This window comes from Panicum virgatum, chromosome 1N, assembly GCF_016808335.1.
Source record: "Panicum virgatum strain AP13 chromosome 1N, P.virgatum_v5, whole genome shotgun sequence".
NCBI classification, from domain to species: Eukaryota; Viridiplantae; Streptophyta; class Magnoliopsida; order Poales; family Poaceae; genus Panicum; species Panicum virgatum.
The window spans coordinates 60,923,197-60,993,946 of NC_053145.1; the positions used below are offsets into that span (position 1 = coordinate 60,923,197).

Below are 70,750 nucleotides of genomic sequence, written 5' to 3' on the forward strand. Positions count from 1 at the left end.
CATCTTGCTGAGTGTCCAGTTGTCCTTCCATTCTCGTCATCTTGCTGACTGCGGACCTCACAGTGAATTGCTATGCTCGCGCTGCACATGACATGCTCGATAAAAAGCCTTGGAGAGTTGAGTCACCTAGGCCTTCTTTAGATCCCAGAATTTTATACCAAAAAATATCATATTGAATATTTGGACACATATATAGAGTATTAAATAAAATCTATTTGCAAAACTTTTTGCACAAATGAATTGTAAATCGCGAGATGAATCTAATGAATCTACTTAATTTATGATTTGCAACAGTAATGCTACAGTAACAATCTACTAATTATGCTCATTAAATTCGTCTCGCGATTTACAACCTATCCGTGCAAAAAAATTTATAAATAAACTTTATTTAGTGCTCCGAAATAGTAAAATTCTCTTCCAAAAATTTATGCCAAAAAAATCTAACACACCCTAAGTTCATCCTATCCATGCTCGATAAAACGACAGAGCTGGTTCAGCCTATGGTTCATCCTATCCATGCTAGCTATTCAACATGCCATGTTAGCGCTAGGTGTCCACTTGGACAGTACGGACCTAGACAACACAAATTAGCATGTTTATAGACTTAAAGCCTCTGTTTGGTAAAACTTTACACAAAAAGACAAATGTACGCATGGAGTATTAAACGGAATTTATTTACGAAACCTTTTCATGGATGGGTGTAATTTTTCGAGACGAGTCTAATGAGTCAAGTTACACCATGATTGTCTACAGTGATGCTACAGTAACCGCCCCCAAATCATCTTTTTAGCATGTGGTCAAAGACCTTATTAGCTACATCACATGCTACAGTACCAGATTGTTTCATAATTAGATTTCATTTAATACTTTTGATTAGTGGTCAAAGGATATTAAATTTATAAATCTACTCTTGTGGAGTCTAAAATATTATTTTTCTATTTTATGATTTTTGTGATTTACTATACTTTTTAAATATTCGTTCAAAATAAACATAAACGAAAAAGAGGAAAACCACTAAAAAATCATATAGAGAGGTTATATATCCGGTTTTGCGAGTTCAAAGAGATAAAATACTCAATTTTCGAGTTCAAGAAGAAAATGTAAACTCGACTCATAGTTCAAGAAAGTAAATAAAACTCTTTCCTTGCCCATGTACGCGTCCGAACTTCAAAGTTCACGCAGCAAGGCCCATCTGCTGTCCAGTCATGAAACAGTAAAGGCCCGTTCGGTAAGGAGTTTTTGTACGTAGGCCCATCGTTTCTTCAAGTTAATAAAGAGGTCCATCTATTGAGCGCCGGGCTCCTCAAAAGAGCTCAACGTGGAAAAAACAAAGGAGAGCCGACCGAGATACAAGCACGGCCCACCGTTTCAAACGCACCACGAGACCAAACCGCCGCCCGAATCGCAATCACATTCACAAGTCCGCCATGGGCACCTCGGCCTCGACGTCGCTCCGCGTTAACAATCCAGTCTTGTCGTGTGGGCCTTACAGGGCTTGATTTGTTGTTGGGATCTTTGCTTTTTAGATACACAGACGGTGAGCATGAACAGTAAGCAAGATGACAATGAAAATATGTGTCAAACTCTCCAATAATAATCAGAAAATTCAACCTTTTACACTGTGGAGAGAGGGGGCTATTTATACCCCTAGCCCTCGGCCAGGTTTTCCTAAATTGCCCCCTCCCAACTCATTTACAGCTCACTCTTAGCCGGTTCCGGGGTAAAATTACAAGGTGTGAGGTTTACAAATCTGACTTTCTCACGTATTCGGGAGGTGTACAGATCTGACCTTCTCACGTTTCGCTCACATGTCTTCAACCGATGAAGGATATGACAACCTTCGTGTATCTCCGGGAGTTTGAGCCATGGAGGTTCCATCAGCGATCGACCAGCCGTCATCCTCGTCCTCGGTCGTGGGATCTTTTCCCGAAGGTCTTGATCTTCGAGTTTATGCTTCCTGGTAGCCGGTCGCCACCTTCGGCACGCGGAAGTGGTACCCTTCGGACCGAAGGTCTTGGTGTTTGGGCTTGCGCCTCTGTGCAGACATTCGTTGCCTTCGGCCTTCAGAAGGTTATATCCTTCGGACCGAAGGTCATGGTTTCTGAGCTTCCGCTTCTTAGAGTTCATCCGATACCTTCTGGTATGCTTGGCTTCATTTCATTGTGACCCTGCAAACAGGTTAGGGAGTATTTCTGAGGGTGAGGACTTGACCCGAAGGTCCAATCCCCAACATTTGGAGAAAATTGCATATTTGGGACTTGAAACAATAGGCTTCGCAGTTTTGCCATCTCTAACATTGGTTTCGCAAAAATAGGCTCTCAAACGTTGGCCATTTGATTTTTGTACCATTTGATGTATTTCTCCTCTTTTCTAATATTCTTCTATGTAATTGCAACATGAGTGGACTATATTGCCCTCTGCTTTTGGATAGGAATCGTTGACGTCCTTTCTGAGTCTCCCGTACGGGAGTCACTTAGTTTTCCGGCGGCCATGGAGGGCCATGGCTAGCATCCCCAGTCTCCCGTACGCGAGTCGCTTCGTCTTCCGGCGTCCATGGAGGGCCATAGCTACCATCACCCCCCCCCCCCCCCCCCCGCCCCGAGCCTCCTGCGCCGCTCCTTGGGCCGGCCCTGAGCACCGTCGCCCGCCGGTCTTGCATGCCTTCGCCGGCCGCCATGAGACCCATACCGGCCGAGCCAACCCTCAAAACGGAACCCCCGCAACCCAATGAAGCTCCTCGAACCTCCAAATTCACGCAAAATCGATACACAGAGAAATGCCCAAATGCTCACCGGAGCTACCAAAGTCCAGCCGCCGCCTGTTACCGCCTCCCTCGCCGTCCGGCTGCCGCGCCACCCCTACCCGCTTCACAGCCCGCTCCCCTACTCCGGCGCGCCACCAGTCCGAGGGCCGGCCACCTCCGGCGCGGCCAAGCGCCGCCTGGGCCCTATTCCGGCAGGGAACCCTCCAAGCTGTCTCGACACTAGTTCGATTCGTATCAAAAGCAGAAGGGCAAAATAGTCTACTCATGTTGCAAATACATGGAAGAATATTAGAAAAGAGGAGAAATACATTAAATGGCATGGAAATCAAATGGCCAACGTTTGGGAGCCTATTTTTGCGAAACCAATGTTAGAGATGGTAAAACTGCGAAGCCCATTGTTTCGAGTCCCAAATATGCAATTTTCTCCAACATTTGTCGAGCGCGGATAATACATTAGGGCTGAGGCCAACACGCACTTGCGTGTCTCATGGCTTCTCATTGATTTTTTGCTGCTTCCGGTTTGCTTTGTGTTCTTTCCAAGATTTGCACGCTGGGTTGTCTCTGAAGCCTGAACTGAGCTGGTGACGCTTCCACTGACACTCTGAACACCGGCCTGGTCAGAGACCTCGTCTCAGGTGCGGAAGCCATATGATATGATTGCAGCCACGATCAAAGTTTTGATTGTTCACAGTCGCATATGCAGCCGCACACTATTCGCACAACTAACGACGTGATCTCGGATCTCCGTAGCATATACTGATACAGTAATAATATGGATAACACTGATCATTTCAATAGGAAAGGACTGGAGTCCAGCCCGATACTCTTCTTTCGGCCAATTGTCTGTCTCAGATTCAGGTCGAACAAGACGGGGAGCAGTTTGCATTTTGGAGGCTTAGGCATAATAGCCACCAGTGAGATGTATTTGCTGCAATTGTTGATCCATAATCTCGTGCAATATTATCGTTGAAACTTGCAACTCTGAGCTGTTTATCCTTTGATCAAAAAAAGAATCCTTTCCGTCTGAACTGTTTATGATGAAAGGAAACAGAGGGGGTGTTCTTGGCCACGTTGATAAAAAGCTTCAGGTGTCCAGCCAACACTTAGGTAAGACTGTATAGGAATAAGAATACATTGAATTAGGTCACTCTCATCATGCGACTCATCATTGTGCAAACGGGACTCGATTGCTCAAATGATTGTTTTCCTTGTCATATCACGGCAATGTTAGACACATCCTTGTTGGTTCAATTTGATTTACAAGAATAACTGCTGAGCCCGTTCGCAAAAAAAAATTACAAGAATAACTGCGCAATGCAAAAGATAAGTCTCTGATTACTGCACGGACACAGCATTGCTGCATGCATGTGTGCTTCAAGGCAGATCGACTGTCCACGCAGGATTTGTTCGTTGATGCGTCACTGTTTCCGCTGAGCCGACAGTTACAGTGGTTTCTTCTGTGCCACTGTTCGCAGGATCCCACAGGTCGACACTCCATTGAAGCCGGTTGTGAATGTCTGTAGGAGAGGCTGGAAGCTACCATTGAAATGAACATTCGAAGCAGCGACAAGTTCCATCATCGATCATTTGCTCACGTCGATTCTCAAGTGCTGCAGCAACTTTTAAATGTGGATAGGTGCTGCCTGTCCTGCTATTTATCTTTTCGTTATGATGGAATTCATCAACTGCTACATCGAATGATTTGTCATGTGACGATGCACTCTATCTTCTCCGTTAGGGGAGGCGTGGCTTTCAGAGGATCTGGATGCGGTGTAGCTAGAGAGGTCCTCAGTTATGGGAATGGTACCAGGCTTTCTGAAAGTTCCAGTACAGAGCCTTGTGGGTATGTCTGCTTCATCTTTCTGCCTTCTCTGATATAAACAGCCCGTTCTTTGTCCATATCGATTGTAAGCCCGTGGGTATCGATACCTTTTTGTCAAAAAGAGTAAGGAAGTTAGGCTTACCATAGCTGCACAAGTGACAGTGAACATATAACCAACCCCATCTAGATTACGTGGTAGTTACCAACCTGTCGGCATGTTTGCATCGATCTACACATCAGAAGAGATGAAGAAAGATGACCAATCCATTCTGCCGGACCAGTCTAGCTTGCGACGTTGTCAGTCCAGCATCACATTTGCAGGAACACTGAACCTTTGCTTAAGGTTCCATTCAGCTAGATGTGTTGCCAAGATTTGGTCCCGCGACTGAAAGATGCAACTGAACACAATACTCAATGTGCTAACCTCCAAGTGCGTCCGGCACTTCAGTGGAGGGTCCACTGGTTTGTTGCGGTTTCGTTCCCGCCAATAATATTTTTTTAAAAAAAACAAATCCGAATCGCTTCCACACTTGCAGCAAATAATCTCCCAGAAAGTTGCAGTTACCACTTCAGATCAGCAATGATAGACGCCAAAAATCCACTCGCATCACTCTCGGTTGATCCTCCCAGCAGGTGCTACATCACCAACCTTTTTACCTGCACGGCTGCACTTAGCTTCCGAAAGCGCGAGCTTTTTGCTGTGCTCATTGTCAAATGACGGACCCTTTCTGAAATGGTTTCGCTTTGCTTTCTAACACGGCGCCTGACATCTCATCTACCTGACAGCAGCCCGTTAATGCTCTACATGTAAGCAGTTTCGTTGCCTTCCACCAAAGGCTCCCGACAAAAAGAGCACCCGCGCCTTAAAATACCCGGCGGGCTCGTTCTTGATCTTCAGAACATGCGCTGATTACACGGAGGAAAGTTGCAGTACTAGGATTAGGATAGCTCAAGTGGCGGCAGGCCGGGGTTAGTGTCCATTTGCTGTCTCGCACCCGCGAGGGACAGGGCGCATAATCTACGTCCCTTCACGCCATCTTTTGGCTATTGCGGTGTATACATGCCGCGTTATTAGTGTGTGTATAACGATGCCGTTGCTTCCTTGGTACTAGTACGAGTGAGGCCTGTCTTTGTAGTATCATCGGCGTACATCCATCCTATTCAGGTGTCATATGAGAATACGGATTCGTGGGCGTGCCCCCATCGTGGAGAACATGGAAACCCACCACAGCACGATGCGCTCCCCCCTGTCTGGCCCGGGCCTTGGATTCTAGCAACTGCGCCGGCACAGGATATGGTTTTCATTCTGCAAATTGCAAGATCCTGCCTCCGTGACGTGTGCTCTGGCTAACCTCACATCCAACGTCTGAGCAACCAGAACATCTTCAGATTAACCTTGGAATCTGGATGATTTTGCTGCGCAGGCTGAACATTGGCTATCTGGCTGTGACTGGAACTGGTTGGTCCTGGAAGCAGTTCTGGCAGCAGCCCTAGCGCAACGATTGTTGTTGTCCAGATGACACGGTATCTCTCTGCGATCATGCATGTCCAGTCCAGAACATGGAGCTAGCTAGCCCTCATTTAAACCCGCAGGTCAGGGGAAGGCGTGGCTTGCTGATTGATCCGTTACTGCAGCAGCGTCCGTGGCTCACCTGATCAGAGCGACAGGGTAAAACCGACGACGGGTCCAGCGCCAGCCATTACTCCCCGGCGTACGTGCGTGGCTGAGGCCGTGCTCGTGGGCTTGTGGCCGCTGTTGATGCTGCTGATGCATGGCTGGTCCCGTGCGCGCTTGCTCGGGTTCGTCTCCCCTGGCGAGCTGTTGCTGTCCACAGCGTGGTGGCACCATGGTTTTAAATAGCGGGCTAAGGGTTTAACGATTGGACTAAAAAAACAGTTAATAGCGGGTTAAATGAAGCTATAGCGAGCTGTAGCGGCTAAATTACACATGAGTTCAAATAGCGGTACCATGTCTCAAATAGTTATAGCGGGCTATAGCGAAAGCTATAGCGGGTTTCGCTATAGGGGGAGATTTAAAACCTTGGGTGGCACTGGCCGCGCGACGGTACGCCTGGGCGCCCGGCGGTCGCTTTCGGGGCATTAAATCCGCGCGGACGCATGCCGCGCCCGGCGACGGCGACGCCGCGCGCACGGACAGGCCGGCGCCCGGAGCGCGCCGCGCCCACCTCGTTCCGGAGAAAAGCCTTGAAGGCGCCGGCCTCCACACGCACGCTCGGCGCGGCGCGGCGCGGCTTCTTACAGTACGCCGCTGTCGGGGGGCGCCGGTCGATGGAGACGGCTCGCCGGCACCGATCGTCCACCGGCGGCCCCGCCGCCGGTGTGGCCGTCAGAGTTCTGTTCGAGTTCCCCCTGATGCATCTCACTCGATAGCAATTAGCAAAGCTTAGCCTGAAAAGAACGATCGAGGCGCGGGCCGGTTTGCTCCAGGACTTCTCTCCATCTAGCTCTGGAGTTTTATTGATTGCGCGGGGGGTAGCGGCCATGGGCCAGGCAGGCAGCCGGAGCCAGCTCGCGTCGTTGAGCCATCACCGCACGGGGGCCATCCATGGCGGGCGTTAATGCAGGGGCGCAAGTAGCGGCGACAAAGGCTGGCATGGGATGCGACGGGTCCTGTACCTGAGGATGGAGATGGAGGTGAAACTGACGCCGCGTTACTGCGATTTTTATCGTTCGTGTGGTGTAGAGGACGAGCCGAGGGCGTTGCGTGGTCGAAATGCTGGCCCCTCGGTTCGTTCACCGTTGCTCTCGGCGGGTCATGTCGTGTGAGCCCTGGGGAAGCAACGGGCCGTTTGTGGCCGTACGCGTCGACGGAGAAAGACCAGGCTGAAATGGATTGCTAAGAATACGTATACGACTGAGACGCCTCAGGTTAGGTGGCATCGGATCATCCAAAAATGTAGCGAAACCAGTTGCTGTAACTCAGTAACTGTGTAAGATCATATCGGTTTGCGTCGCCAAAGAACAAACACTGCCATCGCCAGTCCCTGGTCAGGTGAGTGCGCGGTTAACCGATGATTAGGCTGGTGGATTCAGAGGCAGCAAGCTGAGGGCAGAACAAAAGTCCATGTGGGGCCACCAGACTGACTATTCGGTAGGCCGACGGCCGGAAGCTCCGGGGCCCAGGCCCACGTGTCCACCCCACCTTATCCCGGGGCCCAGCACTAGGGGTCCAGATCACGATCCAAGTGGACAGTTTCCCTCGCGCCTCGGCGGCCTCTGGTAAGTTCAAGCGGACCGGCCGCGGCGTTCGCCCGCAACGCAGCGAGCGGCATGCCGGGTTGCACAGGCGTCGGCTCCGTGCCTCCGTCCTGTGGCGCCGCGCTGCGCGGCACTCGCTGTGTGCTGCAGTGATCGTGGGCGCCGCGACAGGGGCAGAGGGAGAGGCGACCGGCAGCGACCGCAGCGCCTACGCGAGCCACGGACTCCGCGAGCGCTCGCGTCCAGCGGCTGCGAGCGACGCGGCCGCCGTCTCCGAGCGTGCCTAGTCATGATCCCTGACGGACCCCGACCGACGGACGCCGCCCGCCGCGACCGCGAGATGGGCGGGCGCAACAGCCTTGCCGGGATCCGGATCGCGAGCCCCCCGGTGACGGCGCCCCTGATCCCGTCCGAAAAAAAAAATCCGTAATGCGATGCCGACATGGGCTAGCGACATCATAGGCTGGCGATCGCGCCACTGGATCATGCCCGGGAGTCGGCACAATCAGGAGGCGATAAACGTCAAGCATGCCTGGACGATCTGGCGCCACTCGTCTCGGACTGGGGTTTAGGGGAACACGAGCCAAACCCTACGTCCGGAAGCATTTTCGCGGGCGCTAAGTTAGCTCTTGCCGTGTTGTGATGGAGAAGAGATAAGGAGGCAGGCAGGCTCACGTCTGTGTCGTCGTCTCTTGATCTCTCGCGTCACCGGCGGCCATGGCCATGGCCCCCATGGTTCCGCGATCGTTCGGCGGGGCCCCCGGCGACCTGACACCTCAGAAGCCGCCACACGCTGGGGTGCCAGTTTGCCCACTGCTCGTCCACAGTTGCGCCTGCTGGCCCCGTGGAAACTGACACGAGCAAACGGGCACGGCAGCATGGCGCGGCGCGGGCGCCGTGACCACGACATGTCGCACTGTGCGTGCGCCCCCCGCGTCCGTGTCAGGGGGGGAGGGGAGCGCCAGATCGAGCCGGCCACCACCCATCGTTCAACGCACACCACGGCAAGCACGTCCTGTCATCGGATCAGACGCCGGATCGGGCCAGCTGACCGGGGACGCCACCGCCGCCGCTCTCCGGATAGACGGATCGGTGGCGCAGGGGCCGCGTCGAACAGCCTCCGCGCGCTGCCGATGGGCGCGACATGGCGTGCGTGCGTGCGTTCGTGGGCGTGGCGCCGGCGGAGCTGGCGAGAGGCCCCCCGCGTGATGCCAGCGCGGGGACGCGGTCCCGCGTGCCGGCGCTCTTCGGGCACCGAAAGCTTTTGCGGGGAAGGGAAACGGGGGATGAGCCGCCCGACGCCGGGCGAGCAACGGCGCCGCTCGTGCCGACGGAACCACGGTGGCGGCTGTATGACGAGCTAGTCCTCGCCGTCCCCGGCACGGCGTGCCACGAATCGAGGAGGACTTGAGACGGGGCGCGCGTGCACGGGTATGGGCAGCGCCAGCGTCCGGCTAGCACTCGGATTTGCCGCGCCGTTGCCGGATCGCAAGCGTTGCATTGCGTTGGCCCTGCGAACACCCCGCAGGCTACATGCCCGCCCGTGGCGTGTTCCTGCTGCTCCGTAGTCTGTACGTGTGCTGCCAGTATTCTGTACGCGTAGCACTAGAGACAAAGTGAAGAGAGCAGAGTAGCTGCTAGCTAGCACGTATCGATGCCGATGCACACAGTTTGCATCGTCTCTCTCGCCGGGTTGCCTTTTCTTCTTTCGCCATCGATCGTTGCGGCCATCTCCCAGGGCCCAGGCACACCATCATGAGTCCCTGACAGCGGCCTCCCCTTGGCCGTGTTTGGTTAAATTCCCACGAAATTACTGTAACATCTTTGACCACTAATTTAGAGTATCAAATGAAGCCTAATTACAAAACCACCTCCACAACCCCCCGTGTAAATCGCGAGACGAATCTAATGAGGCATTTGACCGCGCGATTAGAGGTTGTGTACTGTAGCATCACTGTAGCAAATCATTAATTAATTACCGTCATTAGATTCATCACGAAAAGTTACACCCGTCCCTGAAAAAGTTTTGCAAATATACTTCATTTAGTACTCCATACATACGAGATTCTCTTTTCGAAAAACGTGCCGAAAAAATTTCACCGTAACCAAACACGGCCAAGCTCGCTGGCGTTCCCTGCCGACTGCCGTGCATGCAAGCCCCCTCCGACTCCGACTCCGATCATCCGCGCGGCCGGCAGTCGGCACCCTGGTCGCCTTCCCTCTGTCCGATCACGTTGCTCACTCCAGTCGTCGGAATCTCCGACGAGCCGCGTCCGTGCTTGTTGATGACCGTTCCACTGCGCCTCTGCAAAGCAAAAGCTCGTGGATCGGATAGATCCAATAGCTTTGGGGCGACCTTTTTTTTTTGGAGGGGGGCGATCAATGAGCATGCAACTGTTGGAAAAAGGTCGATCGGGACTGATGTCGAGCTCTAAGTGCTGTTGTGAACTTGTGATCGGTAATAGAGTCTGAGTAGACCTGATCATCCGTCGGGTTGAGTCAGGTTCGGATCGGATCACTTTGCGTTTCGGGTAAAAAATGTTGGTCCGTGCTCGATCTATGAGATGGTTGGGTCGGGTTGATTTTTATTTTTATGTGTAATTTCAAGTTGGAGGTTGGGTTGGATTTTTTTAAGTTTCAGATCAAATATTTCGGCTTGTAGCCCTGTATCCGACCCGTCATTTGGTCGAATCGGATCGTATCGGTTTTTTTTCTTGAGTTGGGTTTATCAGGTCGGGTGGCTCGTGATCAGGTCTAGAGTCAAGGTAAGCGAGAACCTTGAAGTTTGAGCATCACGAACTGGCGTGGTCACGGCGCCCGCGCCGCGCCATGCTGCCGTGCCCGTTTTATCAGGGAAATGAATGATGGACGAGCGATGCCAATTGCCAAGTGCCCAAGTCGATCAAGCCAGTTTGGTCAGCAAAGATGGCGGATGCCTGTTTGTAGCCAGCATGTACGGCCGCATGCATGCCGCGAGGCGGCGAGATGGCCTGTCGCGGCGTCACCTGTGGTCACTGGCAACTTTTCGTACGTGGGCAAAGCGGAGAGGCAGAGGCCAAGCATCTTCCCCAAACAGTGCATCGGGGGCTTCTTGGCATCTCACGGGTCCCAGCTCCCATGACTCTCAAAACGGTCCTCGGTGTTTTCCGGCAATCTCCCATTTTATTTATTCTTAGATGCCAGGATCAGCTGCTTTAAAGGATTGAATCCTTCTTTAGAAAAAAAATTGAATCCGATGCAATGAATTTTGTTTTACCGTCATTGTTCACTCGCGCAAGATTTGGGTCATTCGCTGGCCAAATAAAATATTGTTAAATTCAACAAGTCTTCATGTGCCCTGCCCATATTCCATAATAACATAAAACAAAACCTGTCTAACATGATTCATCCCGGTTCAAATCGGATCCTGCTTGTCGCCATCTTCGGGTGGTTTGCTGCGGCTACCAATTCATATCTGAAAATTGAAGTGAATCTACATGTGGAAATTACGTTTGGAACAGAATGAAGTAAGTTTTCTCTTTTCATAAAAAAGTAAGTTTTCTCTTTTCACGTGGATGAAAGTAACCTTTGGTGGGAGAAAGCTGAGGCTCTGTTTAGATCCAAAACGCAAAATGCAAAATTTTTATAAATCATTTGCATGGTATACTAAATATAGTCAAAAAATTAATCGCATTACACAAATGGACTCTAAATCGCGAGACGAATCTAATGAGCCTAATTAGGGCGTGATTAGACACTAAATTACTACATTAATACTACAGTACATACTCTAATGATGAATTAATTAGGCTCATTAGATTTGTCTCGTAGTTTACAGACGAGATCTGTAATTAATTTTGTAATTAGTCTACATTTAATACTTCAAATGTTGAAGATTCTCTTTCAAAAATATAAAAATGCAAAATACAAAGTGATCTAAACCAGACCTGAAAAGAGATTAGGCAGCAGGTTAGCCAGGAGGGGGAGCACAAGGACCCAACAAAGCACTTAATGCGACAGCAACCTAGCGGGGCCTGATTGTCGCTGGATATGCTCCACAGGTCCACATCAAATCCCACATTAGCGCATAATGCCCTGCACCAAACGTGACCCCACTTAACTTTTCTATGATTTTTTTCCCAATCCGGATGAACTAACTAAATCAACAGGGACTGTTCATCAGGAGGAGGAATCTCACGGCTATTTTGCACCTGGATAATTGGCAGCCACATGTACAACATAGCGCAACATAGGCTGAGGCTGGTAACTTGTGTAAAAATGATTCAGGTTTATGAACGCCTGACGTGCCAAAGACACGACGGTAGGAGGAGGCACGCAGGGTGATAGCGTATCATGCACTTGATGACTTGGTGTGGATGAGATTGTTTGAGGGATCAGAGAGGTTTTGAGCTCATACCCCTGTCGGGCGGCAGCCGCAGCCGCAGCCGCAGCCGCAGCTGATGCAGCAGCAGTGCAGCCGAACGACTTGAACAGCTCATTCCTCCGATGTTGTGTGGCTGGGAGATCATAGAGTTTTGTGGTGTAAGTTGGATGATGGAAAGATTTGAATCATCCCCAACCTATGGTAGATTAGTAGGGTGTTTCGTAAAAGAATTATAGCTATACGTGCCATACCAAAGTTCACACATGTCGTGCTCGACCTGCTTCGTCGCAAAAAGAAGAATACTTAACCAGCTAATAATAGGTGAAGTGGGGCGCAATTTTTTCGTTGAAGACATGTTTTCATTCGATAATCTCCCCTAATCATCCGGAAGTTAGGCTTCACCGGATTTTGCTCACCCAAAAGCGCCAAAGAAAAAACGACATGATCACTTACTCCGGGTATGCAACTCAAGTCGTGCCGCGCAAAAACCTACTTATCCAACAACTACTAGCGGGTCAACGACCACGGGTTATGCATTTGGTGGCTTTGACTTGCACTGACCATCAGTTTACTCACTGAAACGTACTCCATCCGTTCCAAATTATAGGTCGTTTGATTTTTTTGACACCAAATTTGACCACTTGTCTTATTTAAAAAATTTATGCAAACATAGTGAAATTTAAATCATTTTTCAAGAACTTGCAGTAATAAAACAAGCCACAACAAAAAAAATAATAATTTGCACAAATTTTTGAATAAGACGAGTGGTCAAACATAAGGTTGAAAAAGTCAAACGACCTATAATTTAGAACGGAGGGAGTAAAACGGTTGTGAAAACATTCGAAAAACGGTTGTGAAAACATTCGAAAACTCGGATGAAAAGGAACCATGGAAATAGACATGCTGCACGATCTAGACTGGGGATTGGATCCACTCGAGCAAGTTGTATAGTTACCAGGAAAACTGATGACAAAACCATCTCAATCAATCAAACTCATGAGACGAGCAAAGCAAGATCGACCTCTTGTCAGAAATGGCGTCCATTTTACAGCGGTCAGCGCGGCCAACCAAAATCCCCAAAACAACCCGTTGAAGAACCTCACCGGACACCCCAATCCGTGACCTGCTGAAACCGGACGATCCCCTGTTCCCTTCAAGCTTTGTACTTGTACCTGCTTTTGGTGCCTTTTGCGGTTTTGCCTCACCATTGTCGTCCTAGCGCTAACGTCTTGTCCACATCCACCCTTTCCCTCCTCCCAATCCCCACACCTACTTCTAGAGTAAAAAAAGAAGAAGAAAAGATGAAACAAGAAAAAAAGAAAGAAACAAGTCACTCATTTTGCAAGCGCCAAGCAGTGTCGTTGCAGCTCTGTCCTCCCTTTGCCTCCCCCTGATCTTGGGTGGTGGTAGTCTTTTTTACAGCAATGGCGGTCGGCGCTCACAGCCCGAGCAGGATGTAGTAGACGAGCGTGATCGGCAGGGCGATGAGCATGCCAAAAATGACTCTGCAAGCACCAAGCAGCGAGCAGAAGAAAAAATGGTTAGCAACAGGGCGCCTGTGTCAGCGGCGACTGGAGAGGAGAATCTTTGAACAGATCGTGGTGTTCTTGGTTTTGTCCGTGCTGGCGTCGTGTTCTCCGACACGGGGGGAGGGGAGGGGGACTCACGCAGTGCTGAGAATGTCAGGGTGCACGTTGTACTCCTTTGCGAAGACGAAGGGGACAATGCCCTGGGGCAGAGCTGCCTGCTCGTTCCGCCATTTTGCAAAGCAAGAAAACAAACAAGCAGAGCACGGTGAGAAAAAAAAGGCAAAGCTTTTGTGCTGGCCGGTGTAGAGAGAGAGAGAAGGAAAGAGGCGAGCATGAGAGGGGACCGGGAAAAGAAACAGCACAGCGAGGATGCCTGGCTGCTGGCCGCGCGCGGGCGGCAGCAAAAGACTTTTCCCGCCGCTGCGTGTGTATCCATCCCCTCCCCCCTTTTCCCCACCCAAAGTACCTGGACGATGGCGACGTGCAGAAGCGTGCCCCGGAGGCCCACGGCGAAGGACGCGGCCGCCATCACGGCCGGCCCGGTCAGGAAGCGCACGGCCATGGCGAACGTCGCCACCTTGTTCCCGCACGCGATGATCCGCGGCTGCAGCGCCATGAACAGCCCTGCACGTAACGCGCCCGAGCAATCAATCTCTATTGTTGGATCGGAGTAGGGGGGTGGTTAGGCGGCGGCAGCGGGTACCGACCGAGACTGAACATGGCCATCCCGAGTCCTGCGTCCGACAGGATGGAGATGGATTTCAGGACGATGGCCGGCATCTCGAAGTTCCACCTGCAGGACGCCAACAAATCCAACAGCGGAGCTGATCAGACGGCTGCCTCGCTAGATCACCCGGCGAATTGGTGGTTGCTGCTAGTACGGACCTGAAGCAAACGAGCGACCAGATGAGGCCGATGAGGCTGGAGTAGGTGTTGGGGTTGCGGATGAGCTTGCGCCACACCATGATCAGGATCAGCCGGGTCATCACGCTCGTGGGAGGCATCGCCGTCGGCGCGGCCACCGCGTTGGGGTCGGCGCCCGCCACCGCCGCCGCGGCCTTCTCGTCCCCCGCCTCCGCATCCCTGTCCATCGCGCCCCTGTTCCCGAAGCTGAACTCGTCGCGCTCCACGTAGTCGTCCCTGTCCTTCGCTCCATCCACTTGAATAAACAAAGAAATGCGAGCGAGAGCAAACAAATTAGAGCGCCCCGAGGAGGGGGGTTATTACGTGGTGAGATCGCGGCGGCGAGAAAGATTGCTACTTTTGCGGGGGGACTTGACGGCCGCGGCGTCGTTGTAGTCCGGCGCGCCGCCGCCGAAGACGTCCGAGACCGGCGACGCGCTGGAGCTCCAGACGAACATGTGGAGGTCCTCGCCCTTGGCCTGCCCGTTCGTGGCGGCCTTCTTGGCGCCCTTGGGCGCCGCGGCCACCGCCGGGTTGGGCGCGGGGTAGTGGCCCGCCCCGGGCGCCGCATTCACGACGGGGAGCGGGTACTTGGTCTTGGACGCGTCGTCCTCGTAGTTGGACGGGCGCGGCGTGGCGCCGGTGCGGACGCCGAAGGCGTCGGCGGCGCCGAAGTTGGAGCTGCGGCCGACCATGGAGTAGAAGTCGTTGTGGTTGAAGCTGGAGCCCCGCGGCGTCGGGTTGCGCGACGACTGCAGCGAGTAGATCTCGGCGTTGGTGAGGTTGCTGGGGCGCGGCGTGGTGCTGGAGAAGCCCATGGAGCGGCGCGAGTAGATGTCGGAGCGAGAGGCGTTGGAGCGGCGCACGGTGACGTGTATCTTGCCGTCCTCCTTGACCTCCGCCTCGGTCTCGATGGCGTCCCTCCGGCCGTCGAGGGAGACGACGTCCGGGTCGACGACGATGGAGGCGATGGCCCCCGCGTTGTCCGGGAACTGCTCGGTGATGAGCATCCGCGCGCCGCGGTACTCGAACATGAAGAGCATGAGCGTGTACCAGATGATGCACTGGAGCACGACGATCTGCACCATGAGGCTGCCGGAGAAGTCGCCGTACATGCCCTTGAGCAGCGGGATGCCCATGACGAGAGTGTTGGGCAGCGTGGAGAGGGAGAAGAGCGTGATGGTCCACTCGAGGCTGCCCCGGCGGCTGAGGTGGCTCCAGGCGGTGAGCATGGCGAGCACCATGAGCTTCTGCAGCGTGTCGGCGGCGATGAAGCGCAGGTTCATGGTGTAGGGGTTGTTGGTGGAGATGAAGTGGAAGGAGAGCAGCGGCACGGCGAAGAGCGCGACGAAGCGGTTGATGCCGGAGCACTGGTCCGGCGTGAAGATGCGCCACCACCGCACCGACCCGTACGCGAGGATCATCGCCACGTACAGCGGTACCATGGCCGTCATCACGTGGTAGAAGTCCGCCCCCGTAATCATCTTGGACGCCTCTCCTCTCTTCCTCCGCCTCCTCCTCCTCCAAGCTCGCGCTCTCCCCCTCACCTTCCCAAGCTCAGCTCAGCTGATGAGCTGAACGCCGCCCTCTTACCCTCTCTTTCTCTCCGGCGACCACTACCACAACCCCTTCCAGCTGAGCCGAGCCAGTGAGCGAGCAGTCTGATTCGCTCAGCTAGTGAGCAGGGACTGGGACTGGACTGATGAGGAGGAGGAGGAGGAGGAGCAGGGGCGCAGTGGTGGGTGGTGTGCGTGGGAGAGTGTTTTATTTAGGCGAGGTGGCAGCGCGGCCCAAGCTTTATTTGGACCATCCCTTGTTCGCTTGCCTTTATCATCCAAGCAACGCCGCGCTGTGAGGGGAGGGGTGGCGATCGAGCTTGGTTTGGTGAGGGCGGAGGCCGAGGGAAGGAAGGATAGGGGGTAGCCTTGTTTATACCGGGCATCAGTATACGTAGTGCGCTGGGCCGGGGCACCTCTGAATCTCTCTCTGATCGATCGGATTTAGATAGTTGTTAGTATACGCTCCGCACGTACACCGCGACATCAAGGGCCGGACAAGAGATTCAGGGCGTGGTCGTTTGGTACTCTGATAATGTATTGCAGTATTCTGCCACCCCCATGCTAGCTGCCGCTTTGAGTACGGCGTGTATCGGCTTAAATTATACTGTATCATACGACTGTACACGCCCGGGCCTATGTACGCCCAGTAGATTTAGGGCAGCATGAAACTGGGAAATACCGGAGGTGTCCGAGCTGTACTACGTATGGTCAAGCCCTCAGCTGATGATGTGGTGGTCAGCGATCACTGATCAGTCAGACAGTCACTGACTGGGGGGTCGGTTTCCTCCAACTTTCATCGCCAAGGTTGCTCCGTGCGGTGCTCAAAAGGAGTGTGGAAGCGGAACGCACGCAGAGGCACAGTTGCTCTCGCTTTTGGACGTGAGGTCCAGGGACGTTGCTTACTCCGTTCCGAAGGAATGCCCAAGGAATGGTGCTCATCCGGCGGGAATAGTCAAAGTTACTGTACTCTCTCCGAATCGAAAGGGCCGGACGGACACGTCGGGTGGCGGCTGCCCGGACGGAATGGGGTAGGCGGCGACGTGCCAGCGCCCCGTCCGTCGCCTTCGGCCAAGTCTCCTCGTGCGAACCCGTAACGGAATCCGGAAAAGGGCCTGCCAGGAATTACCACAAATCCGGGAGCACTCTTTCTTATACATTTGCTCGGTTGACTGAGTGCATTTACTAGCATTTTCTCTGCGATTACGAGTGGCAAAAAGGACGAAGAATCTGCTAGTGCTAGCCTGCCTGATAGGGGTAGGAGAGGCAGAGGCAGAGGCCGGCGTAGCTGTGAATATTCCTGAAACGGCAGAGCAGCAGCTCCACAGGTCGGTATCGCCATCCAATCCGACCGTATCTTTCGTCCTTCTCTTTCCGCTACGCCGCTACCGGGTCCGGACCGGGCGCACATACAGTACCCGCCCAAGTGCTCAAGTCAAAGGAAAGCTCGATTGCGTGAAACACGTACTGGTGGCAGTGACCAGTGAGGTCTGAGGTGAGGTGAGAAGCGACCATGAAAGCTGGTTCCCGGTACCAAAGGTTTCGACGCTACCAAAAAAAAACACAAATTAGTGTTAATTTAAAAGGTACCTGTAGATTCTACTAGCAAGTAGCACTGGATTATTTCATAACCTGATCACCGGAATGTCTGAGACCCACACATGCCGACCTGCCATTTCCAAGCTCGCGAGCGCGATTTTTTTTTATCTCGGGCGTGCACGGCGACCGAACCCCCATCGGGAGGAAGGAGAACACGAGTCCAGAGCGACAAATTGCCACAAACTTACTCCATTCCGGCGTCGGGACCCGCGCGTCGAACGGCGAGCAGGACCCGTATTATAACGGTGCCACCACTGGCTCGTAGAGGAAAAAAAAAGTGGCAGGGGTCATGACGATGGGGAGTAGCGATTAGAAAACGAGCGAGCGGGGGGCAAAGCTCCCGGGCTGGCAGGCTCGTTATTCCCCTCCCCGCCGCCGCGCGTGCACCGCCCCGCCATGATCGCCGCCTCCTGTACGCGCGCACCGAGCAGCTCGGCGAGCACCGAGAGAGAGAGAGAGAGGAGAGAGAGAGAGAGGAGAGAGAGAGAGAGAGAGAGAGAGAGAGAGAGAGAGAGAGAGAGAGAGAGAGGAAAACGCGATGGTTTTCCTCGTCTTTCCGGCGACGTCGGCTCTGCGTAGCCGTAGCAGCCAGCGCAGCGTCCTTTCAAGAGGATTAGGGGGTTTATCAGGAGCAGGGATTAGCTTCTCGAGTTGCTGGCCGCCTTTGACCCGCGTCACTTGATGGAATCGCGCCCGAGAGGCCGAGACTAGTACAAGAGTAGTAGGGCCGTGTGCCAACACACGCGTGGGCGTGGCTGGCTAGCTCGTCGTCGCGCGCGATCGCGCTGGTCCAGGGGCTCGGCTCATCATCAATTATGCCGTGCGTTACGTACCGATCCTAACTCGATCGCTAGGGTTATGAATGCGCCCACATGCTTCATCTCATCTCGCTCGCAGCTGGTTTAACGGGAACAAAGGGAGGGGTAAAGGACGAGGAGCTCCGGCAAAGTGTGCCCTCTAACACCCACAAAAGCTGCCCGTGTGCCAGATTTGTTTATCTATTTATTTCGTGTGCGAGCAGAAACTGTTTATAAAAACCACGATTGCTGGACCTTTTACCCTGTCCCTTTGCTGTTCGCGAGGGAATAACTTTGGACAAATTCCCCCGGCCGTGTGCCCCACCCCACCGCTCGCGCTGACGTGGCGCTGCAGGGAGAGAGATGTTTAAGCGTGGGCGCCATCATTTGTTAAGTACCACCACCGTCTGCGACCCCTACTTACCCAGCTAATCAGGGCGCGGCTCGCCGGTGAAACGCTGTAAAGCGCCCCGCCGGCAGTGGCGGTCGCATGCTGCTCCATATGGAAGCCACTACCCCATTTACGAATTTGAAATTGAGGGGAAAAGGAGGCTAAGTTTTGGAGAGGGAAGAGTTCTTGTGTAGGCACTTTTCTAGGAGAAGATCGGAAAATCCAATTGCTTATTTGATTCCAAAACGTTCTCTTGATCTCCTCCACGCGCCTTGGCTTTTTCGCGAGCGAGCGACCTCTCCTTGCTTTGGGGCGCTCTCCCGCTATTGCCCGGAGATCAAAGAAAACCATGCGCTTGGGCAGAAAGCAATACTAGAATGCGTGCTGCCATTAGGGTTGCGGCACATCGCCACCGATCCATGAAACGGGGGATTTGGCTGCCCAGGCGGGTGAAATCCCCCCAAGATTAGCTCGCGTCGTAGCCTGTTTCCCGGAATGAAATTGCTCGCGTAGAAAAGCTTTTTTTATAAAAAAAAATTCTCCTATGGGCCTGAGCTTGGATTCTCTATTTAGGTGGCTGGAGCTGAAAACTGTGGTCCATTTCCGTCCTCTCGTGTCCGCATCGCCGTTCTGCAGAAGATCCGAGCGGAGCGGAGGCAGCCGTAGCCCGTAGGGCAACCCGCCATAGACCACGACGGATCGGGTAGCGTCGCGGTAGGGGCCGTAGCCCGAGGGGACGCCGGAACTGGAGCAACCAGCTGAGCAAGCGTCCACGGCGCCACGACGGAGTCAACCGCTCCCCATGCCTTTTCCGGGCGGCGGCGCGGAGGAGATCCACGGCATGGGCTCCCGGCGGCGTGACGCTGACCGCCCCCGCTCGCTCGGGCCCCCGCCGATGGATTCACTTGCCACGACACGGCCGATCTCCCAATGATGCCCCCGTAGGCGCGCGCGCGCGTAGATAGTTGTCCGTGATCCGGGCCGTGGCCGCTCGCCCACGCGGCAGATACGGCCGAGTGGCGGAGGGCCGGTGGACCACCCGGCGCCGGGAGGCCCAGGCTGGGAATCGGCCCGAGCGCCGAGCCGGGGTGGGGGCGAACCCAGGAAAACCGCGCGCTGGTCCATGCCGCCGGGCGCACGCTTTCGGCTCGGGGGACAAAACAATCGGATTCGATGCCGGCGGCGACGCCAGCCACCCCCTCCCGTCGTCCGCCGTGAGGTTCCGCGCCGGCGACGACGAGAGGCGCCGGCCGATCGCTCGCCACCAATCGGACGCACCCCAACCCGTCTCGTCTCGCTCGGGCCGTCCCGATGAACGAGCAACTCGACCTGCTTAACTTAACCAATCCATCAATGCAGCGTCCGTGGTTCCCAACGGCACTCGCATGTGCTCCTGAGTCCTGAGGATTAGACCGGTCAAACCTCGTTCGGTTCGTCGCCGATCGGGGGGGACCAGTACCCGCGCGCGCCTTGCGATGAGAAGAAGAAGAAAGGCTTCCCCCGTGCGCCCACCGCCCAGTGGTGCCGCGCCGCACGGCGCAAAGGCTCGAGTTCTCTGAACCCGGGACGGTGCGCGATTCGCGTCAGGCCCAGCGGGCGGTTCAGCCACGGTGGCGTGCTTCTGAAGTCAGCCGCGCCACAGCGCCCTCGACGTCGCGCCGCTGCGGACCTCACGCTCACGGCCTCACGGGCTGTCCCCACACGCACTCGCGCCTGGTCCCGACGGCCGGCCGGGGGGAAAGGCGTCCGGCGCCCGGAGGGACGGAGCCACAGGAGTCGCGGATGATTGCTCGCGATCGGTCGCCGGGCGCGAGGGTGATCGCGAGGGGCACGTGTGTTGCTGAAGCGAACGAAGCATCTTTTCAGGACCAGCGCGGGGAGCTTCCTCGCGCCGGGGCTCTGATCTTTCTTTGCGATCATCCTTGCGTATCGCCGCTGCTCGCTTTCCAGCCGAGTCTGCAGCCACTGTTTGCTTCTCTGATGCGTCACGGCTCCTTGTGCCGATCGATCAGCAGGTAGCTCCGCCGCCGCTCACTTTCCACTTTCCAGCAGGTCTGCCTCCACTGTTGCGTCTCTGACGCGTCACGGTTTCCTTCTGCCGATCGAGTAACAGGTACTAGCTCTCTGTGCTATCGCCCGGTACACGACAGTTCAAAGGGCGCAGGGATGCTGCTACGGAGGCTGTTGGGTTTGGCGCAGCGAGAGCTGTGTGAGGGAACTGTTGAGCGAGCATAGCTTCTGTTGATCCGTTCAGTCCTTGCTCCATGGTTCAGTCCTTTCATCAGATCACAAATTCACAATTCTTCCGGCTGTGTAGGATGGCGTGTGCATCGCGTACGAATTACGTGGGGGGTCGTAGACAGACAGGATTGCAGAATTCCTGCCAACATTCCTCGGTGAGAGTAGACCAAGGTCGTTTGGGTATTCCCGATTCGAGGTGCTCTTCGGAAGGTAGTAAGTACGTCCTCGTCCCCAAGTTGCGGGGTGGTGTCGAAGAGCTGGCCCTGCACGCACGTTTTTAATTGGGAGACCGGTGCGGGTCGCTGTGAGGCTTGCCAAATCGCCCGAGAACTCCTCCTTCTAGAAGGAAGGAACGGAGTCGCCTTTAACAGGTGTGGTTTGCTGAAAGCCTGAAAAGCACATGCTAGCAATTAGAATGCAGATGAACCAGAAGAGCATGATCGTGAGCTGCACAGCGATGGTTTGGGTCTTTGGGAGGGGAATGCATGTCTTGTACGGGAAGGGCCGGGCAAGCGGGCTCTTGCGGCCGAAACGAGAGAGCCTACTTGCAGAGGCAGCTACTACCAGGAGCAGCAGTCGGAAACCAACGGTTTTGGGTAAAGTGCCAGGCCTGCTGGCTGGCTGTCTAGCCTTGATACTGACAGTATGGCAGCAACGTATGGGATTCGATCACACGACGCTCGTATGTATGGTGAACTTGTTTGCCTCTCTGTGTACAGCTTGGTTTGTAAATGTTCACCTCATCTCAGCCGCAGCCCTCGCTATAGCCGAAAAGATGACTGATGGCTCGACCCAATAAGGAACAAGACAAATTCTGACATTACCAGGAACGGAAAAATCAGACTAGTAGAGTTGGCGAATAAGTCCTGAGCAACTGGTGCTGAGAACATGAACGTGAAAATCCTGAACACTTGAACTGTATATCTTCTTCTCATGATCTCATCGTCATCGGACGGAGAAATGTTCTACTTACAAAGCAACAATAATACAGACAGTGCCTAGTCGGCACTCGGCAAATAACAAATCCCGCACGGACGTATTGGCCCATTAGCACTTTGTGGCCCAACTGAAATGACGCAGGCTAGGCTGAATTTCTTGAAAAAGACCCAGATGTCATGAAAGCCCATTCGGTGACCCAAGGAGACAGTCCAACACAAGGTGGCCCAGCCGCAAGTTGAACTGGCCACCGTGCGGGTCCCGCCAACTAGCCTATCTGCCGCCCTGCTCGCGCGCCGCGCCGCACGACGGTACGACGGATATGCTTTCACATGGGAGGTGGGGCCCGAAGCGTAGCTGCGTTTCTGTCCCACATGGCAGTGGCTCCGTATTACCGGGTGTGCGATGGGAGTATGGCACTGTTTGATTCCAAACTTTTTTCAGAGGTCCTTATCATATTAAAAGAAATCTTATTATTTTATAGTATTAAATAAAATCTGTTTATAAATGTTTTTTTACAGCTGAGTGTTTTTATCGCGAGACGAATTTAATGAGACTAATTAATTCATAATTTGCTACAGTGATGCTACAGTACCATTCGCTAATCGTAGATTAAGATGCATCATTAGATTCGTCTCGCAGTTTAGCCCCAGGATTCTGCAGTTAGTTTTATAATTAATATTTATTTAATACTTCTAAATACTAAAAAGTCCGTGAGATTTTTTTAAAGTCCCTGTTCCAAAACACGCTGTCCACTACTCCACTAGCAGTGCGCGGCAAGTGGTCCGCCAGATCAGCGTGTCAGTGGGCGATAATGTTGCCAGGCGGGGTCCACGCGGTAGTGTGCGAGCCTCAATGGCGTGTGGGGCCCGAGGAGTGGCGCTCATCCAACGTTGCTCCGACGGCCGCCGCCACCACTTCCACTTGGGCAGTGGTGCGGGCCCGCACGTCAGCGGGATGTAAGCTGACGAGGGCGGACGAGCTTGTCTTTGCTGACCGTGATCCGCGTCCACGCGAGCTCGAGGCGGTGGTGTGTCCGTAAGCGCGCTTTCTTTTCTGCTAACTGGCCATTTTCCGTTAGCGCGGAGCGAAACCGTTATCTCACCAGCGTTACGAAATGTGACGTCCATGACATGCGGGCCATGGGGTCCCGCGTCCCCACTTGTCATTGTGAAAGACCCTCAGCCTGGCCGGATATCTGCGAGATTGTGACCAACGGAAACCCCTGGTCCATGCCTATCCCGTGGTCTACGTACGAGACATGCGCACGCCTTTTCCTAATTAATTCGGCACTGTAGGAGACGGAATTGACCGGCTAAGCCGCGCCTCCTCATTTGGTAATTAACCGCAGACCCCCAATGCATTCTCTTTCGAGTAAAACCCTTAAATTCTACGTGCCTAATCCTCGTCGAGCCGGGGGTCATCGCCGAGGGGTCGGGGACGCGAGCTAAGCTGGAAGGAGTAGTCGCTTGCGATTAGCGATACCGACTAAACTAATGCCGTTTCGGCCTCTCGCGGACGAGTCAATCGCTGCCAGTGCCAAAAGCTAATCAGAGCCCCTTCCGCCTCAGCGTCAGTGGCCATGTCGGATCCACCCACCCACCACCAGCGCCAGTAACAGCAGGCGAGGCGATAGCTTCGACGGCGACCTCGGTCTCGGAGGCGGCGGCGGCGGCGGCATGAAGAACTTCCTCAGGAAGCTACACATCGGCGAGGGCTCCAGCGACGGAGGTTCATCGCCTCCCCCGCCGCCCTCCCGCAAAGGCGGTAGCGGTGGTGGTGGTGGCGGGGTTCATCATCATCATCATCAACCGCACCACGACCAGAGGCAGCAGCCCTCGGCGGTATCCAGCTGGCTCGACTCGGTGCCTACCCGCCCCCCGCCCCCGATTCCCGTGGAAGCAGAGGTGCCGACGTCGGCGTCGGCGTCGTTTGGGGTTGGGGCAGAGGAGAGAAGCGCGAGGCAGTCCCCCGCGGCTGATAGGCGGCGATCGCAGCAGGAAGAGATGGAGCGGAGGCGGTCGCAGGCGGAAGAGGTGTTGAGGGAGCAGAGGCGGTCGCAGGCGGAAGAGGTGTTGAGGGAGCGGAGGCGGTCGCAGGCGGAAGAGATGGGGAGGGAGCGGAGGCGGTCGCAGGAGGAGAACGAGGTGGAGGAGAGGGTGATAAGGGAGTCGTCGGAGGCGGAGGAGAGGAAGCGGGAGAGGGAGAAGGAGGAGGACGACCTGGAGGCGTACCAGATTCAGCTGGTGCTGGAGATGAGCGCGCGGGACAATCCAGAGGAGATGGAGATTGAGGTCGCCAAGCAGCTTAGTCTGGGCTTCTGTCCGCCTCAGACATCCCCTGCGGAGGTCATCGCGGCCCGATACTGGGTAAGTTTCTCAATTCAGTACCCTGCACGTTCGATTTCGTCTTCCAGTAGCAGTATTCCAATTGCAGTTCTGATTTGTGATCGTGAAGTAGATTGCATGACGTACGACTGCTTAAGATTACACGTTTTTTCCATACTGTTAGCTTGGTTGTACTACCAGCTGCCTGCATTACGGTGTTCTAGCATGTAATTTAATTTATAAGAACAGATGCTATTGTCTCACGAGCTTAGACAAAATTTCAGCAGCATGGATCATCATCTCTGTTTCATGGAGTTCTCACTGTATGTCTGTATAGACGTCCATTGTTAATAGTACACTTTCACTCTGAATTTCAGCATATGCTTAAACACTGTAGGATCATGGTCATTGCTTGTGCAGCTTGTTCAGTTTGCTACCAGCATATCCTTTATTGGATCTACGACAAAACAAGATTTCTTTCCTTGGAGTGAGATCACTATTTTAGGTGGATTTTCTGTAAATTTGTTAGTACACCATTATTTTGTTAGGTTGGTAAAAGATGTTGTGTTGGCTTGGTATTAAAGATGACTTGATTTGACTTGTAACCAAACCATGCCCGGCTATTTATACATAAGGTCATCCAATCAGCTAAGGTTGTGTGGTGTTTTCAATCTTTCTCTACCTCTCTACATGGCATTGACATGAATGGCATCTATTATACCTATGATCACTGATCAATCTTGGTCACAGTAATATCTAATAGTCTTGGTGGCGCTGGTTGTTCTGTGAAACGAGTAACTGACTTCTGTTCCTACTTATTTTTGTCTCACCATGTATCTGACATGCCTATAATATATTTCATCACGGTTGACAGAATTTCAACGCCCTTACCTATGATGACAAAATACCGGATGGATTCTATGATTTCTTTTACGTCGGGAATGGGCCAGCATCAGTTACTATGCCCTCTTTTGCTGAGCTACGAGCCCAGCCATTTTCGCATAAAGTCAACTGGGAAGTTGTGGTGATTCACAGAGGTGAAGACCCTGAGCTCATGAAACTTCAGCAAGAGGCCTTAATCATGGCTCTTGACCTTCAATCAAGAACTTCAGAATCTGTGGGAAATGCTTTGGTGAAGAGACTTGCTAATCTAGTTGCTAGACACATGGGTGGAGTTTTTGATCCTGAGAGCATGTCAGTGAAATACCAGAATATGCTTAACTCCTTAAGAAGTAGCATTGGAAGCGTAGTTGTGCCACTTGGTCAACTAAAAATTGGTCTAGCTCGCCACCGTGCCCTGTTATTTAAGGTCAGTAGCTTTATACATGTATTCGATCCTGTAATTCTTGCACCCATTCTGAACTTTATTACAAAAACATTTTGCTATTGAAAATGAACATTGGGATTGGGAAATATCTTCCATATGTGTTATGTATTGTTCTCAACTTCAATCGAACAATAGCTCTCTAGATACGTGTTCTTGTGTTCTTATACCCTACAAAAATGGATAGCTCGGATTTTGTGCTGTTCAATAAACATCCTGAACATGTGACATGAAAAACCATTGTTAGCATCACTGTGGTAGCAATCAATTCTCATCATACTTCATGCAGGTTTTGGCTGATGGCCTTGATGTACCTTGCCGGTTGCTGAAAGGAAGGCAGTACACTGGATCAGATGATGGAGCATTGAATATTGTCAAATTTAAAGATGGAAGGTATTGCACCCTTTACATGTCCACCATCAATGGGATTTTTGTAGGATGGACCAACATAGCATAATTGTGTTATACTGTTATGTGCAGACTTCTTGTGCCATCTAAATGTTGGCAATGAGAAATGAAATGTGCACTAAATATGCATTTAGCTTTATAACCATCTATATTATGTCACAATTTGCAGGGAGTTCATTGTTGATCTTGTGGCTGATCCTGGTACACTTATTCCTTCAGATGGTGCTGTTTTATCTACAGACTTCGATGAAAATTTCATCGCTGATAATCATCACTTGAAGAAAGATGAGACTACCAAGTTGTTGGGATCTTGTTTTAGCGGAGCATCGAGTTCAGCCTATGATTCTTTTGATTATGAGTTACTAGACAGAAGATCCACTTCAAGCAATGTTGGTCCTTCTGATACGGATGGACCTACAACTAATCAGACAAGCAATCAACAAAGTATGCTATCAAGTTCATTCGAGAAACTATCAGTTAGCACATGCACTAGTGAAAGTAGGCCTATCATTAATGAATCTACAAACGCAGACTACATTATGGTTGCAAAAAACAAAGAGAAATCAATTGCACCCGTTGATTCTTCATCAAATTCACCATCTGCGTCAGATATGGGCAGCACTCCAGCTGTCCGGAGAATGAAAGTGAAGGACATTTCAGAGTACATGATTAATGCCGCCAAGGAAAACCCACAACTAGTTCAGAAGATCCATGAGGTTTTACGCGAAAATGGGGTCGTGGCACCACCAGACTTGTTTTCAGAGGATTCCATGGAAGAGCCTAAGGACCTCATCCTCTATGACACCACACTGTTTCAAAGCAAGGATGAAATGAAAAGGACGATGAATGAGTTCGAGTCAAGGAAATACACAGATAGTGGTCAGGCTCCATCATTGCCTCATCATCCTGGACATGAACTCCAACCAAAAGTTGTTCCTCACCGGGCACCTCTGGAATCACTTAAACCTGTTGAGGGTCTGGGTGTTTACCAACCCCATGATATCAGAGATATTGCATCTCCCTTTGTTCCTCAATACGAACCTTCTGCACCTCCTCAGGAAGCTCCTGCACCACTTACAAAGCAACTGCCTGTTACAGCAGCTGCTGTTGCAACTGCTGCAGTGGTGGCATCCTCAATGGTTGTTGCTGCAGCTAAATCTAATAGTGATGTGAACTTTGACGTGCCTGTTGCTGCAGCAGCTACTGTAACTGCAGCTGCAGTTGTTGCCACAACTGCTGCCGTGAGCAAGCAATATGAACACGAGCCTGGTAACCAGCTGCTTAGCTTACCAAGTCCCTCTAAAGGAAACGAATCAGTTGAGAAAGGTGGAGATGATTTTTGGGATAAAGACAACCTTGAAGCTGATCATGCCCAAGATCTGGATCAAGAAATACCTCATGAAGCTGAACGGACCTCAGACAAATCAAGTGGGACAGAGAGTGCGAAATCTGATCTTGCTTTGGAGGATGTTGCAGAGTTTGAAATCCAATGGGAAGAAATAGCTATTGGTGAACGAATAGGCCTCGGTACAATTGATATATACCACTTGATTATTTATGAAATTGTTGTTTCTCTTAATCATACTACTTCTTTTCCACTGACTGTGGGAAGTGATTTTCTTTGATGCTTATTTTCAAAAAAATAAGAGTTGATGTTTTTATTTTTTAATTCAGTCAGTCCAACTCTATTGTTTCAGGATCATTTGGAGAAGTTTATAGAGGAGAATGGCATGGAACGGTATGTCTTCCAGTCAACAAGTTCCTTGTTTATCATCTGAATCGGCAATTTCCAAATGAGCAATGGAAAAGTATTGAAACGAAGTCAACTCTTTTTGGTATATGAAGAACTTAACTAGAGATGTGAAGAAATATTAATTTAGATAATATGATAACATAATCTATGCCAACACTGAAATGTAATTGCTCTGTACTTGTCTATTTTACAGACATTAGCAATGAGAAAGTCCAGTTAGTAAAAGGCAATGTTAAACTATCGCCATTCGGTGTACTTTGTCCATTTATATCAGGAAAGGGTTAATCTTCTGACAGAAAAGAGAAAATTTTACTTGTACACTTAAACTGCACAAACTTTTTCGGTCTGTTGTTTTAGTTTCGCCCTAGAACTTTAGGTGACCTCAGATATCTATAGTGGCAGGCCTTAGTATCATTTGGAGAAACAAGTTTGAAGAACATGCCTAGCATCAGTAGTTTTGTTTAATTTGAAGATCCATCCATTTTTGCATTTAGTCTTCTGTTAAAAACTTGTAGCTATGTTATTTTTTATTTTCACCATCACTGTGTTTTGCTTCTTTTTCTTTGTTTACTGCTACCTTTTACAGGATAATAAATTGTTTTCTCTACAGGAAGTTGCAGTCAAGAAGTTTCTGCAACAAGATCTTTCAGGTGATGCTCTCGAAGAGTTTAGAACTGAGGTATACTCCTCTCTGGATGTCATTCCACTGGTATAATAGATTGAAATACAAAATTTTGGCTTTGTTATATCTATTTAACTTTTTGGTATTTTCATTCTGTGTATTTATGTTTTTTTTGGTATTTTCATTATGTGTATTTCTCTTCAATACATATAAATAACATTATTTTTTGTTAGGTTGTGACTAGGGCCCTAGTTGTGACAGTTGATAGATAATGCTTCATTTAACAATTGTTTCTTAATTAAAACACAAATTACAGTTGTCTATGCCTCACAGTATTGGAGAATATGCTAGCAGCTCCAACAATTGTTTTGTTATTTGAAAACTTTACTTTTCTACATATGGGTTTGGGCCCGGTCGAGTTTCTTCCTCAGCTGCTCTTGCACCACCTGATAATGCATTATTTCATGCCTAGGTGCGAATAATGAAGAGGTTACGCCATCCTAATGTTGTTCTCTTCATGGGTGCTATCACTCGCGTGCCTAATCTTTCCATTGTCACCGAGTTTCTTCCAAGGTGGGCCTCTTTCATTTATATTGTTTACTTCATAGTATATGGCAAACAGTATCACCAGTGATTGTACTTTATGATTAAGAATACAATGTGTTGCTGGCACAAGCTTTTCTCTAACATCTTCCATGTTGCAGTAAGTTTACGAATAACTAATGTTGCGTAGAGATAATAACTTTTTATTGATAATTATTATCTAGGAACAGTACATTAAGTTAGGGGCAAGGGATCTATTATTGAGTTCATGACATGAGTGTACATAAGTTCAAGAAAGAAGAAAAGGTATAGGTGGGAGTAGGGACGCTGGTATACCAGTATTATTTAACACATGCATACCATTCGTTGTATATAGGAGGCACATATTCTTTTAAGCTTAGTTCATGCATACTCATTTCAATCCATTCACCCTTCATGCGCAACATGTGGCTGCAGTTTCCAATACTACTTTAAATTCAATATTATTTATTAATTTTACTAGTGCTACTATTATTGGTATTGCAGAGGCAGTTTGTTCCGGTTGATTCATCGACCTAACAACCAGTTGGATGAAAGGAAACGCTTGAGAATGGCGCTTGATGTGGTATGACCAATGAATAATTAATATCACTATTGTTAGTTGCCGATAAATTGGAGAAGCATAATTATCTGGATGTGGTACTAAGGTTCCTTTCAATTTTATAGGCTCGTGGTATGAATTATCTGCATAATTGCTCACCAGTTATAGTCCATCGAGATCTGAAATCTCCAAATCTACTGGTGGACAAGAATTGGGTTGTGAAGGTAATGTACAAGCTCCTTTACGACAGTGACATTTTGTGTAATTTATATCGCTAGTTGCTTCATAAATTTTTGCTATTAGGTTTGCGATTTTGGTTTGTCAAGAATGAAGAACAAAACCTTCCTGTCATCAAGATCAACAGCTGGAACTGTAAGCTTGCATGATCTTTGGCCATTCTATTACAAGTTTATTGGTCTTCTGCACTCTCCCAAAAAGTATTATGCATAATCTTAAATCATTTGTCCTTACTCAGCAGCTTTAAATTATGCTGCCAGTTAACATTAAATTGCTTGAAGTTTATGCAATTATTTTTTGGAGAGTATAGAAGCACTTATGTCATTATGAATATATTTATTCTAATTTTGAGTTCTCTAGCCATGTAAACTGTAAATTGTCTTCTCCATTTGTTCTGAAAAAGTAGTAAATATGTGCCGTCGGTTCTTGTCTAGTTAATATTAACATCGATTGCATCAGTTATTAATAAACTTTCTCCATAATGCTCCTTGCATATGGAAAAGGAATGAAATATTTGAAGGTATAATATATTTTTTCTCAAACATTAGGAGAGCTACATGTCATTACATGAATAAAGAGTTGTGGTTGCAATGCAAATCGCTAATGAAAAACAGGAAAAAAAAGAAACATTCTACTGAATAAAAAATAAAATCACCAAGAGGGGATGGGGGGCTATTAGCAAGACAGCAGGCTCCTTAATTCCTGCGCCCCAGCTGCGTATCACGAATTAGAGCCTTCAACCTCCATTACCTGGATCACCATGTTCATGGTCACCATTTTGTTGTGGTGCTTCCAAAGGTCCCATGTGACAAGGATTACCAGGGAGTTGGAGCCCTTTTCTGAATTGTTTGTCAGTGAGTGCCACTACCAGCTTGTGAAGATGTCTGGGTCTGCCTGTGGAGATATGCCTGGATGTCTATCCTTTGGACTTTAGAGCAGGATGAACCACACCTGGCAACCACACAAGAGACCAGTAGGCATTAGATGATCTCATCGGCGTGATGACATGTCGGGCATCTAGCGGTCTAGCCCAGTGTGGTAGCCCAGTCCTGGTTTATGTCCACCATCCAACGTCTAGTATGGATGCTGACCCATAAGAACTTGCATCATAAAGGAGCATAAGATTTCGAAACATGCTTCGAACTTCCATGGTGCAAAGCTGGGTAGTCTGAGTTGGTAGAGCAGATCTCCAAAGCTGGTAGTTTCCAGACATGTTGATCTTGCAAGCTATGCTGCAAGGACACTTGCTTCAGGAGGTCCTGAACCGCAGATACTCATCCAATGCCCATACAGATAAGGTTCCGTGAAGGTATAATTTTAACTACCCTGGTATGGAAGGAAAATTGGTGATGATATTTACAGGGTTATGAATAGTGGAGGGATCCTGCACTATTCTTCAGTGCACATTAAAGATCTCTATGGACTTGTCTGTTAGTTTCAATTTTCTTGTGAAGATGCTATAGTCATAAGATAGCCAACACTCATTTCAGTAATTAGTATTTTTATATAACGTTGTGGAATGCTATGTAGCATGCAAATTTACCAGTTTATGTATGACTTACCCTGACGTCCTTTCCATTTCCCTTTTCTTTTATTTGTAATTCTATTTTATGGACCTGGGTGCCTTGGCTTGAGCTCATTCTATAAGCTGGTTTGTTGTATTGCTAGTGCATAATAACAACTACCGTTTATTAGATAAAGTTAAATGCTGTTCTAGTAAACTCTATTCATAGAGCTCTGCAAACTCTTATGTTCTTCAAGCAATCCTCTCCTACCTTTAGCTTCTATATGTGAGAATTCAGTCAAATCCAAAACAGCTAGCTGTCTACACTCGTCTAGAGACAAGTGTAACTCTTCTGTTAAGACTACCTGGGTGAACACTGTTAAGTGTGTTTAGGTTAACTTGTGTTATCTGTTTGTACCACTTTAAAAATTACTAGTTGGTTCAAGTGGTACCTTACATCACTACTGAACAATTGTGCTGATGTGCAGGCGGAGTGGATGGCACCAGAAGTACTTCGTAATGAACCATCAGACGAAAAGTAAGCTTTACTGGTTAAAGACTCGGTTCAAATATAGCTGAATTATTTTGTGCCTGCTGAAACAGTTTTATGTGTTGGCAGATGCGATGTTTTTAGCTATGGAGTCATATTATGGGAGCTTTGTACGCTATTACAACCTTGGGAAGGAATGAACGCCATGCAAGTTGTCGGAGCAGTTGGATTTCAGAATCGTCGCCTTGATATTCCAGATAACATCGATCCTGCCATAGCAGAGATAATAGTAAAATGCTGGCATACGTTAGTATTCTTAACTTGCTTGGTGCATTTTAAAAATACTGCACAGTCCTTCCACATAATTTGCATCCTCCTAATTGATATATGCCTTTTTTGTTTGCTAAATTCACTTTCTTATTTGTTGTAGGGACCCAAAGTTGCGGCCATCATTTGCAGATATCATGGCTGCATTAAAACCATTGTTGAAGAACCTAACCAGCAATCAAGCACAAGCACCAAAGGCAGACAGTACAACAAACAGATGAGTAAGTCAAGGAGATTAGCAACTGCCCAACGTCAGTAACCTATAGGATTATTTCTGTACAGTAACAGAAAGCATGTGATCAAGGATGACAAAGCTGTGATGTTGGTCTGTTTGCTACTCTATCCAACAACTGGTGTGGTGTAAGTTTTAGGGGTGGCAGTGTCATGTCAAGCTAAAGCCCGCTTGCCATTGATCTGGATTTGAAGACCAGCGCTGGTATACCCGTGAAACAAGACGAAGGGGCTATGATCTAAGCAAGAAATTGTGCAGAACAATAATGTTTTGGCACAGTGGAACGCTTGAATCAGGAACTGATATGGCAGGCGGAACAGGGGCCTTTGTTCATACCATCTCTCCTTTTTCTTTCGTCGTGTGCCTCACCAAATGGTGGGTATTTATATGTAAATGCCAACAGATGTAATGTGCTGTCAACCAGGAAAAAGAAAGAGAAAAGGTTGCTCAGCTTGTGCAGCGAGTTTGGACTCACCTAGTGGCTAGTGCCTGATGAAGTTGGCCGTGTACCGTGTTGGGGCTTTCCGTTGCATACCATGTCTGGGTTTTTTCCTCACCGAATGCCACACCAGCTGGAAGCCTGCTCTCATCAAGCTGATCTGCTGTTGCATTTTGCCCCGTGACTTGACTCGGTCGGAGCCACGGCAGATCACGACGCGAGTGGTGGGCAGGTAAGGCCTGACTGATCATTCTCTGATCGGATGCCCCCCTCGGCCCCACCCCCTCCCGAATTGGCTAATGCCGCGAGCGGAGCCCGAGCGCACGACGTCGCAATTCCAGCGCGCGCCGCGCGCGACGCCTCCGCGCCCGCTTCGACCTGACCAGTTCCCGACCATGGAAACTCCGCAAGCCTCGCACCCGCGCACGTCGTGTGCATGCCGGGCGTGCGAGACGCGCTAGTTAACCCGATCGCCGTCTCCGGAGCCACGACCGATCACCCGACCCGAGCGCCAACGTGAGATCCGCACAGATCGACCGGCCGACGGTGAGCAGCCAGAATCAGCAGGGCGCGCGATGGCGGGCGTCTTCTGGGGAGGCGGGAGGGCGGACGAGGTGGCCGACTTCGACGAGTACGACCCCACCCCCTACGGCGGCGGCTACGACATCGCCCTCACCTTCGGCCGCCCGCTGCCGCCCTCCGAGGAGACCTGCTACCCGATCTCCACCGCCACCTCCTCCGCCTCCTCGTACGACCGCCCCCAGCAGCACGGTGGCCGCAGGCCCGGGGCCGAGGAGTCCCACGGGCCCGCTGCAGGGTACGGCGGCGGCGGCGGGTACGCGAGGCGGCCTCAGCCTCACGAGGAGGAGACCCACGGCTCTGTGGGCTCTGGGTACGGCTACGGGAGGAAGGGACACGACGACGACGACGACGAGCAGAAGGCGTACCGAAAGCCGAAGCCGGCGTACGGGGACGACGATGACGACCACCAGGCGTACCGGAAGCCGAAGCCGTCCTACGACGGGGACGAGAGGCCCAGCTACGGCCGAAAGAAGAAAGTGAGTGTAGGCCGTTGGGCCTTAACTCACAATATGGGCCGTTGCAGACCCTGGTCGCATTGATGGGCCTTTATTGGTCTAAATTTGGTCATGGGCTGGAGGCCTAGATTGATTCACAAGAGTTTCCATCGTAACGGTTTTATTGATCTGCAGGGGGACGACGATGACTCCGATGACGACGACAAGAGGAAGCCGCGCTACAAGAAGTACGACGACGATGACTCCGACGACGACAAGAAGAAGCGATACGAGAAGAACAACCGTCGCCGCTACTATGACGATGATTAAGCCATACGATAATCTCAACCGATTGATGTTTAATTATCATCCCTTCACTGCGCATCGACTGCTGGTAGTAAATAAGGTTAGGGGTCTGCTTCTCACAAGCAAAGCATCCCTCATGTCTTTTTGCTTTTCTTTTCAACTTTTCTGCTGTTCTGGCCACCCCGAACTTTCTTTTTTCCTGATGGAAACGTTTTTTGTGTTTCTGATTCTTTCGGAATAAAACTATAGTAATTTGCACTTACTTGGATCATGGCAAAGGGCGTAGAAATGCAGCTGAAAATGGCACAGTTTATTCATCCATTACTCGTATAGCAGCAATTGGAGAGTATTATAGTTGCGTGTTGCATAGGAGATGCATTCGTGGGTGTACGTGTGCGGTGTGCAGTGTTCGTGCGCTGTGTGGTAGGGATGTGTGCATCATCTGTAATCGTAAAGGAAAAGAAAAAAAAAGGAAAGAAAAGACAACGCAGCAGCTAGTTTTGTACTGAGGACACAGCTGCTGTGACCCTGCTTCCCGTGGTAACTGGCGTAGTGTATGCGTATTGGCAAGGCTTCCAAAGGTACAAAAACTTGCAAGCAATTCAAGCCCCTGCTCATCTTTTGAGCTGGAAAGCATTGATTGGCTATCTGATGTTATCAGTGCCATCTTCTCCGTGTAGTATCTCACGTACGTACACTTGTTTGGCCATTTCTCGTGCCAACTTATCTTTTGAACCTTTCGGTTCCATGCGGTGCTCGCATGGTCCTAGCTAGTACGATGCTTCTTTGTTTGTCCCCCACCACCCGGTGGGGCAATGAAGCTATCGGCTTAGATGCACAGTCATCAGTCAACTAACACAAACCGAATCCCAAAAGATGCTACAAGCGGTGAGCCTGGCCACAATCCCAGAGATTTTTAAAAATAGCTCTAAGACACAGGTAGGTGGACAAGAAAACTATGATAGAACCGTACAGCATTACAGCCGAGGCACACCCCTGATTGGTTGTCCACAATCGTGATTGGAAAAAAAATGCACAAATTAACAGATAACCGCGGCAAGTCATGATCCTGGACACTAGTGTGCCGTATCTTAGGCAAAAGACAAAATAGTCGTTTTGGTTCCTCAACTTAGATCTGAGAGTCAAGTTCATCCTTCAACTTTCAGATAGGCCAATATAGTCCCTCAACATTTATTTTTGAGTCAAACTCATCCTTGTATTGAGATTATATTCCATATAACATAAAATTTATGGAAAAAGTCCTTTCTACCCTTGGCCACTTCACCTTTTAAATCCAACAACATTTTATTTGTCCATAGAATTTTGTGGAACATCGCAAGTGTTTAATTTGGAACATACTCCCTCGGTCCCAAAAACACAAGTCACTATAGGATTCAAAATTTATCTTAAAAAATGAGCCATCTTACCCTATTTGGAAAGTACATGTGCATGCAAGAATCAATTAGTGCCAAATATGGGTAATATATAGAGGTGAAACTAGTTATTTTACCTTCTTGTTAAGTGGTCCTAGAATTCCTAGGATGGCTTGTTTTTTGGGATGGAGGGAGCAGAATTTTATTTACCCATGCATCACATTGTGTTGCAAATGCATGGAGAGTAAAATTAAAGCAAATGGTTGCATACTGTCATATTAAATATTATGGAAAGTTAAGCGTGATACAATAATGAAGGAGGAGAAAAAAAACAAGGGTAAAATAGTTATTTTACATTTGTCTCATATTATTATGGAGTATAATACCTTCATAAGAAAGAGTTTGATCTCAAAATGAATGTTGAGGAACTATATTAGCCTATCTGAACGCTGAGGGACAAACTTGACCCTTCGAATAAAGTTGAGGGACCAAAATGCTTATATTGCCGGCATTAGAATGTACGGTTCGGATTAAAAGTAGATATTTCAATAAGACTATCATCATGAGGCTAGAGAAACAAAGAGCAGACTTGTTGTGATAAGAAATATTTCAATAAGGTCATATTGTCTCACAGTACGATTACATAAATGAAAAAAGGATTTGTTTCTGGTGATCTTTCTAAACTGTATGCATGATAAACTTGACAAAATGCTGAATTTTCAAGGCCATGGATGATGAAGCTTTGACCTTAGCAAACCTGTGAAAACTTCACAGAATCATAGCATGTATCACGAGAAGCAATCATTGTGCTCATACTTAGAGCCAAATCATAGTACGGACAGATTCTTCTAGATGCATACGTGGATCACCTAATCAGTCGAGTAGGGGCGGATCCAGAGTTTGGACCAAGGAGAGCTCATTTTCTTCTTCTTCCTTCTCTCTTCTCTCTTTCCCTTCTTCCTCCTCTTCACTATGCCATTTTTTTGGGTGGAGGGGGGCCTTGCCCCCACGCTGGCTCCGCCCCTGCAGTCAAGGAAGTCAAAGTGGCCTTTCTGAACAAAGCATTGGCTTTCAGCAATTGGCATGTTTCCATACAAAAATAGGAGGAATCCAAACTCATGAAAAGAAAGAAGAACACGATCAAGTTGGTTCCAGTGATCCGGGATCTTATCTGCAGGTAGAGCATTGGCTTTCTGCTAATATTGACAAGTTTCCATATGAAATTGGACTATTGGAGGAATCCAAACTGATGGGAAAAAAGGTACACCATCAAGCTGGTTTCAGAGATTCAAGATCTTATCTGCAGTAGTTAACACAATTCAGATATGATATAAAGACAGAGTATTCCTGCTAGCCTATGAAAACTTCACATTTTCTGCTTGAAGATCACGGCGTCATGTGTGTTTTTTGTCGCAATTAATCAAATATTTAGCACAACCCACTGCTGTACACCCATTTTCTTATCCTCCAAAAGGTGATCTCGACTCGACTCGACCGTGATGATGAGGTTGCTGATAGGCGATAGCAACGAGGACCGCGTACACAGGACGTGCTGCTTTTGGCTCAAGCTGTGACGGAGGACACGGGTAGTGTGGCGTTCAGTGCTGATGTGACCCGTAGTTGGGTTGGATCCTGTGCTCCTCTGGCTATCCCAATTATTATAACAAACCAAACCAGTGACCACCGATCGCAGCGAGCCGGGAACACACGACATCAGGGCTGCTCTACTAGCAGACCGAGCGTAGCTCGGTTGGTGCGGCCTCCCGGTGGGGAGCGCACCCGCCCGGGCTCGATCCCGTGGCGCTGCACCTGCCTGGTTTTTTCAGGATTTCTTCGGGGGAAGGAGTCTCAAGCGCCTATGGACCACAATGGGATGACGTGCCCGTCACTTGTATTCTCAGTAGGCGTGTGTGTATGGGTTGTAGTTTCCGGTTAGTTAGGGAGTGCGTGAGTGTTTAGGTAGGGAGTGAGTACAGATACTACAGCTTGTACCTAGTTTGAGGCACTCAAAAAAAAAGGGCTGCTCTACTACTGCCCATGCTCATCGAGATCTTCTGGCAACTGGCATCCTTGCTCGTGACTCGCAAGAATTAAGAATTCTTGCCTTGGCATGCATGCTTGCAGAAGTTGGGTAATATAATAGGAGTAGGATGTGATGGGCCCAGGAATCACCGACGAATCTGCACCAAGGAAGAAATCTCCTAGTCCAATAATCAGTGTCATCTGGAGCTACATTGCGTGAACCCTAATCGCAGGCTTTAGGAACACATGGCACGTAAAGAACGAAGGGGCTGTTTGGTAGGCTCCAAAATCGGTTCCAGCTAGAGCCCTGCATGTGGAGCTCCTTCCTGAGAGGGTGGAGCTCCTCCAGATCGTCTGCCAGCTTTGCCTTCAAAGTGGCGAGAACGAAGGCCGCCGCTGCTCTGCGACCGAGGCATGGCATGGTGGGTTGGGAGACTGGCGGCGGTAGGAGCAAGAGGAGGGCGGACCGGCGGGAGCAGAGGTGCCAGTAGGGCCGCGGCAAAGTGGGAGGAGAGGGCAGAGGTGCCAGTAGGGCTGCCAGAGCCACGAGCTAGCGGAGCGGGAGGAGGGGGTGTCAGGAGGGGTAAGAAAGGATAAAAAAAGAGAGAAAAAAGTAAGGTATTATGGACATTTTATTTTTTTTTGTGCATTTGAAACAGTCATACAGAACAGTTTTGCCAAACATTTTGCAAAACGCTCCAGCTTCATCAAAGAAACCGGTTTTGGAGGACATGGAGTCCTGCCATACAGATCCCAAGTAGCCAGAGGCTAGAGCTAACAATTAGAGCAAGTATAATAAGGCTGAGTCAGCCGGTTGAATAGAGTGCACGTCAGAAAAAAACATGATGTGGCAGTGAGAGAACAGAAGAGAGAGAACGGGCCGGCGCTAAACTCTTCGCCCGGCTGAGACGCACCACGCCGCCCATTCCCAGCCGGTTGCAGACGAAATTGCCGACGCTTCGCTCCCCACCTACCTCCCTTCTCGATCTCGTGCGGCACCTGCTCGCACGCGCCTTCCCTCCGCTCGCCTGTCCGCGCCTCCGCTCGCCCTCCAGCTCGCCCGCGCCTCCCTTTGCTCGCTCGCCCGCGCCGTCCTCCCGCTCGCCCGCACCGTCGCTCGTCCTACTGCTCGCTCGCCCTCCAGCTCGCCCGCACCGCGGCTCGCCCGCGCCTCCATGGACTCGCAGTAGAGCGCGTGGAGCAGGAACCAGAAGGTGCCCGAGGCGGGCGCCCGCGCCCCGGCCCCGATGTTGACACAGAATTGCGCCAAACACACCTGAATGTGCTAGAACGCGCGACGATCGTCAAAACGATCAACACAGCGAAAAACCCTGGGCGGACCGGTCTGACCGGTTTTGCCGACTGGTCTGACCGGTGCAGGCAGGGAACTCGCGAAGACCTAGAACGGCGAGCTCGGGAGGGACCCCGTCGGAGCTCGTGAACGTAGGGTTGCTCTGAGATCGGCAGGCCACTCAGAACGTCTTCAAACGCCGTCGAGACGAAGGAAGAAAGCAATTTAGGGTTGGAAAAGGCTAGGGTTTGAGAGATAAAAAGTAATGTGATTTTTGTATTGATTCGATTGGGAATAACCTCAATCGGCTTTAGCCTTTATATTTATAGGCCGGGGAAGACGTACCCCTTCACGAGTAGGATTACATGAGGACACTTTACAAAAACCCTAATTCTACTCGGACTGTACAGTCCAGACCAGTCTGACCGGTCGGCCCGACCGGTCAGACCGGTCGACCTCAGCAGGTGCTAAATTTGGCTATCAACATATGTCCCTCTACTTTTTGGTGAGTTTCACAAGCCAAAAAGCAAGATCTATCCTGATGTACATGTTTCACACAGAGCATACAAGTCTAAAAATAAAACTAAGGGCGATATCCAATACCGGCCGTCTTCGTCTTCACGCACTTTGCCATACGCTAGGATAGAATTTCTTCAAGTATCTCCCATTGATAGCCCTAGGTAGACGTTCACATTGCACCGTCTCCACCATATACGAATTACCGGAGATAACTTTAATAATCTTGTATGGACCTTCCCAATTTGGCGACCATTTACCAAACTTGTTGCTTTTCATCCCAAGAGGCAAGATTGTCTTCCAAACCAGATCCCCAACCTGAAAAGATTTAAGTTTTACCTTTTTATTGTAAGCTCTGGCCACCCGAAGCTTGTCTTTCTCAATCTCCTTCAAAGCCTTCAAATGTTTGTCGGTCACCTCATCAATATTATCTATCATCAAATCATGGTAATCAACAGCGGAGAGGTCATTTTGCTTTGCCAATCTATATGCGTCTAGATTTACCTCAACGGGTAAAACGGCCTCTTGACCATACACAAGCTCAAAAGGAGTAACCTTAGTAGCACCATGTCTAGATATACGATGAGATCACAATGCGAAGATAACACTTCATGCCACCTCTTAGGATTTTCTTCTATCTTCTTCTTGACAAGTTTGATCAAAATCTTATTACTAGACTCGACCTGTCCATTGGCCTGAGCATAGTATGGAGATGAATTGAGCAACTTAATCTTATAAGATACCATTTAGAGAACCATTATAGCACTGGCATACCTTAGATACTTGCTGCACCACCAGAAGAGAATCTCCAAAGGCTTCAACATGCTTCACGCCCATGGATTGCAAGAATTCCAAGCCAAATAGAAGAGCCTCATATTCAACTTGGTTATTTGTGCACTCTTCTTCCAATCGGTTTGAAAATTCAAAAACAGCACCATTCGGAGAAATAAGAACAACACAAATCCCTTGACCATCATCACAAACCGATCCATCAAAGTACAACTTCCATGGTATGCAAGTAAGATAGCCGACTTCTAGATCATACTTGTCATTAATCCGATGCTCAACAATAAAATCTGCTACAATTTGGCCTCTCATAGATTTTAAAGGTTCACAAGCCAAATCATATTCAACCAAAGCATAAGCCCACTTGCCGATTCTACCACTCAAAATCGGTTTTTGTAACATATGTTTGATCACATCGGTTTGACATACTACTATGCAAGTACTAGATAGTAGATAATGTCTTAATTTGGTACAATCATAATAAAGAGACAAACACAACTTCTCAATAAATGTATACCTCGTCTCCGCATCAATAAGTCATCAGCTTAAATATGTAATGATATACTCATTCCCTTCGGTTTCCTGAGTCAAAACAGCCCCAATAACCTTATCTTCAGCAGCCACATAAAGTCTGAAAGGTACTCCTCTCCTAGGTGCTTTGAGTACGGGCGGCGAAGATAAATAAATCTTGATCTTCTCAAATGCTTCTTACTGTTTTGCCCCCCAAGTAAATTCGGTTTCATCTTTTAACCGAAGAATAGGAGTAAAAGAATCAATCTTCCCGGACAAGTTAGATATAAACCTTCTCAAGAAATTTACCTTACCCAAGAACTTCTGTAAATCCTTCTTGCATGTAGGGGCTTCAACCTTCCTCATGGCTTCAATTCTTTTAGGATCAACCTCTATTCCCTTCTCATGAATAATAAAGCCAAGAAACTTTCCAGCCGATACACCAAAATCACATTTGAGTGGATTTATTTTCAAACCATACCGGCGCATCCTCTCAAGAGCAAGTCTCAAATCGGCTAAATGATGATCCAAACCGGCCGATTTAATGACAATATCATCAATGTACACCTCCAAGATGACACCAAGCAAATCATGGAAGATTAAATTCATAGCTCTTTGATAAGTAGCACCCGCATTTTTCAAACCAAAAGTCATAACAACCCACTCAAACAACCCGACAAATCCTGGACATCTAAAGGCCGTTTTAGATATATCTTCTTCAGCCATAAATATTTGATTGTAACCGGCGTTACCATCAAGAAAACTAATGACACGATGTCCGGAAGCCTCATTGATCAACATATCGGCCATAGGCATAGGATACTCATCCTTGGGAGTAGCTTTATTAAGATCTCTAAAATCAATACACACTCTAATTTTCCCCGAATCCTTTTTCTCAACGGGCACAATATTAGAGATCCAATCAGCATAATGACAAGACCGAATAAATCCAGCATCAAGTAAACGATTAATTTCAGTTTTAGTTCGGTCATAAATAATGGGATTGAAATGCCTAACCGGTTGTTTATAAGGTCTAAAACCGGCTTTAATCGGTAAACGATGCTCAACAAGATCACGACTTAAACCGGGCATTTCATGATACTCCCAAGCAAAGCAATCAACATATTCTTTCAACAAATTAACTAAATCGGCTTTATACTCAACCGATAAATTTTTGTTTACAAAGGTCGGCCTAGGAATAGTTCCATCACCAATGTCTACCTTTTCTAAAGGATCGGCCGATGTAAACCCTTGGCCCAGCTTATCTAGATCATCAGAATCTTCAATGGCTTCACACATATCATTCGTACGCGCCCGATATTGATCTAGCCTCTGCTGCAGCCACTCTGTATTAGACCGGTCTGACCGGTCGGTCCTGTGCGCCGAACGGGACTGGTTCGGTCTGACTGGTCGGCACAAGCGGTCTGACCGGTCGCTTCTGGAGCTTCTGTTGTACTCATTTGATTTACATTAAATGATTGAACCGATTATCCATCGGCTTTAGTATAGCAGAAACAAAACCATCCTTAGTGCAACTGATCAAATCATAATCGGACAGAGCCACGCCCGATAAACACTTGACGTTGTCGTGTGTACTAATAGAATCCGAATCGGCTAAAGCGACAAAAGATGAAGTGTCCCCATGGACAATCTCAACCTCATCACCGATCCACTGAACAAGAAACTGATGCAAGGTAGAAGGAGCACACTGATTTGCATGAATCCAATCCCTCCCAAGAATCAAATTGTAGTTACCTTGCACCTCCGAGACAAAGAAAACCGTAGCAAGCGTCTTGCTCCCAATGGTGAGATCCATGGAAGCAACCCCCTTGGCGCTAAGGGGCTCGCTCCCTCCAACACCACTGACCATCATGTTCGTCTTGATCAAATCCTCGTCTTGGCCACCGAGCTTCTTGTACAGCGTGTAGGGCATAAGATTTACAATGGCCCCACCATCCACTAGCATGCGAGTCATCAGCTTCCCGTTGATCTGTCCCCTCAGGTAAAGAGCCTTCAGATGGTAGTCCTTCTCGCTTGGCTTCTGGAACACAGCTTCACGGGGCCCGAACTGAAGATGAGCCAAATCCTCCTCCAGAACCACGAAGTAATCCGAAGACAAGTGCACCACGTTAATCTCTAGGTTGGTGCGCTCCGGAGACACTTCATAATCCACCAATTCCTCGTCTTCTGCGGTTGGAGGAACTGCTGGGGCTTCGTCTACAAAAGAAATCGAAACGGGCGGTGCCGACTCGGCTGCCGGCTCTGCAGTAGGCTCAACAGACCACTCTGACCAGTCGGCTGTGGCGGTCCGACCGGTCTGGCTAGCTGATCAGCTGTCTTGACCATCCAAACCTTGCTATGAGGGAACATGGGCCTGTATCTGTTGAAGTTCTCACCCCTCATCTTTTCTTTCTCCTGCTCCTTCTTTTCCTTGTTACGAAGGCGCTGCAACTTCCTCTTCTGTGTATGAGTTAAACCCGAAGGGCACCACCTAGGCTGATGGTACTTATCTGCTGCGCTCTTGCTGCTACCGGCCTCATGATCATTGGCCATGACCGGCTTTTGTGAAGGAACCTCAACCGATTTCTCTATGTCCATCGGCCTTTTTCCCGTATCCTTTATGGGCACATTGATTTCACCGATTTAAACAACATCGGTTTTAGGCTTCTCTGGATCAACAACAGGCTTCTGCTCCTCTTTCTTTTCCTTGATGCGATACTCGAATCTTGGAGCAGGAACCTGGCCCGGCCTCTGGTGAGACCGGTCTGACCGGTCTGACCGGTGCAGCCTGCTGTACTGGACCAGATTGGCATGGTCCCAATCGGTCGTGCACGGGCACCCTAGAGCTTTCCCCTTGATAATGTGGAGGATAAGGCATCGGGAAACACTGCATCCATATCCCTTAATGCTCCCACGCCAGATTTCTTGCATTTGACGCCGGCGGCACCCATGGCATGGTAGTACACATCTGGGGAGGATACAATGTGACAACATCACCCCTGCGCCTGCTGGATTCCCTCCTTGGGGGCACTGGACGGTCTTGACGCGGTGGTGATCGCAGTCTCTTTTTTAGCGGCCGATCGTTTTGAACGGCCTTTGTGTACTTGTTCAACAACTGGTTGAAGGTGGGTCTCTGATTAGCAGTTCTTCCCTGCACCTTCACCTTGTTGGTTTTCCAAGTACCCACTTCCGGACTCTTTGGCTTGAAAGTCCGGGGACGGTCACCAGAGTGGTCTGACCGGCTGGAGGAACCGGTCGGACCGGTCGGACCGGTCTGACCGGTCGGAGACACCGGTCTGACCGGTCGTGCCTGATCAGCAGACCAATTTTCTGGTGGAGAGCTTCCTTGCCCCCCGAGTCTGGGATTTCTGACAATGATCTTCAGAGTATTCTTGCCATCATCAGTCTTCTCTTTGATAACTTCCCGGGCAAGGATTTTGTCACTTGTATTCATCGGTCTTGGATCACCGATGACAACATGCTTCCCCTTAGCTCCTTCGGCTTGTTCCGGCCGAATGAGCACCTTTGGATTGTTCAATTCTAGTGTATGAACAGGGAAAGGAGCCTTGTCAATTTGCATCTCAGAAAGTACCAATCGTCCTTCATTAATGGCCGATTGTACCTGTCGACGAAAAACATTACAATTATTAGTAGCATGAGATGTAGAGTTATGCCACTTACAATATGCATGTCGTTTAAGTTCGTTGGGAGATGGAATAGCATGTGACAATTGGATGTTACCATTCTTAAGCAATTCATCAAAAATCCGATCACACTTAGAAACATCAAAAGTAAATTTCAGCTCCTCTTGCCGATTCTTTTGAATCGGCTTGAGAGACGGAACTGAACCGGGTTTGGCCTTTGATTTCCAAACAAATTCAGCAGCATATACTTCCTTGCTATCATCGTCCGAACTATCCGAATCATGATCAAGAATATGTGTGTTAGACCGATGAGGCTTGAAAGTATCTTTGGCATTTTTAAGTTTAAATTCTAAACCCATGACTTGCAAGAAATTCACAGTATGATATTCAAAGCCCTTGAGTTTCTCTTTCAAATAAGAATGTAAACCATTAAACGCCAAATCCGCCAAATCCTTTTCGGAAATTGTCAAACTAAAACACTGATTTTTAATTTCTTTAAATGTTTTGAAAAAATCCAAAAAAGATTCATCACGTCCTTGCTTAATTGATGTTAAGTCCAACAATTTTGCTTCAGTTTCCCCACTAAAGAAGTGATCATGAAACTTATGCTCCAACTGAGCCCAATTGCGAATAGAATTAGGAGCTAGGAGCAAGCGAGGAAAACCAAGAGAAAGTCGTTCCAGTCAAAGATAAAGAAAATAAACGCACATGCAAAGCATCATTGAAACCGGGCTCTCCTAATTGCAAGACATATTGACTAACGTGTTCTCAAATTGTACGAGAATCATCACCATTAAATTTAGTAAACTCAGGAATACGCCAACCAGTAGGAAAAGGAGTAAAATCAAACTCAGCGGGATAAGGTTTTTGATATAAACGTGTAGTACCCGTATCCACCCCAAGCTTACTTTTAATCGCATTTGCCAGATCCTCTTTGAACTTAATGAGATCGGCCTGATAGTGCTGGCTGGTATAAAACTCAGAAAAACGATGTGCATTAGAATTTCCCTGCGCCATCGTCTGTGAAGAAGTCGGGATCGGTCCTTGGTTAGGCCCAGATCCTCGTGGCCCTCCCGCTACAGTTGTAGTGCGCGGTGGTGTATACAGTGACGATTCATTAGTTCGGCTAGGGGCAGCCGAACCTGGAATTGTCTCGAGAGGCGTCGGCGACGGTACTGAGTAACCGGTCTGCGGGACCGGTCTGACTGGTGCTGTGGGAACGATCGACGGTGGCGGGGTTTGCCCTGAGAACGAGTTCGGCGGCATACCATAGAGTGGTTCAGATGTGAACTCAGGGGTAGCCGAACTCGGATCTAATGAGTTAGGATCTGACATGGGTTGTTTACCTTTAAGCGCATCAACATCACTACTCAATTTAGTCAAAATGTCACCCGCAGCAGCTTGTGCAGCAACAATCTTTTGATCCATTATGGATGACATTCTATCAAACATATCAGAGGGAGAGAGGCTTACATTGGAGATCTCTTCAATCTTATCCTTGCTAAGCTTGAGAGACGGCAGTACGAACTCCTCCACCCTCTTGACGAGGCCACCACGATCCTTCTTGAAGCCTTTCAAGAATTGTGCCTTGACGTGCTCCTCCACAAGAAGGTAGGCCTTGCGCTCCTCTTCGGTGAGCTCCTCCATTATAGCCGTTGTCGCGGGGTTTCTAGGGTACCCATAGCCGGGTGGCGGAGCGCACCCGCCTATTCCCAGAGAGGGAGTACTCGGGGATGAACTAGGCGATTGGGCTAGCTGGCTTTGAGTCAAGCACGCAAGAACACGATGATTTAGAGTGGTTCGGGCCGCCGGAGCATAATACCCTACATCCACTGGGAGAGATATTGTTCTTGGTTGTGTATGAACCTATCCTCTGCCGGGCCTTTTCTTTCTCCCAGCCCCAGGTCTTCTAGCGGCGCCCCCTCCTTTTATAGATCAAGGGGGGAGCGGATACATTGGTCGTTGGGGCCTCGACAAGTGGGCCCAACGTGCTGTGCAGAGTACTTAAAAGACTACAATGGTCTCGAATCTTTCCTCCGATATGCGTACTGCTGCTCCTCTGACACAGGGGGGTCTTCTCTTGTCCCGTCAGCTAGGTGTCCGTTGGAGTAGCGTAGCTTGCGGCGTGACCTGCTGAGGCTATTATGTAGCGTCATAATGGGCGAAGCCGAGCCGTCGTATCCGACTGTTACGGCAGACTGGCAGACGCGGCATGGGCGGCGCCAGCGGCTCCACTGCCTTGGTAATACGCGATCAATAGTGTCCCCTGGTCAATCAAACGCCTCAGCTTCTGCTATATCAAAGCAAACGTCCACCTACCGCAATGAATGCAATGGTGGGTGAACGTCTGTATGGAAACCCAAACAGCCATATCTTGCAGACACGTGGCGTCTCCAGACCTCCCGGATGTGGGGTGTCGATTCCTTCCCTTAGTGAGGGGTCCGGTTTCTATACAGGGGGTCCGGGACCCCATGAGGGGTCCGGGACCCTGCGGGGGTCCGGTCTCCTTGGGAGGTCCGGAGCCCCGGCTGCTCACGCACGAATTCTTGCCTCCTCCGGGACACGTGGTGTCTCCGGACCTTTCCCAACCGTGGGGGCAGGTCCGGACCGTTGCTGGGAGAACAGGACTTCGGACCACAGGGGTCCTGCTGCTTGGATGTAGTTAAAGATAACTTCATGACCCTTGCCTAGGCACAGCAAGTGGGGGTACCCCAGTCCTGGGGTACCGACAGTGGCCCCCGGGCCCACCTCGGGAGAGGTACGAACCCGCAGGTGGGGCCACTACCGTGACATGTTTCTACGCAGCTTGATTGTGTTGGTGTGCTCATGGAGAGAGCGGGTGTCCCGGACCCCTGAGGCCGGTACACCTGTTGCCAGGTTTAGGTACTAGAGTGCTCTCCATAGGGCGACGAAGGCGTAGGCTTAGGGTACGGAACCAAGCTAAGCGGCTACACAGACTTCGGATCGCTCAGGGAGCAAACATCGCTTCCCGGACCCAGCTTTTGTCGACCGTGGCGAGCGGTCTCCGCCGGAGCGGGCCACCGGAGTGGACTTGGAGCGACCGTGGCGAGCGGTCTCCGCCGGAGCGGGCCACCGGAGTGGACTTGGAGCGACCGTGGCGAGCGGTCTCCGCCGGAGCGGGCCACCGGAGTGGACTTGGAGCGACCGTGGCGAGCGGTCTCCGCCGGAGCGGGCCACCGGAGTGGACTTGGAGCGTTGCTGATGATCCGATGAAGCATGTTACCGGACCTCACAGTAAGGTGCAAAGAAACCAAGCCTTATACTAGAAGGGAACCCGGGACCTCTAAAGACAGCAGACTCGGATACTAGAGCGCTTGTAACAGGGAAGTGAAGTACGTAAACTTAGGGTACATTACCAGGCTAAGCTACGCGGAGCTTCTCTTCCCCGGGATACGAGTGCCACTTTTCCAGAGCAGATCCTTAGGGGTCCGGACTGCCTTCCAGCTAGAAGGGGTGTTCCCACCTGACCATAAGCTAGCAACTCAACTAGGTTTGTTAGTAACAAGGAAAACTCCGTTCAAGAGGAAAGAATAGTTAAACCAAGGCGAATATATGTAATCAGGGTGGAGCCTAGGTAAAACTGAGAAAGAAAAAACTCCTTTATTATGGTGGTTGTCACGGTATACATCAGAGGTCGGGATTACGAGGTCGGACCTCCACCGCTCCGGACCGCTTCCTGCCTGTTTGCGCGATAGGGCCAGAGGTCGGGTTTACAAGGCCGGACCTTGACCGCTCTGGACACGCACGTAGGCGCCACGTTATTACAAAGGAGGAACTCTCTTAGTCTTTTCTTAGGAGTAACCTACGGCTGCATGCTATACAGCGTGTTCTTCTTCGGAGGTGATGGCTCCCTGGATGTGCCTGAACCGCATCATCCAGCATCACCCCGGGAGCTCGGGGGACCCCTCCTTGCCTAAAAGCTGTCACATGCCTGGATGGCATGAGACAAATTCTTTGGCTTTGAATGGGAGAGGCCCCCAGCCGTCGTCGTCGTCCGCCGGTGAAAGCTAGACGCCCTGGCGCAGCAGAAGGACCGGTGCGACGCGCGAAGAAGTGCGGTCGTTCGCCGGCTTGTCCTTGGTGCTAGCGCCAGGGGCCCCCGCGCCTGGTGGCGGGGTCCTGTCTGCAGCAGCACCAAGAGCTCCGGGTGGTGCCGGGGATGACGACGACACGGTCGACTTCCTCCGGGATGGCCGTCGGCTCCAGGCTCCATGTTGAGAGAAAGCCTTGAGCCGACGCTATACCGCCGCAGAGGAAGCATGACCGTTGCTTGAGAGAAAACCTTGAGTCGACGCAGGGGTATCAGCACCCAGTGGCGCTTCCGCTGTGCGCCGCAGCGCCGACTCTGTGGTGTTGCCGTGGCGACACACAACAGACGCCGCTGTCGTGCGCCATCGGGTCGTGGGCGTTGGTGACCCATCGTCACGGCACGGGGCGTGGGTGACGCCCTGCCTTCCTTCATCTTCTCGTTTATCGTTGCAGAGGATGAACACGAACCCAGAAGCCGAAGATCCAGCCAACGCCTGTCGTCCCCACGGACGGTGCCAAAATGTCGCGGGGTTTCTAGGGTACCCACAGCCGGGTGGCGGAGCGCACCCGCCTATTCCCAGAGAGGGAGTACTCGGGGATGAACTAGGCGATTGGGCTAGCTGGCTTTGAGTCAAGCACGCAAGAACACGATGATTTAGAGTGGTTCGGGCTGCCGGAGCGTAATACCCTACATCCACTGGGAGAGATATTGTTCTTGGTTGTGTATGAACCTATCCTCTGCCGGGCCTTTTCTTTCTCCCAGCCCCAGGTCTTCTAGCGGCGCCCCCTCCTTTTATAGATCAAGGGGGGAGCGGATACATTGGTCGTTGGGGCCTCGACAAGTGGGCCCAACGTGCTGTGCAGAGTACTTAAAAGACTACAATGGTCTCGAATCTTTCCTCCGATATGCGTACTGCTGCTCCTCTGACACAGGGGGGTCTTCTCTTGTCCCGTCATCTAGGTGTCCGTTGGAGTAGCGTAGCTTGCGGCGTGACCTGCTGAGGCTATTATGTAGCGTCATAATGGGCGAAGCCGAGCCGTCGTATCCGACTGTTACGGCAGACTGGCAGACGCGGCATGGGCGGCGCCAGCGGCTCCACTGCCTTGGTAATACGCGATCAATAGTGTCCCCTGGTCAATCAAACGCCTCAGCTTCTGCTATATCAAAGCAAACGTCCACCTACCGCAATGAATGCAATGGTGGGTGAACGTCTGTATGGAAACCCAAACAGCCATATCTTGCAGACACGTGGCGTCTCCAGACCTCCCGGATGTGGGGTGTCGATTCCTTCCCTTAGTGAGGGGTCCGGTTTCTATACAGGGGGTCCGGTCTCCTTGGGAGGTCCAGAGCCCCGGCTGCTCGCGCACGAATTCCTGCCTCCTCCGGGACACGTGGTGTCTCCGGACCTTTCCCAACCGTGGGGGCAGGTCCGGACCGTTGCTGGGAGAACAGGACTTCGGACCACAGGAGTCCTGCTGCTTGGATGTATTTAAAGATAACTTCATGACCCTTGCCTAGGCACAGCAAGTGGGGGTACCCCAGTCCTGGGGTACCGACAGCGGTGATGATATTTTCCTTGTCGATATCTGAATAGCCCATCTTCTTCAAGGAGTAGATTAGATCGGTTTTAAACTAGATTAATCTGTCCCCAGCGAAGTCGCCAATAAGTATGTTGACACAGAATTGTGCCAAACACACCTGAGTGCGCTAGAACGCGCGACGATCGTCAAAACGATCAACACAGCGAAAAACCCTGGGCGGACCGGTCTGACCGGTTTCGCCGACCGGTCTGACTGGTGCAGGCAGGGAACTCACGAAGACCTAGAACGGCGAGCTCGGGAGGGACCCCGTCGGAGCTCGTGAACGTAGGGTTGCTCTGAGATCGGCAGGCCACTCAGAACGTCTTCAAACGCCGTCTAGACGAAGGAAGAAAGCAATTTAGGGTTGGAAAAGGCTAGGGTTTGGGAGATAAAAAGTAATGCGATTTTTGTATTGATTCGATTGGGAATAACCTCAATCGGCCTTAGCCTTTATATTTATAGGCCGGGGAAGACGTACCCCTTCACGAGTAGGATTACATGAGGACTCTTTACAAAAATCCTAATTCTACTCGGACTGTACAGACCAGACCGGTCTGATCGGTCGGCCCGACCGGTTAGACCGGTTGACTTCAGCAGGTGCCAAATTTGGCTGTCAACACCCGCCGCCGTCGGCCGCGGCCCCGTCTCTGCCCGCGGCGTTGCCGGCCCCTTCGGCCGCGCCGACGAGCGCCGCAGCTGACTCTGCGGCAGCAGTGACTTCATCATCGCCGCCGGCACCCGGATCTGGCCCCGCCCCTCAGAGCTGTATGAACTCCGGATGGCCACAGAGATGTAGCCACAATGGATGATAGTCTTCATATGTAAAGCATTAAATGCTAGTATGTTTGATATAGCTTACCTCGCAGCCAGCTTGTTATATTCACAGGCTATATGTGACATGGCAGAAGCTCTCAGCCGGCAGTCGGCTGGCTTATTAGCCATGCTCTTATATGCAGGGTACGGTTCTTTTTTTTGGAAGAAAAAAAATACAGCCTGCGATCGACATGGCTGCACGTTGCCACACCCAGTCCGGTTGCGCGGTCGCCCAGCCAGTGGCCGACGTTGACGCCACGGCTGCCGCCGAGACTCGGAGAGAGCCGGAGATCGTCAGCGCGGCGCCAGACCACACAGCAGAGACGCGGGCGGGCACGCGAGACCGGCGAGCTCACGCGGTCCGGGCACGAGGGAAACGCCCCACCGCACGCGTACGCAACGATCGGACGCGTGAAAACGACCGCGCGCCCCGGAGCTTGGAGCGGTGCGGCCGCGCTCTGGCGGCGAGCGGAGGCGGCGGGCGCGCGATCGCCGTCACGGGTGATAAATCAGCACGCGCGATCGGGAGACAGGCCGGGATGTGTTGCCGATTGAAGGGCACGCATGGGGGGGGGGGGGGGGGGCACACTGTTCAGGATTGGTTTCTTTGCGTCCTCAGGCGATCGCCCGAGATCGATGCTCGCGTCCTGGGTCGCATCCTAACATGGCGTCACTGGTATGGCTCATTCTTTTTTTTTTGAGACGGTATGGCTCATTCTCTGTAACTGCTGCGAGTGCTTTTTTTTTATCGGAGCGCAACTGTATTATACTGAAAGATACGGTACAAAAACCAGTACACAAACCAGTACAGGTACGAGTACACCGTACAAGAATACAAAGTACAGCTGTTCCACCAAGTCTACACAAAGGGCCTCAAGAAAAAAGAAAATTCGAACCAAGCCCCTGGACCCCTTGTTGGCTAGTTCGGTCAGGAATCCCCGCCGGCCGCCGGCGAAGAACACGAGAAGCAACCACAGCCGCACCGTATGCCAAAGGGAGCACCGTCGCTGAGAAGCTTTGGAAAGAGCCGCAAAAGACCCTCGACCCGGAGATCGAGGAGAAGCCGTCGCTGAACGCCCGTCGGCCGGGGACACACCCCAACCACCCTTGACCCTGGATCCGCCCTCGCCGATGACGACGACTGCCGCCGCGGGAGAGTCGAGATCCAAGCACCTCGCATCCGCGAATCCCACAGCTTCCTCCGCATCCTTGAAACAAAAGACCGGCGACTGCGCTCCACCGAGACGATGAGCCGCCGCGAGCGAACTCTGTACAGGGGCTCCACAGCCGAAACCTCACCTCCATGGACTCGCCGCCGGTGCCGGAGCGGAGCGCCAACGGGGCGAGGAAGAGTCCTGAAGGACTTATTCCGCCACGACGCCGGCGCCGCCACCAGGAAACCAAACCTAGATTCACTAAGACCTAAACTACGAACCGCACCCCCAGCCGGCAGGAGGCCAACGGTCTCCGCCACCTCGCGACGCCCCAGGGGCTGTCGGAGGCGGAAGAGACCGCCGGCTCCGCCGGCCAGGACAGTCACCCTCCCTTTCGCCTCTCGCAAATGTAGCAGACGAGAGGGTTCGAGAAAAGAGAAAAAAAAGGGAAAAGAGTCTGCTGCGAGTGCTTTGAGGCCAGCAGAACCAGGCATTGTCCGTAAACGTGGGTGGAAAGGTTTGAACTAAATGGGAAACTAACAGGCAGTGTCCTCTAAATCCTTCTCTAAGTCGAACATCAGTTGTACAGCCAGGAAAGCCTTGTTCAGTACTACCGTGATATTGCCGAAGCAGCCAAGGAGCAGGGATTTCATAGCGTTTCTTATCTTAATTATATAAAAAACCGTTTTTTAGGGTCAAAGGGAGGGGGAGAGAATCGTTTTTTGATCTTCGAGTCCTGAAACACATGCAACTGAAGCGCTGAAGTTGCTGAAGCTGCTGTTTGTCAGCAGTCTTCCTGAAAGAAAAAAGATCCATTCTTTTTCTTTTATGAAACAGGAGGGGGAGATCCCCTGCTGATTATAATATATTAAAAGCAAAAGAAAGGTGTTATATAAATACAGTGAAACGCTTAAGAAACAAAGAAAGTTAAAAAGAAAATAAGAAAGATTACACAAGAGCTTCAAGCCATTCTAACATATGATCCTTGTGTCTTGTTTTTGCTCTTAGGATAACTAGAGCAAAATCCTTCTTGAAAGATTGAAAGCAACTATGTGGTGTGGGCTGAATTCCTCTGAATATGACATCATTTCTTTGCAACCATAAACTCCAGCAAAAAGTGATAATAATCTCCATAGAGAAAGGAAGATTAAATTGGTCTTTGATAAGTTTCAAAACCTGCCAGGTAGAGTTACCCACTAGCACGATGTTTAACCTGGACCAGCAGGCTAAAGCAAAAGGGCAATCAAAGAATAAGTGGAATAGTGTCTCATCCATTCCCAGATTACAGCAGACACAGGCATATGATGGTAAGGCCATGTTTCTTCGTCGGAGGATTTCTCTAGTACTGAGTCGATTGTGGAGAAGCAACCAAAAGAAAACTCTGTGTTTATTTTGACATGAGGAATTCCAGAGCCATCCGAAAAGAGGATGTGTAGGCATGTGCCCAGCCCAGTTAGGTGCGCATAAGCTTTAGAGGTAGAGAAGAAAGGAGAGCCCCATATGTAAGACCAAACATCTGTGTCATCCGTTTTAAGGGCACTAAGCAAACTTAGTGCAAGCTCAATTGTAACATCCCGAAAATTCGCCCAAATAAATTACTCGCCAAAAATATTTTTTCAAAATCTTTTTGTCGCTGAGCTCGAATCATTTCAAATTCTTCTTATGTCCGAGATCCCAATTCCTCGAAATCCTTCCCGGCATTTTCGCCGTCCGACACCAAAATCAATCGCCGCCCCCTTTCCTCGTTCCGCATGTCGCTCTACGTACCGCCCGACCGCCGCGCGTGCTCGACCGACCCCACGGTCGCCGCCGCGAATCTCGCCGCCGTGCTCTATCTCTTTCTCTCTCTCTTTTTCTCTCTCTTTTTCTCTCTCTCTTTCTCTTTCTTCTCCCTTTTCTTTTTTTCCTTTCCCTCCCTTCTCCTTCTTCCTTCTTCTCTCCCTGCCGCGCACGTGCTGCACGAGCAGAGCTTGGCACGCTGGCCACCCCTCTGCGCTGCCCATCCCATTGCCCCGCCGAACCCACCTGTGCCGGCCACCGGCCACTTGCCACCGCCCTGCCTGCACCACCGTACCCCCTTGCCGCCTCGTCGCTCGCGCTCGCCGCGGCCGGCCGCTCCACGCCGAGCTCGACACGCCGAGCGCCCCCACCAGCGGCCCCCCTCTGCCTACCCTCCCTGCGCGGCTGTGCCCCCTTGCCCGCCTTGTCGCACGCGCTCCCCGTCGTGGCAGCAGCAAGCGCTCTCGCGCTCGCCCGAGGAGCCGAGCCGAGCTCGTGCCGCACGACGAGCAGAGCACCACCGGCCACCGCCCCCGTCCACTTGCCCGACCGCCCGCTGCACGCCTTGTCCTCGCCGCCACTACGCGCCACCGCGTCACCTCGCTATCGCCTCAGCGTCACCGAGCCGGCCCCCACCGCCATTAATCGACCGTCCTTGAGCTCCAAACCCGAAGGACAGTACCTCGATCAGGACTTCCCGGAAGGCTTTGCGAACGGCAAGTTCAATCTCATCCTTTGATGCATATTTTGTCCCAGTTTTATAAACACAACCTATTGACCTGCTTTACAAAATTGCATATGCTTTTACTGCTAAAACATGGTTAGATAGCCACCCCTTGACTTGTTGTAACCATTCCTTGACCACCTAGATTGATGTCTACATATGATTCGTTCTATGTGGATGTTAATCACCGCTAGAATTGCTTAGGACCATATACTCATTCTACTACACATCAAATATGATTATTTATAAAGGAAAATATGTGAGTGTGTGGGAAGGGAAAAGGCGGATTTGTTGGAAAATAAATAAAAGATGTGTTCCGATGAGATGGATGGCATTTCTGTGTGAATTGCCAAAAGGTGTGCTCGTAGCTGTGTGATTGAGCAAGGTTGGGAGATATCCATCTTGTCACCATTAAGGACCGAGTTGATGTGTCATCTTGCCTAACTCAACTATCGTGCAAACCACTCGACCGTTGTGTGTGGCAATGGCTTAGCATAAACCCCACTAATTAGTCTGATAGCCATCAGGAGAACTGAGAGCAATGAGTGATCAAGGAGAAGGGATAAGATCGTGGTGACTTATCCCCCGGTTAAACTTTGGTGATAGGTCAATGACCGTTTGGTGGATCCCGTGTTGGCTAGTCAGGTCTAGCTATGGTGAGTAATGGCTTTGTTGGGATCTGCACCGACACTAAGGTGATCGTGCTGTGGTACCCCGCTTGTGGGTTAAGTTGCACACCTCTGCAGAGTTAAAACCTATTCGAATAGCCGTGCTCACGGTATTGAGCGAGTTATGGTTTGGTCACATAACTAGCGTTTCTTCTGGGGATGGTTGGGTTGGCGTGAGTTGTTTTGGAAAAGTGTCCGGCAGCTGTGCCGTGTGCTACGGAGGATGAGAAGTCCGGTAGCAACTTTTAAAATCTTGGATCCTGTGTAGATCAACCCCACCGGCTATAAAAGAATAGTTTTAAGGAAAACACGGTTTCAAAATGAACCCCTGCATTAAAATTAGCTTTTCACCAAAATTTAAACCCTAGCCTCCTCCTTGATTTATCCTGTGCATGTATTCTATTTATACCCCCTCCGTGGGTGTGATTGGACTTGCTGAGTACGTTTGTACTCACCCTTGCTTAATTTTTACAAAGGAAGATCCAGACTTTATTCCCGAGGATGTTGAGTAGGGGTTCCGTTCTGCACCCAACTTTGCCTGTGGATAGGGTCACCCGCAGGAAGCTTCGTATGGCGTGAGGCTCTGATGACCTCTTCGTAGTTAATGTCCTTGTTTGGGTTTTAGTTGTTATCCTCACGGTAGTGGCACTTCATTGCCTATTACCGCGTAGAGTTGTACGGTGATGTACCATCTGATGTAATAAATGTGTTATCAGCCTCCTGGGATTGATATTTGTATCACATTTGAGTCACCTCTTATGAGGTGACGCTTCAGGTGGTATCAGAGCCGTAGGTTGGCCGTAGAACGTGACCCCTAGGATCGAGACTCTTTTTCTAAGTCTTTTCACATTAGGACTTTCCTTGCTTAACCCTTTTCCACACAGACACTCACCGCTGACTCTTGCCTGTTCAGATGGCTGACAATGGATGGTGTGGCAGAATCTGCCCTGCAGAGCCTGGCCTCCCTAAGTTATTGCTACTCAGCCTGGAACACGTCGAAGTTGTGGACCCACCAGAGTATATCTACCGGGAGTACGACTCTAGGGGCACCCGTCGGTGTGACATAATGATCTTTGTGGGAAAGAGCACCCGCTATCCTGATGTGGAACCCTGGTTCATCTCCACCACTGGTTTTTGCATCCCAGACACCTACCGAAAGGCCGCCCAAAAAGCCCTGCGACGTCTGCGTGTGGTTTACAAACATCATATTCAGCAGACTCCTATGGGATTTTTCCCGCCAACTTGAAGCGTCCCCTCATAAGAGAAGACCTAAACGTGATACAAATATCAGTCCTAGGAGGCTGATAACACATTTATTACTATCGCGAGGATAACAACTAAAACCCACACGACGACATTAACTACGAAGAGGTCATCAGAGTCTTGCGCTATACGGAGCTTCCTGCGGGTGACCCTATCCACAGGCAAGGTTGGGTGCAGGACGGAACCCCTACTCAACATCTTCGGGAACGAAATCTGGATCTTCCTCTGTAAAAATTAGGAAATGGGTGAGTACAAACGTACTCAGCAAGTCCAACCACACCCACGGAGGGGGTGTAAACAAAATATAATGCACAGGATAAATCAAGGATAAGGCTAGGGTTTAATTTGAGGAAAGCTAATTTTTATGTAGGGGTTTATTTGAAAGAAAGGGGTTTTCAAAAGCAATTATCTTGCTCTGAGTAACACGTAGAGTTGATCCACACAAGATCCCAATTTTAAGTTGCTACCAGACTCCTCGTCCGTCGTATCACACGGCACAGCTGCCGGACACTTTTCCAAAACAACTCACGCCAACCCATCAATTTCCAAATGAAACACTAGTTGTGTGACCAAACCGTAATTCGCCCAGTACTATGGGCACGACTATTCGAATAGATTTCATACTCTGCAGAGGTGTGCAACTTTGCCCACAAGCGGGGTACCACACCACGATCACCTTAGTGTCGGTGCAGATCCCAACAAAGCCATTACCCACCTTAGTTAGACCTGACTAGCCACCACGGGATCCACCAAGGGGCCATTTTCCTAACTCCGAGGTTTAACCGGGGCATAAGTCACACAGAGCTTATCCCTTCTCCTTGATCATCCATTGCTCTAAGCTCTCCTGATGGCTATCAGACTAACTAGTGGGGTTTATGCTAAGCCGTTGCCCATACAACGGTCGAGTGGTTTGCACGATAGTGGAGTTAGGCAAGATGACACACCAACTCGGTCCTTAATTAAGACAAGATGGATATCTCCCTTCCTTGCTCAACCACACAGGTACGAGCACACCATTCGGCAATTCACACAGAAGTGCCATCCATCCCATCTAACTCATCTTTCGAAAATTTCACATTTTCCCTTCCCACACACACTCACACATTTTCTTTTTATAAAACAAGTTGGACCGTGTTTAAGGTCCTAAGCGTTCTAGCAACGATTAACGTCCAAACAGATCACATTCAAACATTAATCTAGGTGGTCAAGGAATGATTATAACAAATCAAGGGGTTGCTATCCAACCATGTTTTCAGCAGTCAAAACATATGCAATTTTGTAAAACAGGCCAATAGGTTGTGTTTATAAAACTGGGACAAAATATGCATCAAAGGATGGGATTGAACTTGCCGTCTTCGAAGCCTTCCGGGAGCTCCTGCTCGCGGTTCGGTTCTTCAGGCTCCGGCTCGCGGTACTGCTCGGCGAACTCCTCGACAGGTTCTCCCTCGTTCACACCAGTGTCTACGGCGCACACAAACAAACACACAATAAATACAAAGAAATAAATGTTTTATCATTGAGCTCGAATCGGAGAAGGTTAAGATATGGGGATAGGAATAATATTTTTGGGAAATTTTCTAATGGCACGGCCAAAACTATATTAGAAATGGCGTGGTCGGATTTGGAGGCACTCGGAGGATTTTTTGTGCATGAAATGATAGGTTAAGGAGGCGTTTAAGGGCTGAACTGTAGTTAGGGAGAGTCGAAAATAGGATGAGTGGGTAGTATATGATTTTATAGAAATTTAGGGAAAAGAATCAATGGAATCGGAGTTTATACATGTGAGATATGGCTGTATAGTGTGTAGCTATTATTTAATTCCGAAAATTAAAATGATGTGACTAGTGCATACTGGATTAGTAGGTCGCCGGTGATGGTGATTTGGTTTGTGCGGGTGTGGACCAGAACTAACGGCCCATTAGTTCCCGCCTGAGCCCACAAGTGGACCAGCCCAGGAAAATAACAGGTGAGAGGCACGGACAGCACCGGAGGCTCGTGCTCCTCTGGTTGAGCGCGCCATGGCCAGAGACAGGGGCTCGCCTGAGCTCCGACGAAAGTGGTGATTCCGGCCACCATTCCTAAAACTGAGGGCATATTTAGAGAGAGGAGGGAGAGGGGATTCGATCTTGGGGCTTCCCAACGAGGGCTGCTGCGGAAAAAGGAGGGGGCCACGGGCGGCCATGGGTGGCGGCCGGCGAGCTCGTGGAGGGCTCTGTACAGGAAGGGATAGGGAGGGTCGCAGCTTGGGAGAGGTGGAGGAAGGTGTGGGGATGATCACCGTCGAAGCAATCGAGCTGTGGTGGCCGAACGCCGGAGATCGACGAGGGGTGCTGTCCTCTGTTCAGAAGCAGGGGATGAGGAGACGGAGAAAGAGATGGACGGCGTGGCTGAATGGTTTGGCGAGTCGATGAGGGCGAGGAAGGCAAGTTGGGGCGCCATTTATAGGCGAGGCGAGGCGGTGGAGGAGGGGGGCACGGCTGCGAGCTCTGCAGCTCGTTAATGGCAGTGGGGCACCGCGTGTGCGGCCAGCCCTGCTCGCCGGCGAGCGCGAGCGCCGAGGCGGGCAAGGGGGTACGGCTGCGCAGGCAGGGATGGGACGGGGCAGGGCCAGCGGCCTCAAGCGGGGAAGGCGACGTTCGGGGGCAGTGCGGCGCGTGGCTGGTTCGCTGTTCCTGGCGTCAAGCTGGCTCACGAGCAGTGCGGCTCGGGCGGCGAGGCGGCGACGTTGTGCTTGACGGCGGGCGGCGCGGCGAGCACAGGCGATGGGATGGGTCAGGCAGCGGCGAGCATCCGGGTTGCGCATGCCTGCGTGATGCGCGTGGGTGCACAGGGGGGTGGGCTGTGTGTGAGCAGGAAGAAGGAGGAAGGAAAGAGAAGAAGGGAGAAAAGAAAAGAAGAAAAAGAAAAAGGGAAAAAGGAAAAGGAGAGAGGGAGGAAAGAGAGAGAGAGAGAGCGGCGGTCGGCGGGATTCGCGGCGACATCGACCACGCGCGGCGGTCGGGTGACACGCAGCGCAACATGTGGGACGAGGAAAAGAAAGAGAAGGGACTGTGATTGATTTCGGTGTCGGGCGGCGGATCGCCGGGAAGGATTTCGAAAAAAAGGAGCTTGGTCGGATAAAGATTCTGAAACGATTCGAGCTCAGCGATGAAAAAGTTTTTGAAAATTATTTTTAGCGAGTGATTTGTTTTGGTGAATTTTCGGGATGTTACACTACTGAAGGAAGAGGACGCTCATGGATTGCCCGGATGAGAGGACTTGGAAGGGAAGAAGAAGAAGAACTGGAAGATACGGTCTCCCACCTATCCATCTACCTCACCGGCTTGGACCAACTCTATCGCGAACAGGCAGCACAACTAAAATACCAAATCCGCAGGGCAGAAAAGGCAATCCAAGAGATGGAGTCACAACGGATAAGAGCTGTACGAGTTGAGAACTCCCTAGCCGCTCTCCAAACCCAAAGGCAAAACGACGAGGCGCTCAGGACAGAAGCTGGGTTGTTAGAAGAACCCGAAGAAACCCATTGGGACAAAAGTACTCAGACCAAAGATGAGGTGTTGGAGCAGTGTCTTCCACCAAAGAAGCACCCTATCCAGATCGAGGAAGGGTCCCCATGATAGGAGAGTAGTACACCTAAGCTAGAGCCGCTGTCCTAATAATCGTGTATCCATGGAAAATGTACCCCACCCTGTTGTAATAATAAAGACCATCTATCCCCTTTGTACTCAAGTATTTGTGCAAAATTTATTCACCCTATCTTTGTTTCGCTACAAAAAAATCTGTTGATCCATTACGATGTCAAATTGCGTCATGTATTGAGTGTCAAAGATTACACCTCGTGACGTTTCTTAAATTTTCGTCACGAATTGATTGATCCATGACGTTTTGAAATCATCATAAAATGTCCCCGGGCCCCCCAAAGCCCAACCCAAACCCATTTTCTATGACGAAAATAAACGTCACAAATAGTATAATTTTCGTCACGAATTCAATTACCATGTCACACATTGATGACATGGATGATGACGTGACTGTTGACACGGTGATGACATGGATGGCAATGATGACATGTAAATTAACATGGACGATGACATGGCTGGGGACATGTCAATGACATGGAAAGTGGTGCTGACGTGACTAAGTGACATGGCGATCGACGTGGCAATTGATGTGGCTGGTGACATCAGCACCAAAGCCCATTTGTGAATGGGCCCAATTCCGTGGACCACTAAGTTGGGCCTAATTTCAACTCAACATTAATTACCAACAAACAAGATTCAGCTTTATACACGAGCCATATAAAAAACAGCCCACAGAATCAGTTTCAAAATTAGAATGCTGTTACGTCATACATCTCAAGTTTTCCAGCATCACATCACATCACACATCAAACAACAGATCACATAAGTTTTAATCCAGCATCAAGTTTTGCATTGAGCTCAGCTTACTTCTTGTTCATCTCTCTTGATCCTCCCATGCTCTGTTTCCTAACAAAAAAAGATTAAGAAGCATTCAGCTGGAATCTTCAAAAACATTGCTACTAGACCACTAATTAGAAAAGGGACTATATCAAGCATGAATATTTTATGCAGATCTTGTTTTAACCACATTCACCTAGACTTTAGAGATAATGCAATCAAGAGTTCAAGACAGCTAGGATGGTAAAGTGGTTATCACAACTATCCATGGGGCTGAGTGAGAAAATACAGAGTATATATGTATCAGAATCATGGATTAGAGCATTAATGGTGTGCTTGCCATAATTCCCTGACTTTATCTTAGGTGAAGTAATTTAAATCACTGAGCCTAGAGGATTATGAAATAACTCTATCTCACATGAAGTAAATGATATATACCACGGTTAAATCTATGCATCCTGCCTTGCTTGTCCTGTATCTTGAACCCAAAGGTGTTTGATAAACTAGAATCTGGATAAAAGGCAGATCTTCCTATATCTGTTGCCTCAGATGCCACCTTTGTTGATCCTTCACTGAGAAAATATATGCAAGGTAAATTAGACATGGAAGAAGACACAAAAACCATCAGAATGTAAGATTGGGATGGAAGAGCAACCCTGACATTCTGGAGTCATCATCATCTAAGAGACTGAAACCAAGGATCACATAACAGCAGAAGACATCCTGCAACTTGAAAGAGAAAGAAATTCAGACAGTAGTAAGAGTAGCAATGCACAGTAGGTTTCATCAAGAATATGAAACAGCAGCAGCAAAGTTTGATTCCTGCGGAAGTTGAAGTTCCACCAAAATCCAATAGACCCTTTCTTCATCGGACAGTCAGCTAGCTAGCTTGCTTGCCCAGTACTAGTCCACAATAAGCATCGTCTAAACAATATAAAATAGTGAATGAAGCCAAAAAAGGACATGCTGTGTCGTTCTATCATCAATAAAATTAGGATTAGATTGCATCATCAAGAATAAACATGAACTATTAGCTCTTCCCAAAAATAGTTTGATAACCAAACTAGGACTTTTTTCAGCATGTGATATTAATCAATCTGAGATGAACCACATCTCATTAGCTTCTTTCAGCAAGGGAACACCGTATCTCACAAGGACTTTCAAATTAAAAAAGGGGAAGAGTTAGAAAGATCCTCCAGCATCAGGTAAATTATACTCTCTCTACGTCCCAAAAAGCAATTAGAAGCACCAATTGCTTACCTAGCAATTAGAAGTAGGGGAAGCCCACCAAGGAGCAAGGCACGGACAATGCTCGCCCTCTCCAGGGCGGTGCCGAGGCCAGGGCCCAAGTGCTCGCGGCGGCACATGAGGATGCGCGCATCCCGCGAGGCTCGGGGTCCCCGCGGCGCGGCGCGGCGCATGAGGACAGTGCGGCGCCCGCTGCGCGGCGCAGAGGCTCTAGCCTGGTGGTGACCCGGCGCATCAGGAGGCGTCCGGACCCGCGCGCGGGGGCCTGGTAGGGGCGCCTGGGCACGCAGACTTGATGCCGCAGGTGACCGGGCTGGCGCAGGCCATGAGGAGGCGGCGTCCAGATCCCGGCCGGCGGCGCATCTAGGGCGCGGTGGCGCTGCCGAGCGCGACCGGCGGCCGGCCGGCCCCTTGGCGGCGGGGCGGCGGCGCTCGGGCTGCTGTCTGGGAAAATAGAAGGGAGAAGGAGTGAGGGATGCGAACCGTCCGACAGCCCATTTTATTTTTATGTGAGGCAGCTGTAGATGAGAACCGTCCGATCTGATAAACGGTCCAGATTTAGTAGCATTAGGGTTTTGTGGGTTTTTTTGAGAATCACACAGTACAACGAAGACGCCCACAACACGCACGCACACTCACACCCTATGAATACACATACGCAAACCCTACCCCTATGAGCACCTCCGAAGGACTGAGCACCGGCAGATCTGAAGATTCCCGAAGTCACCACTGGTGCCTCGTCGTCGACGGGAACGTCGCTTACCACTTAACGTGTAACACCGGTAAATCCTAGAAAAATCCCAGGAAAAGGTGCGAGCACCAGAATTTGAACACTGGTGGGTAGCGTCCCACTGGACCGTCCTACCATTGGACTACAAGCCAATTCGCATTAGGGTTTTGTGGGTGATGGGCCAGACATGTCGAGCTGGGCCGGTGGCGCGTCTGATGGGCCACGCGCTGTTGGGCTTGGCGGCTGATATTGAGTTTTAAGTCGAAATGGACCAAGTGCATTCCTTCTCTGCTTAATGTTTTTTCTTTTCTTTTTCTATTTTATTGCACCACTGTGAAGTAACGTAAAAAAATAATTATCTTATATATATTAATATATTTTGTAAATATAATAGACTACCTATAACTTGTCTTGTACAAATTTTGTTAATTTTCGAACACATTTGCTATTTTTAATGGTTTAAATGATATTATGTGTGCTTAATGAAAGTAATTCAAAATTAAACTATGTGGACATCGGTTAAGATAAAAAAATTAAAAATCATATTTAGCCTCATATGTTCCATTATAACTCATATTTTCGAGATCAATCAATAATTCAATTGTTTTCTATTGATAATTCATACTTCTATCTCTCCAAGATGCCATAGAATAATTATAATAATATCTAAATTTGGTCCGAAAATTTTACAAATTGGAATGACGACATATTTTTGGTCGTTTAGATTCCCATAAAAAAATCAAGTTGTTCTAATGTATGTCACTATATATTGTTCACAAATGGATACCTCTCTCACATAGTTACAAATATCTCAAGTCAAACTTTGAGATTTGAATACCTTATAACATGTTCGAACTTGTATGCACCTCAAATTTGGACATCACCTTATGTTGATCATAACATTGACAAATATCTAGTTACATTAGCAATTGTTATGGAAAAACATGTTTTTCAATTCTCTATTAAATTGGAATAAAACTTGTATTACAAAAACAATCAAGATATAGCAATTAATGTACGAAAAACCACTAAATAAAAGATCCGGATTTTAGAAAAATTCAGAAAAAAGAACCAACAAATTTCGAGTTCATATGAGGAAGAAATACTAATTACAATATTTAATTGCGGATCAAAAAGAAAAAAAATAAATCACACATCTGTTCTTCATTGTAGGGCCACGTAGCAACATTGTTGTATAAAAAAAGTATTATCCAATGTAATCACATAAAACGGCTTGGCGCATTGGTAGGGCACCGTGGTTCTTATCGCCATGCCCCGCTTGTCTCTGCGCCTCTTCTTTTTCTCCAAATTATTAAAATGTAAGATACTAGTCTATAAATAGAGTAACATCATACACTAAGAATCTGTGTAGAGCAGTTGGTGGGGCTTGTGCTTCTTATTTCCGTGGCGCAGGTTCGAAACCTCATCTCGGTTGTTTTTTTGGTTCGAATTAGAACATGGGGACTATATAAAATACGTAATACCTGATGTAAAACTACAAGTTATTATGTGGCATAATTAATGGAAAGGGGAGTGTCTCTTACCCTGAGGACCGGGGTTTGAACCCCCCCTCATCATGCGGCGCTTTTTTTTAAATTTTTTTTCTTTTTAAGACATACTGATAATTTGACTAAAAAAATAACTCCTAGCATTCCATGAATGAGGGCATACCTCATTGGTAAGTCATATTTTTTATATCTTTGTGATTTGAGACTAGGTTTCGATTCTCATATGTAAAATTATTTTTGCTCTTTTTAAATAACTAATTAAGACAATATTGTGAAGTAAAATGCAAAACTAACAATCCTATAGATTCCAATATAATTTTTATATGTAATAGATAACTTCATTTACCGCGTAGTAATTTTACATGCTGCTAGAACTAGCTCGCATCTTGTGTTTAATTGTTTATGAAATATGCCTCAAATTAAAATCTAGTAATAGAATAATGTGCATATTTCCAACATGTTTTGAATATAATTAAAATTAAATAACGAACCATGACAGAACTAGTCAAAAATAACTATGACGATTTCTGTGACATTAATGACAAAACGTCATTGTTTTGTAGGCTCGATTATGACGAATTCATTAAAACGTCACTAAGTTTTGGGCCAAGGGCCCATACCTTCAAATCCATGATGAAAATTTGAAAATCGTCATGGATTGTGTAACATTGTGACGCTTTATTAAAATGTCATAATTTTTTTTTCATAGATCACCACATTTCTTGTAGTGTTTTCAAATGGCTGAGGAAAGATGGACCCAGGGCATTTGCCAAGCTGCCCCCGGCTTCCCAGCCTTTTGATCAATGCCCTGGAAAGCCTTGGTGTTTCGGAATGCCCAAGGTACTACAGCAGGGAGTACGAGCACTATGGTACCCTCCGCTGCAGGGTGGTCCTGATCATCGCCAAAAGTGACCGGTACACCGACATCCAGCCATGGCGAGTGACCGCCACAGGGTTTAGGTACCAAGACACCTATCTCTTGGTCGTCAGGAAGGTGCTCCGTTATCTGTGCCAGATTTTCGAGGGACACCTCCCCCCCACACCAATGAGGTTCTTTCCTCCGGCCATCAGAACCCCAGTTTGGAAGGCTCGCATGAGAACCCTGGAACGGCGCTGCCATGAAGAGGACTCCCTGTATCAAGTGGCTACTTACCTAGCCTCCTTGGATCAGCTTTTTGACGAGCAAGCCAGCATCCTGAGGGAGCAGACCCATCGGGCCGAGCAAGCAGAGCTTGCGGTAAGAAAGCATCAGATCCGGGTGGTTCAAGCCGAGGCAAGAGCCGCAAGCGCGGTCAGTAGTGAAGCGGTTGCCCAGAAGAGCCTCAGGCAGGCCCGGGACCGGCGTATGCAAGAATGGACCCAAAGTGGAACGCCAGTCCCGGCAATCGGGAAAACCCATGTCCTACTTGGGACGCCCATCATAGGATGGGGACCACTTTTGGGGACCCCACAAGCCCCACCCGAGAACCCTGAAGGGCCTACTACCTCCATTGAAGGAGAAGCAACTGAGCAACCCCTGGAAAACGGAGACCTAGAGAACGGCGAGCAAGGACTGCTCATTCCCCTGGCGGATGTGTGTGTTGGTATTTCTTAACAATCACAGATAAGATCTGCAAGCGCACGGAAAATACCGTTGTAGCACTTCACCCGGAGAGTATTCAGGGTATCGTAATTTCCACGGGGAACGGAGGTGTAACAGTCTTCTAACTAGTATACCCGGAGAAAGAGAGAGAAGGGGTGGCCTTTATGTAGTGTGGTTATCTAAGAGATGAGATACTTAAGAGAGATAAACCAGCTCTCACTTGCTTACTTCGGGCACCGGTCTGGCCCAGGTACTGTTAGGGACCTCCGGCTTGTGGCTCTACGACGTACTCGGACAGGGGGGAGTGCACTAACCACGAAGCAGCTTCATAGTGGACAGACAGGGCTGTCACCACCTTCCGTCTACCCCGCAATACTGTGGAGCACGAGGCAAACAAAGGTAATCTAGGACCTAAGCACCACGCTTAAGTCTTCGACTACATACTCTAGCGTTGATCAGGGTTACCCGTCTTCATCAGGGGCCCTCTACCAGAGCATCCGTCACAAGAACAGACGATGAACCCATAAGCAAATAATAACAAAAGCTTAACTCAGATAAAAACTCACCAAGTAGATGAAGACCCGGATACTTACTCGAAAGAGAGTCATATCCGTTGAGGTACAAGCAGAGGGAAGCCGACAACTCCGGCCCTCCTCCCGAGCTTCTCCTCGCACACTCCCTAGCCTAATCTTGTAACTAGAGCCCCTCTACATCTCTCCTCTAATGGTGTGTGGACTTGGAATGCAAGAGAGAATGAATGAGAGTGGAGTGCCTCTTGGAGGGGTGAGGGGGGCTCCTTTTATAGCCCAAAGAGGCCGGTTCCCGCCAGAAATAAATATGGAAACATATGGGAACCGCCTTATGAGGATAAGATCGTCCTTCCCGCCAAAGCCTAGGCCGTTTGGTGCCAAAGTGGGGCCGGGCGACCCCGGGGTTCGGCCGGCCCCCGGGTCCCGCCTCTCGCGCCGCCTTTCGTCCTGGACACTGCCAGGTGGGCCCCCATCTTATGTATGTCGGTGCCGTGGCTCTGTACGTCGGTTTTCTCTGTCAAATGGGCCCGTCTTGTGAGTGTGACGCAGGATGAAGTATTTTGTGTGTTTTTGTTGCGTCTTGTGCTTGTTTTCTCCTTATTCCGCGTATGGGTGCCTGCAAACCAAGAATCACCAAAACTCGTGGAATTGATTAGAATTAAGTCCTACAACTATGTTTGGTGATTAAATGTTATGAAAAGATGCAAGAGTTGCCGGCTTTATTTCTAACTTAAGGACCGTCAACAGTGTGTTCTCTTCTTGTTCCAAGGGGAGAACCCACTCAAGCCAATGAGTCTGCCTAAGTGCTAGTGACCGTGAAGGGATGAAGTCATGTGGTCCGAAGTTAGAGTTGTGCCCCCCTTCTTTTGGAATTATGTACCTGGACGTTTGGCCTTGTCCCAGTATTGTACCCCCCTTGCAGTAATGAAGTTGTTTGTGCTTGTTGCTTGCTAGTCTGTGTGTTCATTGTTAGTTGGTGTGCTTTCGGCAGGAGGTGGATTCTGCTTTTTCAAAAATATGAACTAAATAACTTAAACATCACTTAATCCTAATCCTAGTCTCACAAAGACTCTACCCAATCTACATATGACTTCCCGACGCGGTTCAAGAGCCTCTCACAGTTGGACCTATGTAGCCCCTGACGCAGGAGGACCGCAAAATGAGCATGGATAGGACCCTGTTCAGAGAGAGCAGGAGGTAAACCAGCAAGGAGGAGGAAGAAAAGGAGAAGCGCCACTGCCACCACCTCCACCTGTCGGGGACCTGGCACAGGCGATAAACAATAAGACCCTCATACTGGAAGCCCTGGCCAATGCCCTCGTCAATAATTGACCACGAGAGCAGACCATGAATGACAAGCTGACAGCTTTCCCGAGAACCAAGCCACCCACTTTTGCCGGATCTAGCAACCCCTTGGAGGCAGATGACTGCTGCGTGTGATCGAAAGGAAGCTCGAGCCATTCGAATGCCAAGACCAAGACAAAGTTCTCCTGGCAGCTCACCAACTCACCGGAACTGTCTTAATTTGGTCGGAGAATTACTGTGCCGCTGCCGAAGATGCCACCACCACCACTTGGAACGAATTTGTGAAAGAGTTCCGCCGCTACCATATCCCCGCAGCCACCATGAAGCGCAAGGCGGATGAGTTCCACGCACTGTAGCAAGGGAGCATGTCTGTGGAAGAATACACCTACCAGTTCATGGAAATTGCCCGCTATGCACCAGAGGAAGTGGATAAGGATGAAAAGAAGCAGGACATGTTCAAGAAGGGATTAAGCCCAGAACTCTGGACCTTGCTTACCCCTCAGATATACTCGGACTTCAATACTCTGAGGAACATGGCCATTCTCACAGAAAGGGCCAAAGCTGAAGAAAGGAAAGAAAACAAGTGTAAATTCCTGAAAACCAAGGCCCGCCAGCAGAACCGCTTCCAGAAACCAAGAAGCTCCAGCTATACTGCACCAGGATTTTAGGCCTTAATGCAGTATAGGACCCAGTCCCAAGTGACAGGCCCCCAGGCCCCTAACACACAGTTCAGGAGCCAGAACACCATGAAAGCCCTGCAGAACAATGCAGCCAAGTCACCACTAACAACAACAATGCTAGGGCCTGCTTCAACTGCCGTGAAACAGGGCATTACATTGTCAACTGCCTCTATGCCAAACACAAGCCTGCTGCATCAGCCTTCTCCAACTCGGTGAATGGGCCTAGGCCACCTGTATCCGGGGCCAACTGTGTCCCCGTCGGCAGCAACAATAAGGGCAACAACAACAGTCAAGAGCCTTATGGACGAGCCCGCGTCAACCACATCAACACGCAGGAGGCTCAGGGTGCACAAGGAGTGGTACTTGGTGAGTTTCTAGTCAGCTCAACTCTGGCCACATTATTATTTGATTCTGGAGCATCACACTCATTCATATCTTCAAGCTTCGTGGACAAGCATAAAATACCTATGGTACTACTAAAAATACCCCTGTTAACCCGGACGCCTGGAGGTGACATCAAGTGTCAATTAGGTTGTTTACGGGTAAGGATCAATTTAAGTGGGGTAGAATTTCTAGCAGACCGAGTAGTACTTAAGTCTAAGGGAATATACGTGATCCTTGGGATGGACTGGTTAAGCCTATAGAATGGCCTCATAAGTTGTGCTGACAAGGTAGTACACCTAACCAACTCAGATGGGATGCAAGTGACCTGCCATACTCGGGGAAGTGGACCAGACCCAATGGTTTTCAGTATGGATGGGAAATCCCTAGAAGGAGTTCCAGTTGTGAATGAATACCCTGATGTTTTTCCCGACCAACTCCCTGAAATGCCACCAGACCGGGACATAGAATTCTCCATTGACCTTGTTCCAGGGACCTCTCCCATAGCCAAGAGACCCTATAGGATGGCAGCCCCAGAACTAGCGGAGCTGAAGAAGAGGCTAGAGGAATTACAACAAAGTGGTTTTATCAGGCCTAGCTTATTCCCGTGGGGAGCCCCAGTTCTATTTGTCAAGAAGAAAGATGGAAGTATGAGGATGTGTGTAGATTACCGTGCGCTAAATGAGGTTACCATCAAGAATAAGTACCCTCTCCCCAGAATTGATGATCTCTTCGATCAGCTAAAAGGAGCCAAGTACTTCTCCAAGATTGATCTGAGGTCAGGATATCACCAGCTCAAGATTGAGGAAAGTGACATCCCGAAGACGGCCTTTGTCACCCGTTATGGGCAGTTTGAGTTTACTGTGATGTCTTTTGGACTCGCTAATGCACCTGCTTATTTTATGAGTCTCATGAATAAGGTGTTTATGGATGAGTTGGATAAGTTTGTCGTAGTCTTTATTGACGACATACTCATCTACTCCAAAAGTGCTCAAGAGCATGAACAACACCTAAGAGTGGTTCTGGAAAAGCTAAGAGCACATAAGCTATATGCCAAGTTCAGCAAGTGTGAATTTTGGCTTGAGAAAATATTTTTCCTTGGTCATATTCTGACCGCAGAAGGAGTAGCAGTCGACCCCGAGAAAGTTGAGGCAGTTTCCAATTGGCAGCAGCCAACTAATGTTAGTGAAATCAGAAACTTTCTTGGTTTAGCTGGGTATTATCGGAGGTTTATTGAAAGATTCTCCAAGATCGCCCGGCCCATGACAGATCTGCTTAAAAAGAAAAAGAAATTTGTTTGGACGGAAACCTGTGAAAGGAGTTTTCAGGAGTTGAAGAGAAGATTGACAACCGCCCCGGTACTCACCTTACCGGACATTCATCAGGATTTTGTCATCTATTGTGATGCATCCCGACAAGGATTAGGGTGTGTACTGATGCAAGACGGGAAAGTTGTTGCATATGCTTCCCGCCAACTCAGGCCTCATGAGCAGAATTACCCAACACATGATTTGGAGTTTGCAGCCGTAGTGCACGCCCTCAAGATTTGGAGGCACTACCTGCTTGGAAACAAGTGTGAGATATATACGGATCATAAGAGCCTGAAGTATATCTTCACCCAACCAGATCTAAACCTCAGGCAGAGAAGGTGGTTAGAACTGGTCAAGGATTATAATGTGGAAATCCACTACCACCCTGGCAAAGCTAACGTGGTAGCCGATGCCTTAAGCCGGAAATCTTATGGACCCAAGGATCCCTATCTGCAAGAGGAAATGGCACGATTGAATATGCACATTACCCCTCGAGGCTCCAGCCACAAGCTGAGTGTTCAACCTACCCTAGAGGACAGCATCAGAAGAGCCCAAGGATCGGACAAGGATTTAATGAAGATCCGCAAACATACCGGAGAGAACAAAGCACCAGATTTTCGAGTGGACGAGAAGGGAACCTTGTGGTATAAAGATTG

General features: G+C 49.6%; 4 protein-coding genes across 4 annotated transcripts in view; 3 read left to right on the forward strand and 1 right to left on the reverse strand.

The window, feature by feature from the left end:
- Positions 1-6,259, forward strand: part of LOC120653739 (E3 ubiquitin-protein ligase WAV3-like) — an 8,721-nt gene extending 2,462 nt beyond the window's left edge. The window contains exons 3-4 of the mRNA XM_039931417.1: positions 2,432-2,534; positions 6,222-6,259. Coding sequence (XP_039787351.1) covers positions 2,432-2,534; positions 6,222-6,259 — 141 coding nt within the window. The remainder of the gene's footprint in view (positions 1-2,431; positions 2,535-6,221) is intronic.
- A 6,860-nt stretch (positions 6,260-13,119) lies between these two features.
- On the reverse strand, positions 13,120-16,500 carry LOC120657220 (auxin efflux carrier component 1a). Its single transcript, XM_039935499.1, has 6 exons — positions 14,959-16,500; positions 14,583-14,856; positions 14,405-14,490; positions 14,164-14,321; positions 13,836-13,912; positions 13,120-13,673 (listed from the first exon to the last, which is right to left on the reverse strand). Exons 1-6 carry the CDS (start codon positions 16,082-16,084, stop codon positions 13,607-13,609), a joined length of 1,788 nt encoding a protein of 595 aa, XP_039791433.1. The 5' UTR covers positions 16,085-16,500; the 3' UTR covers positions 13,120-13,606.
- A 7,037-nt stretch (positions 16,501-23,537) lies between these two features.
- LOC120657221 (probable serine/threonine-protein kinase SIS8) lies at positions 23,538-32,941 on the forward strand. The gene is made up of 13 exons (XM_039935500.1): positions 23,538-24,489; positions 25,322-25,756; positions 26,061-26,164; positions 26,349-27,706; positions 27,877-27,917; positions 28,543-28,611; positions 29,027-29,127; positions 29,623-29,701; positions 29,803-29,901; positions 29,981-30,049; positions 31,907-31,956; positions 32,038-32,214; positions 32,339-32,941. Exons 1-13 carry the CDS (start codon positions 23,800-23,802, stop codon positions 32,454-32,456), a joined length of 3,390 nt encoding a protein of 1,129 aa, XP_039791434.1. The 5' UTR covers positions 23,538-23,799; the 3' UTR covers positions 32,457-32,941.
- Positions 32,942-33,287: 346 nt separating this feature from the next.
- LOC120657223 (uncharacterized protein At5g39570-like) lies at positions 33,288-34,485 on the forward strand. Its single transcript, XM_039935501.1, has 2 exons — positions 33,288-33,964; positions 34,118-34,485. Exons 1-2 carry the CDS (start codon positions 33,482-33,484, stop codon positions 34,250-34,252), a joined length of 618 nt encoding a protein of 205 aa, XP_039791435.1. The 5' UTR covers positions 33,288-33,481; the 3' UTR covers positions 34,253-34,485.
- The last annotated feature ends 36,265 nt before the right edge of the window (positions 34,486-70,750 follow it).

What these genes read in the sequence shown, in the direction of transcription:
- LOC120657220 (XM_039935499.1), bottom strand. Translation starts at nt 16,084, where the DNA reads ATGATTACGGGGGCGGACTTCTACCACGTGATGACGGCCATGGTACCG. An exon ending in GATGGCCATGTTCAGTCTCG is followed by an intron (nt 14,322 to 14,404) that starts GTCGGTACCCGC and finishes CGTTACGTGCAG; the next exon opens with GGCTGTTCATGGCGCTGCAG. An exon ending in TGCACGTCGCCATCGTCCAG is followed by an intron (nt 13,913 to 14,163) that starts GTACTTTGGGTG and finishes CGGAACGAGCAG; the next exon opens with GCAGCTCTGCCCCAGGGCAT.
- LOC120657221 (XM_039935500.1), top strand. Translation starts at nt 23,800, where the DNA reads ATGAAGAACTTCCTCAGGAAGCTACACATCGGCGAGGGCTCCAGCGAC. An exon ending in TCATCGCGGCCCGATACTGG is followed by an intron (nt 24,490 to 25,321) that starts GTAAGTTTCTCA and finishes CACGGTTGACAG; the next exon opens with AATTTCAACGCCCTTACCTA. An exon ending in AATGAACCATCAGACGAAAA is followed by an intron (nt 31,957 to 32,037) that starts GTAAGCTTTACT and finishes ATGTGTTGGCAG; the next exon opens with ATGCGATGTTTTTAGCTATG.
- LOC120657223 (XM_039935501.1), top strand. Translation starts at nt 33,482, where the DNA reads ATGGCGGGCGTCTTCTGGGGAGGCGGGAGGGCGGACGAGGTGGCCGAC. An exon ending in GCTACGGCCGAAAGAAGAAA is followed by an intron (nt 33,965 to 34,117) that starts GTGAGTGTAGGC and finishes ATTGATCTGCAG; the next exon opens with GGGGACGACGATGACTCCGA.